This window comes from Pistacia vera, unplaced genomic scaffold (genome assembly GCF_008641045.1).
Source record: "Pistacia vera cultivar Batoury unplaced genomic scaffold, PisVer_v2 Contig157, whole genome shotgun sequence".
Lineage (NCBI taxonomy): Eukaryota > Viridiplantae > Streptophyta > Magnoliopsida > Sapindales > Anacardiaceae > Pistacia > Pistacia vera.
Genome location: NW_022195652.1, coordinates 488,121 through 559,788, shown reverse-complemented (window position 1 = coordinate 559,788; position 71,668 = coordinate 488,121). Strand labels below are relative to the sequence as shown.

Sequence of the window (71,668 nt, the reverse complement as noted above, 5' to 3'; positions counted from 1 at the left end):
AGTATTGATCGTGCCTAAACAATAAGGGGTAGTACTGTATATCATAATATGAATACATTTTAAAACCTGTTTCATAAATTTTATCATGATGATCATGAAATAATTGTATCATGTTCATATTTTGAAACTGAAGTCCAAATCAAGAACATTAGTTGTTAAAAATCCATTTTTCTTTTATCAATCATTTTCTTGCATTGTAGGGATTCAAATTTAAACCTTTGATCTAATACCATGTTAAATTGTCATCCCTAATAAAAACTTAAGCTTGTAGTAAGGATTCATATTATTATAGTCCCCATACAAGCTGAATTGACACAATATTTGTTTATACAAATGAGTTAAAAGGATCACAGGAAATTTCCAGTTTTCTTGTATAATTTTTCTACCCTAACTATATAGTCATAGTGGTTTCCTTGCATCTCAGAGGAAAGGAGGATTAAACCACCTGAAATTTAATTAAATTAAGTTTAATGGTAGCCTAAACCGGGAGGGTCACACAACTTTATTAATGTTTGTCGTCGTTAGTGGTAAATAATTTGAAGTCATTAAGTATGAAGATGCATTTCCTGGGGATAACAGGCAACTGTTCTATAAAACATTGTGATATATAAGCAGTCAGTTGAGAGGTTGAAGATTAATTTCCATGCCGTTTCACTCCCTTTCAATGGATATTAATTTCCTTAATATATTGCTTCTCATTTGGTTTTTTTTTTTTTTTTTTCAAAGAAGCTATCATCGGTCTCTGAAATGGATTCTGATATTAGTTCCTGTCAAGAATACTGAACTTTTCTTCTTCAAATTGTTCACCTCTCGCTTTTTCTTCTTCTCAACTCAACATATGGACTCTATAACCCTCGTTATATTTTAAGGGAAAACCGACTCGAATCAAGCTTCTGAATCGGCCTCATCTTCTCCTTCACGGGTGCATTTTGTGCGTCGTTGATTGGAAATAAGCCGCATATCAGAGATTTATCCGTAATGTTTCACCCAATCTCAATCCTAATTTGAAGTACTTCTTGGCAATTAGGTCAAAACTTGCCCTGTCACCTGTTGAAGAAAACTGAAGCTAAACTGTTTGTATTTTTACCCATTAAAGGAATCAAAAGTTAAATCAAAATTGGATGTGAAGAGAAGAGTGCATATGGGGTACAATAGTGGAGGGTAATGTTAACTGCGTGATAGACGCCCTTGGATCAAGTTTTTTTCTACGGATTTAAAGGCTAAGATAGGGGATAATTTTACACTAATGTAAAGAACTGATTTCTCATACAAGATTTGTTTTTTATTAAGAAAGCTTTAAGTATCAAAAATATACAGATTATGCAAAATAAAAACAATGAATCCACAAAAAACATTGCTCCAGACAAAGTTGCAACGAAATCATATTGAAGTTGGATCGAGGAATGGAGCTGTCGTCAACGAATGGAGCTATCGTCGTCGATTTCAGTGAGAAACGGAGCTGTCGTCGTCGATTTCCAGCGAGGGAGGAAGACGTCGTCGTCGATTTCAGAAATTTCAATTGTGATTTGGTGAATGGTTGCGATTTCAACTTTAGGGAGTGGAGTTGATTGCAATTGAGTGGGATTTCAGAGAGAAATTTTCATAGAGAAGAAGCTGAGAAACAAAGAAAGGAAATCAGAATGGAATGGGCTGGATTGCGTAGGGTTAGGGACTTTGAAAATTTCCACGGTTTATCCGCCATCCGATTGGACCGGCGATTCACTGATTTATTCCGATTTTTTAACGAGTTAAAACGGGTTATATATAATAGGGGTTACTGTTGACTCGAACGGACACGTGACCGGTCCGCGTCCAACGTTGGACCTATCGGTCCGGTTTTTAAAACAGTGGGAATAAATAGTGGCAAATTGAATATCTTTGTTTTCATTTGTTCATGTTCTAATTAGGAAACGGTTTTTTTTTTAACAGAAATATTTCTCTTATGATTTTGAAACCATATTTGGTATTCGACTGTGATGCTGATCTTTCAAGAATATGTTGAAAACAATACTAGTTTCCTTTTTGAGAAGAGAGTAACCTTAATTAGATCCAATAGATGTTATTCATGGTTTAAGGTTGTTTAAGATTTGATTTATTGTTATTTGCTGATTAATTAATCAGAGTACCCTACTTCTTGTGTGCTTATTTAAAATCTATAAGATTCATGTTACAAACTCAATACAACACAAAATTGTCAACTCCAGAGAGTTGCTCGAGTACATCATAAACGTTATTGGAGGGGGCAGGCAGGCTTATCATCTGGTTCATCATCGATGATATTGGTGCTTTAACAACAATTCAACGGCCATGAATTGACTTTGATGAAACTCGATCAGGCTCGATCAGGCTTTCTCTCAATGCTCATATCAGGAGACACCACAGCAATTGCTTGAAGTTCACTCTTCTTGTTAAGTCATTTTATGCACCAGACCTGACCCCATTGATCTGATTTGCCTGAGCCAGTGATCAATGGTAAATTTCTGAATTGAGAATATCAGGCCTCTGAAGTCTCCGAATCTTCTTCTTTAGTTTATCTTGCTCACGATATCTCTCCCGCCTTTCTTCTCTCTGGCGTTCTTTGTTAATTGTTCCTCCTTAGCTTTCTCTGCTTCAAGTTCCTTCTCTTCTGCTCTACCTTAAGCTTTCGTTTCTTCATCTGCAAAACAGAATATGTAAATATAGGAAATTTGTAACTGGAAACATGTGAAGGGTACATAAAAAATAGGTAATTGTGATACAAGATTAAATAGTAGACGGGAAAATATTAGTTGACATGATGAGCATTAGGCTTCAAATATGTAAATATAATATATTGGTCTAGATATGCTACCTTTCCATTTCTAATTAATTGAAGATGCTGAACAAGAGTGTGAACTTTTCTCTCATGAGGTTCCATGACACGGCTCTTCTATTTTCAAGAAGTGGCTGTTTCGGCTAGGTATATCCTTGGGCTTGATTCAAATGGGAGAGCTGCCTGCAACGACTTTGGAATCACAATGGGTTGAACCCTTTTGTTTCTTTCAATTGGCTGCCAGAAAGACAAACAAAAGAAAATGATTATAATTACCACATGAAAGATAATCTAAACCAGTCTGGCTTAACTACGGGCTTAACATCTCACAAATTACCTTGAGAGTGAATTCTTGTTAACAGGAATAGAAAGATTGTTTTCTCCCGCAACTGAGCACAGTTTTCATTCCTTGCCAAGTCGATCACGAGGTTGCAAGGCTGTGGTCAATGGGTTGAAAAACTGAGAACTTCAACATCAGCCCATCCACGCATGAAAACAATGTCACTCATCAGAATTCTGTCCTCAAGTGCACCTAGCAATCCCTTCTCTAGTTTGCCCTCCCTTCTTTTTGGGTGTTAACAATCTCTTCTTTTGCAGCCTGCCAAGATAAACAATTAAAAGTTATGATGATCAGCCTCACCACCGTGAGAATTCCCTTTTGATGAGTTATGAAAAATTACACATCTAAGGGGAAACAATCTTTAGAGAAGAGAAACAGCTTCTTGTTATTTTTCAGTATAATTAAATATTGACAAGCAAATGCAATAACGGAGATCAAAAGGATGTAAAATAAAATTCTTCATTAAACACGTACCTTTTTCACCTGTCCACGGATTCCACTGACTGTCCGAACCTCTTTACCTCACATTGAGCTACTTCAAGATCTGAAGTGAAAATATCCTTGATAAGTGCTGTTTTCTTGAATATCTTGCATGGATAACCAAACAGTTTAATTTTCTTCTTTATCTTTGCTTCATGATTGAACTCAAGTTAACTGCCGTGGCTGTGATTCTAAATGCAGCCTAAAAATCCAAATAAAAATATTAGTTGATTATGAAAAAGTAAATTAAAAAAGAAAAAGGTCAAAGAAAAAGCAATAAGATATCCCAACAGCAAACAGTGGCTTCAAGATTCATAAATGCTCACTTGCAGTTATAATACACAATATGACAAATAGCTCCCTTAACTGTACTACAGCATATCAAAAAAGGATGGGTGTGGGAACCAATTAAGGCCAATAAGGTAGTTGAAAGTGAAGTCTCACACATTATGCAGAAATAAAAATGATTAAATATAGATAGTATAGCTGCACTAGAAAGACGAAACCTATTAAGTCTCATGCTATTTCAAACATTATCTAGAATTCAGACAACGCAGCATAGAAACACGACGTCACAAATCTTGTGTTATAAACATATCAATAAAAAATAGAACATATACTTGGTGTGCTATGCATGGGAGGACATATCATCTTAATGGGAAATCTCTTAAACTTCCTTTTTAGATCCAGAAATCTTTATTTTTATCAAGTAGGTGGCACCCAAAAAAAAAAAAAAAAAAAGGAAAAAAAAAAAACTGACCTGACTGTTCGATAAGTTCTGGACAGCAACCACCCCAGTGTGAGGAGGGGCAAGAGGACCCCAAAACATAGCCAGGCAATGCATGTGTTCTGGAGTGTACTTCAGCATGCGATGCCTCCCATTCTGGTCCTCAATGGCATAAACAGGTATAGTTTGGAAACGTCTCCAACCAATAGAAACTACTATGGGATCTCTAGTCTTTAGCACTTTCCTATGCCATCTGTGACGCTTTAACCTAGCCTGAAAGAAAAGCAATGGTAAGCCATGTCAAACATGGAGATCCGTATAAACAAGGTGAAAAAACATTTAACTTTATCAGTCAGAATTACAACAAAACAGTAAATCAGCCCATTTTACTAAATTCTGGTTTATGTTAAGTAGTAAACTGTGGGCCGCTAATCAAGTCTCTTCAACTAAGCAGATATTAAGCAGTCAATGCATACAAATAATCCTAAACATATAATACCCAACAATTAACTTCTACTAATTCCTGAGCAGTAATTTTCAAAGGACATACAGATAATTAAAGACATTAAGTTGAAGAACACAAGCCAGCATTGAACAAAATTAAAAGATCTGTCCTCTTACCTGCATGTATCCAATATTTTCCTCACCAAGACCAATTCCTCCAACCAAAATTGGATGGAAGGGATCAAAGTATTCGACCATTTCGAAAGGGACATCATGTATCTCCAATCTTACATATGTCCCTGTTCGAAAGCCCTCAATCTCTACCCGAGTGACCTCATCAAGATCATTGAGCTCAGATATGTTCATTTGTTTCCGAAGTTCAATCTCCTCCTTCATCTGAAAGAATCAAGAATAAGTACCACTCAAAACCCAACACCAGCAGAGATTTAAGATCACCACAATATTTACCTTGTCAATAAGTCCAACTTCATTAGGTTGACCACGATGAAACTTGGCCCCTTGTTTATTATCAATTTCCTCCTCTGCTGAATCAGATCCATTATACGTAAAAAAAAAGGTTAAGGTCAAGACGGCCAATTTTACATGGTTTTGTCGTATTAGACAGCAAAATTGACCAGAAAACCAAAATATAGGTATTACCTACCATGCTACAACAATATTACACTCCATTGATAAAAAAATGCAAATGACAACCAACAAATTCAGCAATGGAGAGGAAAACAGCAAAACTAGCAATAACTCACACATCATCTCATGACAACTGCATCAAAATTAATGGAATGATCCATCAATGGCAGCTGGGGAAGGATGCAGGAAATAGGAATACATGTTTTAAAAAATAATGAAGCAGTCAAAGCAAAAAGGATATTGAGCATCAAATTTTGCACGAAGCGCAAGCTTCTTCAACCTCCGCTCCTCAATTGCTGATTCGTCTTCATTCTGGATTGTACCATTTCCAGAATCACCTATAGGATGGCTCTCATGCTTCTCACCAGTTTCTAAATCTTCAAAGTCACCACAGACGTCGTTGTCCTCATCATCTTCGAAGTTATTCTCTGACCCTTGATTTCTGCGAGCAGCTTTCAACCAATCACCTGTGACAAAACGATCTCGAATGCTTTCATATATTTCCACCTCTTTCCAATTTTTAATGTTTTCATAACTTCTAAACTTGGAACAGTCTTCCGTATTGAAATTGTCACTATCAAGTCCTTCTCTCAACTTCTGCAACATACAGGCAACAAGAGTAAGTGAATGCAACAAATTCCATTTATAACATGTAAATCAATATTAAAATTATCAATAGTGTTTAAACATCCCAAAAATTTAGAAGGAACTCTTTGGGAAAATGAAATATGGATTTTGTGGTGAAAGTAACATCAGGAAAAACCTTATTCCCTTCTCCCTTTGGCCGAAAGAATTCATCATCATCACTTTCTTCATCCTCACTACTGTCTTGTACTCCATTGGAAGATGTTGCTGATGTTGATGCAGATTTCCCGTATACAAGCTGCATGAGATTTATATTTTGTCTTGAGACAGTCCTCTCCAACAATGACTCTTTCCACTTCGATATATTCCCCATGCCATCTTCACGTGCAGCAATGAGTTAGACAAGTTTAGAAATAGAGAAAATTCCATGCTGAAGGCAGTCTGTATAAGAATTTAACCATCTATATTATCAAGCAACTACAAATACAAAAATCCAACAAAAACCATGGTATTGGCTTTGTAATATTCAAAACTTCCCTCTACCAATCTTAAACTGATTTCTACATTCTTTCATACTTAAATATAGCTAAAAATAGCATACAGAAGCTTTTTAAAAGCACAAACACTACAGCACAAAACATAAATTGTACAACTTTAAGTGAGAAAAAAATACCATCTATTTGATCATCCTCTCCATCTGAAAAATCTGAGCCAGAAGATGACTGATTATCTACATTATCATTTTTATCTTCATCATCATCATTGTCATCATCTTCATCAGAATCCTGCAGTAAAGCACATTGCACATCATGATTCCAAAACAAAACTTTCTTGATATCACTTGAATTATTTTTACAAATTAAAATATACATATAAGGTACAAAAATTCTACAATAGTACTCTAGTAAAGTGATCTTACAAACAACCCAGAAGTTATGGTAGCATAGATACATTCAGTTCTGAAAAAGTGGGATAAACTAAAGGAGCTCATGTCGTCTCAAACGCAAACTGTGCTCATTTCTTTATTTCAAAGCATGCAAACATAAAAGTATCTAAATATACTAATAAAAAATGCATAAAGTTTGATAAAACTCTACCACCCTTCCCTTTTAGGATGATGGTTCTCTCAATGAAAGAAACAAGTACCGGTCACTGTACCTTCAAATCACTATGATCAATGTTGTTTCCAAAGATAGCTTTTCTCCGTAGCCTTCCATTATTGAATTCCAAATGTTCCTTCAAGTTATCTTCATCAGAACCACTACTTCTACTTGCAGCAATTTCATCCTTATTAACATCTCCATCTTTGTCAGAAGACTCTGAATCATCCAGGTCATCATCAACATGTTCATCAACAAGCCCATCAACCTTAATTCCTTCCCCAGATTGTTCATTGGTGTCTTTTGCATCATTTAAAGTTTCTGATGAGATATTAGGTTTCCGACTGAAAAGGTTAATGAAGCTCTTCTCTAACTTCTCATCAATTGAATATTTCGTGTTTTGAAGCGACTTTACCAGCACCTCTCCCACATCTTGATCCTTCCCTGGCAACAACAGGACAAAAATACTTGAGCAAAGAAAAATGATAGAAGTTGAAACCAGTAAGAAAAAGCTGAGATATTTTGCTATTACCCCATGCATTATTCTGCCAAAGAAATATCATCTAGAACAACATAACCAGAAAATTTATACGTATACAAGTTATAATGTAATTTATAGACTTGGCAAAGAGAAGAAAAGATATTTCCATTTTGACACAACACAAAACATGAACAATAAAAAAAGTGAAATGAGTAAACCTAAAAGGATTTCAGGATTTTATATTAAAATAATGAAACAAAAGAAAGCGAGAATAGGAAATAACTAGTAAACCTTTTCGGATAATTTTTTTATTTTCATCATCAACTTTAGAAAACTGCACAAGGTGGTCATTTATGTTTATATAGACAGCATCCTTGTCATACAGGAGATCCCCAAGGCCAGACATGGGAGCATAAACAAGTTTTTCCTTGTCACGGAGACCCTTCTTTTTGGCAGTAGATGGTAAAGGACACGGATCAGCTAAGCTTGTAACACCAGCTATACTATAATCCCCAACACCAGCAATATGCACCTGATTCACAAACTGAAATTAGGACACAAATCTACGAAATTTTAAGGAGTTGAGCAAGATAAAAGGAATATTTAACCACAAGGCATACCGTCAATTAACCATATTTTTCAAATGTAAGGGGCAAAAATGAAGATCTATAATTCCAATTAACCATGCTGTACGTCTAAATTAATAAGACGTTCATGTTAACATTTTTTATTCTATATAAAACAAAATAAAAAATCTTGCAGAATGTATAGAAAGAATAGTAATAAAAATTAAAAACGTGATGGCCAATGCTGAATACAAGAAATCAAATTGAGGATGGGACCCAGAAGAGATAGCCATATAGAGCCTACTACAGGCAAAGATTTGGGAGGTAAATAAAAAATTGAACTATGCATTTTCATGTTACAATTATTTCACGGAAATATGCAAAATTGCATTGTGCTTTAAAACCTCTTGCATCTAAAATAGATCTAAAAATACTAACTTTATGACTACAAAATTTTGGGACCACTCAACCACATGGAATATTCCAAAACTCATACATGGAAAATAACTATGTAAGGTGCACTTCCATTTCCCAACCTTTTGCAAACTAGAAAGCAGTTTATGATTCAACTTAAAGTTTCCACAGATTGACAAAACGACAAAAAATCTGCTCTTTTTCTTTTTTTTTTTTTCCCAAAAACAAACAGTATTAAGGTAAAATAGGACTTTATCGTAATTTGATTGCTCCAGATGTCCAAGAAAAACCCGAACAGCAATCTTATTTGATTAGCTAATATTATCCAGAATGAACAAGAGAGAGGTCAATCCTGTAACATTAAGTTGGGAGGGCTAAAATGCTATATGCATCTTCCCTTACATCTCAACCGCATCTCAAGGTTAACCTAAAACCATAATTCTCAAGTGATTTACAAAGTTAAATTACTCACTAATGTGCTCACAGAAATTATAACTTTGTTTCTAAAAGTTAGTTTGTTTTATAACTCAGATTTCTGACTACTCATTTTTTTAAAGACACTTTTGACCTAATAAAAACTAAGAAAATCAAGCCCTTAAATCTAATCTCTTTCAACTCAATCTCTGACCCATTATCCCAAAAGTCTGTCCTCAATGTTACCTCATTAATTGTGTACAGGCAAAAATATAACAACCTTGATGGCTAAGTTGGGTTGAAATATTTGCAGAATGTTTTCTACCTAACTATGCTTTGTGTATAAACACCACTGCACAACCATCAAATGATTAAAAGATGCCTAAGGTTGCCTCCCGTTTCAAATCATAACTATGTAGGACAGAAAGAAGAAAGCCTTCTTGACCTTCTTGACCAGGACTGACTTCTTTGTGCATATCTTAAAATACATATATAAATTTATGAAGGAGGATGAAAACTAGGAGCAGATAAACAAAAAAAAACAATTAGCATTTTCTAACCTGCTGCTTCAATCTATTTTAGATTGTAAGCATGCAAAGATGTGGTCTATTTTCAACAAGCCAACCAAAATCACTAGAGAACAAGAGCATCAAGGAACCACCCTCATAATGCAAAGTCCCATCATTGTTTGTTTATAAGAACATATAAATAGCACATTCATCAGTAAGAAATAAATTACAAATGAAATAATGATATTAGATGGTTTAAAACACATACCTTATTTCCCTTTTTCAAATTACAACCGCGCAAATAACCATAAAGTGTGACATTTCTGTCACATTTATTATTCATCTGCACTCTTTCAGGAGGAGTAACATCCTCAAAACGGTCAACCAAAACGTAAGGATGAGAAGTTCTCCATGACAAAGGAGGAAACTTCATGACAGAGATAAAACGTGCGAGATTGTGAATCTCACGTTTTGAGTACCTAGTCAAAGAAAGAAAGAAAGAGACACAATTACCCTTACATATGATAGTTACTGCAAGTCCGAATCAAATAGCACTGTGAAGATATACTTACTTCCCATGAATGAGACCAGATAAATAAAACAATTTTGCTCCATCATATATTTCTGTCCAGAAACGATGTTTGAGACGCTGCTTTGTTTTTCTCAACTTCTTCACATCCTTGAATGTATCAAGGTGAGTAAGAACTCCCATAACCCTTGGCATTCCATGATTTTGCATTAAGTTAAGAAATTCAAAGGTTTCCTGCAACAAAAAGAAAAGATATAGAAACTCAAAATCGTTTTCAATTACAGATGGACAAAAGAAATGTTGATTACAAGCGCAAAAATAAAAAATGATAGAGAACTAATAAATAAAACCAAGTTAAAAAGATCAGGAAAACAAAACAAAACAAAACTGGGCAGCGCCATAAACAAAAATGATGCAAGCCAAATGGAAGTCTCAACATAAAATAATGAAACCAAACATGCTAATTAACAAATTGATCATGGAATGGTTGATGTACAACCATTTAATACTCTGATACAAAATCATCAATAATTCAAACTAACAACATTTCCAATTAAATAATACAAAAAGAATTCAATTATTAAAATTAGTTCATACACCCAAAAGCAACCAATCGAACCAGTATCAATCCTGTCAACTCAAATATCAACAGTGAATACTAAACAACAATAATCTCACCATTTCAAACCCATAACTTCCATCTATGAGAAGCAGTGCCAAGTCAGCAACCTTTGCACAATCAATCATACCGTTGATATCATTTGGGCACTCCACAAATTGTAGCCGCCTTTGCTTACCTAACATATTTCATCAATTCCTCATCAGAGATTAAGAAAATAAAGAAAACTTAAACTCCAATAACTTCTTAAGTTAATAATTCAGTAGGTCAGAGCAAATATAAACCTGACACAATAGTAATCGGTCCTCGGACCTCAGGAACATTATGCTTTGTATAATGCTTTATAAGTGATTTTATAACCAAAGACTTTCCAACCTGCCACCACCCAAATAAACAATCACCATCCAATGTTAAAAAAACAACATGAAAAATTTCAATTAATCCTACAAAAGAATCAGTATATAAACAAACCTGGGGCGGTCCCTGGACTACCACAACATATGGGGGTGGTTCACCATAAGAACGGTCTATAGTTGGAATGTGAAGCCTCCGTTGCTCTTTCTCAACTGCCCGCGACTGCAATCTCTTCGCTTTCACAGATGAAGTAAAAGCAAATGCCTACAACAAAAAATAGAAAAATAAAACAATCAAAAACAGCTAGAAAACAATAACATTAATAACACCAACCATCAATAATAACCAAAAACAATTTAAAACCTTAGGGTTTTGCTTATTCTCTTGCTTATTTTTATCCGACTTCCCCTTCTTCTTCCTCGCCGATGAACCGGCTTGGCGAGCCCTGTGCTCCTTGTGCGGCTGCTCCATGGCTCTAGCGGCCGGTCGTGAAACCCTACACTGTGAATAAATATAAGGCCCGAAGAACGATCTCAAGTCTTTATTAAGTTACTGTAATTTTATAAAGATAAAAACTAAATAATTTGTGAGGAACTGAATTTATTAAAAATTAAAACAAAATTATTCCAAAGGATATATTTGTTATATGAAAATTGCTTTTAACTGCGGGCTTGATAGATTATGGGTGGGTACCAATAGTACCGCTCTTTTAACTGAGGACTGTTCAGAAGAATAATACAGTCATGAGGTTGTGAACTCAACTCAAAATCAAAACAAAGTAAAAGAGAAGATAACCCCCATACAATAAACAATCAAAAATACAATGTGAACCGCAATTTAAAACAAAAGAATTTATCTATTTCCAATCACCTCCACGAGCAAAACCCAAAATTCACACGAAGAAAAGAAGGGAGATCTTAGGCATTGATGAAATAAAGGAAGAGCTTACCAAGCTGTTGCTTCGTCTGCTTTGTTTAAGCTTGGTGATGAGCTGGTGGCTTTGCTCTAAGTGAAGTCTTGGCGGACACCGGCGTCGAAAATGGACGGGGCAGTGACGACCACGGGCCTCGGAGAAAGCAAAGAAACAAGTGAGTACTGAGTATGGAGGGGGCTTAGGGTTTAAGAGGGACAACAAGTCTCTTGCACTCTAATTATTTCTAAGTACACTCCTTTTTCTTAAATTAAATTTTTAATTTGCATTATTTCTATAATAAACTCATAGTTTTTTAAATCAATTACAATACATGATATAATTATTTTGTGTTGATAAAGTAAATTATAAGATGATAAGATTGATTATAATTATTAGTTTAAAAATTGTAACAAAATCTATATGTTTTTAGAAAAAGAAAATTATGGTTTATATGACTAATATACATAATTATTGATTTTTAAAAAATATGCAAAGTATATTTTGTCAATTAAAATATAGTTAAGTTATAAAATATATAATATTAGGGCTAATTACATTTGCATCCCCAAATATTAAAATATTTATGGTAACAGTAAAAATGGTAAAAAAGACATTTTAAATAAATTATTAGTCTTTTTTACCTATGAAAAATTGAAACAATACCAAAGTATTCAATCACTTATTTAAAACAGCCAACTCTTTTGTTTGGAACAGCCAATTGTTTGGTTTAAACTTTCAATAATGCTATAAACATCAGGACTGTGCACTGAATTCTTACATCGAATTACGTGTCCGTGACTTAAACCAGCCATGTATCACATTAACAAATATTTTGTGAGTGAACGACTATTCATCAACTATAGACGGTCGTTCATTGTTATTGGACGGGAGTCCATTATATGTGGACGCTTGTCCATGTGAAATAAACAATGGACTCCCGTCCATGTTATATGAATGGGTGTCTACCTATAATGGACTCTCGTCCATAGTTTAAATTTAAAAAATTTGAAAACAAAAATCATAGACTCTTATCCATATTCAATGGACGGGGGTCCATACTAAATGGACGAGCGTCCACATATAATGGACGTTCATCCATAGTTTAAATTAAAAACATAATTAAAACAAAAGTAATGGACGCCGGTCCTATATTATGGACGGGAGTCCATACTTAATGGACGGGCGTCCACCTTTAACGGACGCCCATCCAAACTTTAAGTTTAAAAAAAAAAAAATAAAAAATTATAAACAAAATTTAGGGAGGCCCGTTCATATGTTATGGACGGCCGTCCCTGAATAATGGACGGGCGTCCACATATAATGGATGCTCATCCATACTTTAAATAAAAAATACAAATAATAAAACATAATTTATGGACGCCCGTCCATATGTTACGGACGGGCATCCCTATTAGGAAAAAAGAAGTTTATCTTCTCTTCAAAGTCTTCTTCCTCATCCAGCTCTTCAATGTCATCCATTCTTTCAGTTTGGTTTTTTAGTAATCCAAACAGCCAAAAAAAAAAAAAAAGGATAAGCTACCCTGATGAAGCCTTTCCAGCGGGTTGGGTTGGTCTAACCAAGAAAGTCAGGGAAAGTCAGGGGAGAAAGATGAAGATGCACAAACGCGAAAGGAAGAAGGCTGCTCAATTGAGTTTTCTGGTTTCATAAATATTTTGTAATATAATAATAGAAGCCCGTCCATATAATACGGACCGACTTCCATATAAAATGGATGCCCGTCCATACGCAAATAAAATGTTTTTTTTTTAATTTACATGATTTTTTTTTTCTATTTGTAAAAATCATTAGCTTGTCTAATACGCTTCTCCAAAATAAAAACGCCAAAATTTTATAGAAAAAAAAAAAAAAAAAAAAAAAAAAGAACTTCATTTTAAACCTATTACCTTTGGCTTCGTCATTCCCATCTTTTCTTCGCGTCTGCGTGTTATATTTAGTGTTGTACTAGTTTCTACCTCGACAGCCACAACCGATTTCTTCCTCAACAGCTAACAAGCCTCAATAGCCAACAAACAGCTACCATGACAAGAAAGAAAGCCACTAATTTTTCATGAAACAATCGTTTAGGGTGGAAAAGGAGTTAGGGAGATCAAAAAAATTTCAGATTAGAAAGATTTGTTGAGGTACTTAAAGAGTTTTTTATTTAATTTATGCATTTATTTAGTTTTGTATTATATTTTGGATTGAATATATGTTACAATAGAAAATAACTAATACAAAATATTTGTTGGTGATTATTGTAAATCAGATTTGTGAATGCAAACACTAGTATTGGTTTTGCACAAAATTACGGAATATGGAAGAGTCCAGTTTGCCTCATTTCAATGATGTTGAGATAAATTGTGCTCGAAACCTTTACTTTTTCATTAATATAATTTTAAATTTGTTGTATCGAATTATTTCTTAGGATGTGTTGTATTAGTACATTCTAATTTTGTCCATTATAAAACTATTAAATGATTAGGATAATGAATGTAATAAATTAGAAGATATATGATGTGCGGAGGAAGAAGTTGAGCCTCATATTGGAATAGTGTTTGATTCAATGGATAATCTGGTGAAGTATTACAAACGGTATGGTAACAAAATGGGTTTTGAATCAATGATACGTACGTCAAAGAAAGACGATGATAAGGAGATGAGATACGTGACAGTAGTGTGTTCTTGTTCTGGGAAGGAGAGATGTAAATCCAGAAATACCTTGAAAAAGCAACATGTTGCCAAAACAGATTGTAAGAGTCAGATTAGTACAGCTTTGAATGGTCAATGCAAATGAGAAATTAAATCAGTTGTACTTGAACATAACTATGATCTTACAAGTCCGACAAAAAGAAGATATTTCAAGGTTAACCGAACGATACAACCTTATGTGAAAAGGAGGTTTGAAGTTAATGATGTGGTTGGGATTAGACTGTGTAAAAATTTTCAATCATGTTTAGTTGAGGCAGGTGGTGTAGAGAATTTGTCATTTCTACAAAAAGATTGTAGAAACTACATTGAAAAAGTGAGAAGGCTATGACTTGGAGTTGGAGATGCTTCGGCAGTACTCGAGTATTTTATGAAAATGCAAAAGGAGAATTCAAATTTCTGGTACATGATTGATGTAGATTAAGAGAGTCGATTACAGAATGTGCTATGGGTTGATGCTAGATGTAGGGCCACATAAAAAGAATTCGGTGATGTTGTGACCTTCGACACAACATATCTGATGAACAAGTATGATATGCCATTTGTTGTTTTTGTGAGGGTTGATCATCATGGAAATTCGACATTGTTAGGTTATGGGTTAATTTCCCATGAGGACATTGAGACATTTGTATGGCTATTTCATTCTTGGCTTGAATGCATAGATGTTGCTCATGATGGAATTATCACTGATCAAGATAAGGCCACACAAAATTCAATTGAGATTGTTTTCCCTGGTACAAGACGTAAGTGGTTTTTGTGGTATATAATGAAGAAACTACCTAAAAAGTTAAGAGGATATAAGGAATATGAAACTATAAAGTTTAAGTCACAAAATATTGTGTATGATTCTTTTACGCATGAAGAGTTCGAAGAACGGTGGAACCAATTTGTTAATGTGCACAACCTTTATGAGAATAAATGGTTATATGGATTGTACAAAGAAAGAGTACGGTGGGTGCCTGCATTTCTTAAAGATACTTTCTGGGTAGGTATGTCTACTACCCAACGTAGTGAAAGTATGCATGCATTTTTTTATGGATATGTAAATTCCAAAACTACTTTGAAATAATTTGTGGAACAATATGATAATGCATTACGAGATAAAGTGGAAAAAGAAAGGGAGGTTAATTTTAGGTCTTTCAAATCTTGGATACCATGCATCATTAATTACCCTATTGAGAAACAATTTCAAAGTGCATACACAACTGCAAAGTTTAAAGAGTTTCAAGAAGAGATTGCAGGGAAGATTTATTGTGAATTATCTTTTCTGAAAAAGTGCGATTCATACAAGGAGTATCAAGTTTTAGAAGATGTTTGGTTTGGAGATAGCAGTCGTTGTGTTCCCTTTGCGGTATACTTTGAAGAAAGTTTGTGTGATATTCGTTGTACTTGCCATTTGTTTGAGTTCAGGGAGATTTTATACAGACATATCATTATTGTGTTGATTCATCAAAGGGTTTCACACGTTCTAGAAAAGTACATTTTATGGCGTTGGAGGAAAAATATAAATAAATGCTATACAAAAATTAAGGTGAGTTATAATAGGTGGAGCACCAACGTTGAAGGACAACGTTTTGATAAGTTATCTAATATAATGCTAACAATAGCCGATATGGCATCAAACAATGAGAAAGATTGTAATATGTTGATGGAATTTATGATTGACATGAGAAAAAAAGTTGGAGCAAAAGGAAAGTGAGGGAGGGCTTGGTAGAAAAGTAAACATCTCTTCCACAACCGGTTTAAGTAGTAAAGATGAATAATCTAATTATTATTCCACAGGCAGTTTGTAGCAAAGGTCGTCCTCCATGTAGAAGAAAGCAATCGAAGGTTGAAGAAATTATACGTAGGATTAAAAATAAAAAATTACGAAAATAAAGAATTGGTATGAGTTATACACTTATTCTTACATGATATTTGTTTTTGAAACATTATTTACTTATTTGAAGTTTATAATAATATTGGCTTGATTATTAATGTGTTATGCTACTTTTTAGTAAAATGATTATTAGTAAAGCGAGAAAATGAACAGTTTCTTTCTTTTACTTCCGTGGTCGATGCCCTCCCATATGATTACATCAACATTGTTAAAAGTATACCGGAAACTCAAGTGTTGTCAAATGATGTTGTTGCTACCCAAGTATGTGTTATGCATTGTAAAACCCCCATCCAGTCAGGTATCCTCTGAATATCCCTCAATGAGAATCCTGGGGATACATGTTTGGAGAACGAGTTGTATTTAGAAAAAACAACTTGTGTAAGGATAATAATAATAATATCCGAAACATGCATATAAAATATCATGTAGGATCCAAACATATAATTTCAAAACTTTAGGAATTTATTCGTAAAATACACAATTGAAACATATTTATAGGGTAGAATATTCCAAAAGGTGTTTCAAAAATATTTATCATTTACATTATTTACATCAAGATAAAAACATCGAGATGACAATAAATCATCTCCCCTCACGTGTAGCCCGCTGTCTCTAGCATCCTTCGCTTCTAGTCTACCTGTAAAGTAATCAACAATAAAAGGGTGAGCGCTAATCACTCAGTAAGGAATGATCCATTTCATTCTAAATGTGCTATTTGACCTTTATTTAAACATATTTGTTAACACATCACTTATCTTTTACATCTAGGGATACTTCCCCTTTTTTTTTTTTCTTTCCATTTCATATGTCTTTCATCATTTTATCCCTAGATGCATACACGTACAAATAAGTATGTAAACATAGTACACGCATATTACATGTCATGATATAACATCTAAATATCATCTAACATGAGTATAAATCATCTCATGATATAAATAACATCATAACTCGTGTAGTGCAACTAAATGCATATGAAACATTTAACGTGTAGCTGATTGGACTTTTCTTAGCGTCTTAAGCACTTCATATCATCTAGCCTCAAATTCATCTAGAGCTCATATCATCGAGAGGCGTGCTTACACGTTATTTAACATCTAAAGCATATATTCATCTTTCCTTAATCGGTATACGAGGATATGCTTACGCGTTTCTCATTATGTCTATATGCATCTCTAACATCTTATGGGATATAAATACATATTTTGGTGAGCTTAATACTTTTAATTCATCTATGGATTATCAATCCATTTACATTACCTCTTGCTCACATACATCATCTTAAAAAATGTATTACATTGCACCTTCATGCCATTTCATAACATTAATCATGCATTGACATCATGACCATGTATATCTTTTAAAGATCATCGAACTAATGGGGTAAACCTTAGTACATGGCATAATTACAATAATACATTAATAATTAATTCATAATCATAAGAATTGATCATGTTAAATCTTAAACTTTAATAACCAGTTTCTACTCCAGGCCATTTTCCATCCATTTTTCAATTGAATTGGCTCTTGGCATAAGCATAAAAGTTATAGGTATGTGTCTTATCTTTCTAATGCTTTAAGAATCATCTCATTTTGATTTTTATAACTCAAGTTATCGTCGAAATACTGAAGCAGGTTTAACATAACCCCTAAGCTTACAAAATCCGAATTTTCATATTAACTATGCCACATCAATTCCTATTGACAATTAACCAATAGGTCAACTTATGGATCAAATAAACCTCCCCTTAATAGTCTTTAACATCTTAAAGGAAGTGTAAAATCTCATTCCCATAATCATCCATTATTGTTATAACATTGTAAGCTAATGCAAACAACACATCAACACTTCTAATAGCAACCATTCAACACCATGTGGCCTCCAATACTACAATTTTTGCCACAATCAGTATCCACACTTCATTTTCTTCAATCAAACATAACAACTCATAAAACATAAAGAGCAATAACTTCATGTATAATGAATTCAAGGCAATAAGTAGAATAAATGAGTTCAACTACACTTGCCATCAACTAATTCTATGCCTTAAAGCCTTAATTTAAGGTTTCATAAAAATCTACAAACCCTAGCATAAACCCTAAAGTCATGGGAGGTTCTTCCTTACCTTTTTAAAGACTTCCTCCAACAAATCCTTTGCCTTTGACTTCTTTTACACCTTAATCCTACATATATAACATTATACCTCAACATCTACTTCAAATCTTCAAATCACATCAAAACTAAAGTTTTTAATCCTTACCTTAAACCCTTCAAATTGAAGATCCAAGGCTCCTATCTTGTTCTCCTTGAAAAATTATGCAAAACTCCTTGAAAACCTAGAGAAAGAAAGCTTGTTTCATGGAAGATTTGAGAGAAAATGGAAGAAATGTTGAAGAAAGGCTCTCTCCTTTGGCTTGAACGAATTTCATCTCATTTATAGGAAAATATTTCATTTATTTTCCAAAATTATGCAATTGGCCCAATTATTTTAATTGTATAACTCATAAGTCCTTAATTCTTCATATAAGGGCATTTTGGTCATTTCACACTAGACATAATTATTACTTAATTAATGCCATTAAATGCAATGAAGCCTACTCATCCTTGACTTTTTCAATGCTTATCCATAGGCAAAATGACCATTTTGCCCCTAATTCCTTTCTATGGATAATTGATTCATACCGTTCCAAATGAATCGACTATTTTGCCCTTAGTTATGTTTTATGCTTTTTAACATAAAATTAACATCTAAATGACTATTTTGAGTCAGGAACATACCTTTGACATCTTGGCTATAGCATGTATATTGTATAATTGCAATTAGCTTAAGTTTTCTATAACTTGTGCTAAATTGTGGTTGTTAAACATTGACAGTTGTCCATTATTCCGGTTCAGAATCTTGTAGGAAAAAGTAATTTTGTACTGGGCAGGAGTCTGAGAGATTTGATGTTGTTGACAGGTTGAAGCATATATAATTGTATTTGGTAGAAATTATTCACGCTTTGGTTAATTTTTGACGAATGCAGTTGAGTTGTATGTTGATTCAGTTGTTTTGTTTTTAGTATTTTGGTCGTTGGTTGTGTATGAGTAGGCTATCTGCTGTAGGGTTGTGAATTCATGATAATGACCTTAATGTAACTTATTCTGAATGTTTTCAATAAATATTATCATCACACTGTTTGTTAACCGGTTGTAGATGAAATTTTGATGTCTTTTGGTATGTCTAGTATTACAAATACATATGCATTCAAAAGAGTATTTGAGATATGTATAAACAAAAGGCAAATATATTTATAAACAAAAGACAACCTTTATCAAGAACATCCGTTGAAATCAATCTTAACAATTAACATATTTATAAACAAAAGGCAAATATAATCTTCGTACATAAAGCTTAGTATTTGAACCACACATAATGACAATTAACATTCATAATGCGTTCCCCAAGGATGTTGACAAGGAGGAGGCTGCTGAGAAATTCTTCATCATAGTGCAGGGGGTGAAGGTTGACTGGAGGAAGAGGAGACTATTGAGAAGTTCTTCATCATGCTGAAAATTTCTGTCATGCGTTCCCCAAGGATGTCAACCGTTTCTTCTATTCTTGATGCGAACAAGTTGAAATCACTTTGCAACTGATCCTGTTGTTCCAATACGTGAAAAACGCTCATCTTGAAACTTTTCGATCTGCTCAAATCTGCTTACTATTTCGTATTTCATCTAAAGTATGAAAAGACATATCTTATACATTCTGAGATGATCCAAGTTCAATACTTGTTCTTCTTCTTCTTTTGCGCACATAGACTTGTCCTTCATTTACCCCTTCTGGGACACTGACACCTTCTTGAACCATTGCATCTCCCTCCATTTCATCCCTAATCACAAACCATTCTCCTGTCATATTCTTTTTAATCAAACCCATTTTATACAATGTCACATCCCCTAACAGATTATTTGCAGAAAACTTAATCTTATTTGCTTCATCATTAAGGGCGATCTGAATACCCAACTTCTCACATATTAACGTAACAAGTATCCCCCAACATATTTCTCCTTTTTCTACTTGAACTTCTCACAACTTCTTAATCAATAACTTCGATGAATTTACTTGCCTCCCTGCTATTGCTGCTTCCATGACCATTAAATCCTTAACTGTCACATTTCCATTTATCTCTTTCCTACCATTAAATGTGTAAGTCATATATCTGTGAAATACTTTCATAGCAGGATTCTTTAACTTTGTAGATTTACACCTATGTGGATGGTAAATCCCTATTCCAGAAACATCCATCCAAGCTTTTTTGGAATCCCACGTTCTAGATACGTTATCCAAACCTTCGAAATCAAATTCTATCCAGGTTGCTAAATCTTGTGGTCTCACTACAAAGTTCTGATTCTTTAATCTAAAAAAACATTGTATACGCCGAAAACTCATCAGTATCTGTCTCCACAACTTCCAAACTACCAAAAAACTCATAGATCAAATGCTTATATCCATCATATTTAATACTCACCAACTGGTCCTATTTCAAATTATGAATCCAACCATTCATTTTATCAAATAAACCCAAACTTGTTATAAGTCCTAAATCCAAACTTCTTCCACGGCAAATATCTCTTTTCGACACCTCCTCGTATTGCTTTTTATGTCGCAAGTCTTGAAATTTGATTCCAGATAACGATGTGTCTTCATGAGGAATGGTTGTATTTTTTGCTCTTACCATTTTCTGCTTTCTTCTAAAACCTGTATACATAAAAAATTCATCATCATAATCAGTCATAACTAAAGAAGTTTGAAAGATGCAAAAGTGTTAATAAGAATGGTAGGTAAAGATTCCTTCATTTCTCATAGTGTCTGAATGTTACTTTTATGCATAGTTAAATATACTTCTTTTGCTGCTATTATTATTTTTAAAATGGTAGGTGTTGGCTGACATCTTTAGATGCAGGTTTGTGTATTATTCCTTCATGTACCCACAACAAGCCTTATGGATTATGGCAGCAGTTTCAAAATCCATAGTTCCTTAAAGTGGGAGGCAGCTACAGAAATCATACAAGCTGCTCGAAAGGGGTTTAGCCAAGAAAATAGTGGAAATAATTTGTTTGATCTGTTCGCCTGCCTGATTGATCATTTGATCAAATTGTGCTTTCATTCAGGCCAGTCAAAAGCAAGGACAATTAATATCTCAACAGAATTCAGTACCTTAAAAAGGATAATGCCATTGGGAATAATTATGCCTACTCAACAATCCCTTACTATTAGTCTACCAACAGATGATGTGAATCTCAACAAATCACTTTCCTCTAATATCTTTTCTACCTCAGATCTTCCTACGATATTTGGAATAGCTGATGAGGCTGAAATTCTTTCATCTCTTCAGCGAACTAAAAAGGTACACTCTCCAGGTTATTGATCTTATAAATTCACCTGAAAGTGCTTTTTGACTTATTTTTCTGAATTCATTTCCAATAAATTTTTGGCTTTGTTTTTTAGTGTTTCAATTCACATCATACCACAACTTTGTTCCGAGGCAAAACATTTGATGTTGTTGAGAAGATATTGTGTCTGAAGTAAAGTTTCCTAACTTACAAAAAATGGAGTAAATTAACCAAACCTTTATTATGGACATTTTGGCCCTCAAGAATTGCATTTTGATTTTGATAAGCATTTGAAATTTTAGGCATAAGTCACGAATTGTGCCAATTTTGGTGATAATCTATATAGACCATACCACTTAAGCTTCATCCCTTTGCCATGTTCTTTATAGACTGTTCTATTAGCTACCTAGATGGTTAATAAGATAAGTCATCATCATGTACATGTTGAACTGCATACGAAAAATCAAGCTTACCTCTCAACCAGAATACTTCCTATTCTAATTCACTTCATGCTAAAAAGTTGTTGCTTCTATCCTTGATCAAATTCTCACCTAAGTTTTGGTTTTACAAGTAACATAGATACATTAAACTTCACCAACTTTTCAATCTCAAAATTCAAACTACAATTCATTTCATCCTCCACTTATTAAAAGATTAATAATAAATTATGCATGGATATTGCATAATCATAATCAAAACGTAATGGATACGTTGAATTTAAAATTAAAAAGCAAATGAAAAACAAAAGCAAAACATAAGTGCTTTTGTTATATAAAGAGGCCAGACATAGTATTCCTTGTGTGAACAAAATGAAGCATGCACTTTATGTGTTAGCTGCCTCCAAATATGCTAATTAAAATATCTTAAGTAAGTTACCAATAATGCCCTAGTTACCACTCATATGTTGTGGAGTCATAAGAGTTTATATAGCCTCTTAATCAAACATGTTAATCAACTCAAATTTCTAAATAACATTCATTAAATACATAAAAGAGTAGGAATTTATACACCAAGACCTAATGCACATCAATCAGACAAAGTCCTCAGCACAAATCGATTGGTCTAATTCTTTTCTAAAGTGTGATTCCTTCACACACTTACTCCCAAAAGCATCAACAAAAAATAAGAAATTTCAGCATTACTAAGAATGAGATGGAGGATTACTCATTCAGATTTTACATTACTCTATATGGGAAAACTTTATGTTCCTGATAACAATAGGCCATTCAGATTTTAAATGCTACCATGATGCATCGCGCCAAAACGATAGAGATTAGGCTTTAAGGGATATGTACGCAAACAGAAATGTGCTACCCAAGTTCCAAGTAAGTAAGACTACATATCATCAGAAAAATTCAGGTTTCAATTATTTGTTCAATGTAATTCATTCAAAATTTTGCATCAAAAAATACAAACTCAAAAATGACAGATGACTTCGATGACAATATTAACACATTCATCAATTACTTTCCATAATGGAACTGTCATAACCAATACTTCATACCTTAGCCACTCAACCTCAATCATCAATCAAACACAATAAAACATGATGAACACAAACCAAATTAACTGAAACACTTACTTGAAAAATGGCAGATGGCTTTGAAGACTTGGAGCGGCAGATGAGGAACCAAGACAAAGAAGTGAACATTGTAAAACAAGCTCAATCATCAATCAAAACCAATAAAACGTGATGAACAGAAACCAAATAGACTAAAACACTTACAATAATAATGACAGATAAGGAACTTGAAGAAGAATAACGGTAGATGAAGAACTTCAACGAAGAAGAAGAGCGACATATGAGAACATTGATGAAGAAGAAGAACGAAGATGAGGAATGAAGACGAAGAAGATGAGCAAAGATGAGGAATGAAGACGAAGAAGAAGAGTGGCTTGCTGTTTTTTAATTTGGGACCCAAATTAATTTGACCTAAATTCCACTTTCAAATACTCATTAAACAATGGACGAGCATCCATCTAATAAGGATGTTCGTCCATTAATCAGGGACGCCTGTCCATAAAATATGGATGGGCATTCATAAATTTTGTTTTATAATTTTTTTTTAATTTAAAGTATGAATGGGCGTCCATTATTCAGGGACGCCCGTCCATAACATATGGACGGGCGTCCATAAATTATGTTTTATTATTTTTATTTTTATTTAAAGTATGGATGGACGTCCATTATATGTGGACATCTATCCATTATTCAGGGTCGGCCGTCCATAACATATGAACGGGCATCCCTAAATTTTGTTTATAATTTTTTTTTTTTTAAATTTAAAGTTTGGACGGGCATCCATTAAAGGTGGATGCCCGTCCATAATATAGGACGGGCATCCATTACTTTTGTTTTAAATATGATTTTAATTTAAACTATGGACGAGCGTCCACATTGAATATGGACGGGAGTCCATGATTTTTGTTTTCAAATTTTTTAAATTTAAACTATGGACGGGAGTCCATTATAGGTGGACACCTGTCCATAGTAAATGAACTCTCGTCCATATAACATGGACGGGAGTCCATCATTCATTTTGCATGGACGGGCATCCACATATAATGGACTCCCGTCCAATAACAGCGAACAACCATCCATAGTTGATGAACGGTCGTTCACTCACAAAATAATTGTTAATGTGATACGTGGCTGGTCTGAGTCACATGATACGTAATTCGATGTAAGAATTCGGTGCCCAGTCCCGGTATCCGTAGCATTATTGTTAAACTTTTAATTATTTGTTCTAAACTGTCTTTATTTAAAATATTAGTTTAACCAATGGAAACGTTATTTGGGGTGAGAGTGTTAGTTTTTGAAAATCTATAGGAAAGTGTTTTCATGCTAAACCAGTTAAGGGTGGCAGGGTAATAAACCTTATAATATTATAGAGTAATTACTAACAATATTGGGAAAAAAAAAACTATAATAAAGAAAAATTATTTATTTTTCTCACATCTTAAATTTATTGAAAAGGAGCATCAATGAAATGGTTTAAAATTAAATAAAAGAGCTTTGATTAAAATTTTGGATACACTTTTATTTTTACAAAATAAGGGAAAAGTTTTTAAGAAAAATTGTCTGTTGATATATTTTTAAGGATAGTTTCTACACACCTGTCTTAATTTCTATATTAAATTAAATACTTATATATAAATATGTTTTTTTTTAATTTGTCCTAAATAAAAAAAAATATTTTAATCCATATACATAATGGGAAATGAATATGATAAATTTATATAAGTATGTCAAAATCAGTAAGATATAAAAAATTAATAAAATATTTTTTTAAATTATGATTTCTTTTTCTTATCTCACATGTTTAATATTATAAATGTGACATATTATATTAAATTAACTCTATTTTTTACCTTAGTTTTGACTCTAACATAGACCCTAATCACATGATTTAGAAATAAATTCATGAAAAAACTTAAAAAAGAGAGAAAATAAAATAAAGAAAAAAGCATGGCCTTTACTCAACAACAACAATCATGAACATTAATCACCAAAACAGCAACACCACCAAAGAAGAAGAAGAACAACAACAACAAAATCAAAACCAAAATCAGAATCCAAATCATCCCGAAAGAGACACCATTTTTGCCTCAACCCTGGATTCCAGCTTCAACCAAACCCTCACGAATGTTCAGGGGTATGTTAAAAAAGATTCTTTTTTTACAAATTTTATCATAAAATTAATTTTTTTGCATCAGATTTGAGTGCCCATTTGGGGATTAGCTATAGATCTTGGAAATGGTTTTTTGGGTGTTTTGTTTTATTGGTTGTTGTGGGTTTTGTTTGGATTTGGGGATTGGTTTTGGTAGGTATGGTAGATCTCTTTAGTTGGGCTTGGTGATCTAGAATTTGAGTGTTATGTGAAATTTTTGGTTTTGATCTTTGAGATGGTGATATTGTTGGAAATTTGATGTGGTTTTGGTTGGTTTTTGTGAAATTTAGTGAGAGAAGAGTTGTGTGATTCGTTTGAGTTTGATGAATTCATTGCTTCAAGAGAGAATGCAAGGAGAGGGAACGAAAGATTGAAGATTCATTTGGATCTAAAATATTTTAAAGCATGATTTTTGTTTTTGTTGTTTAAGTGTATTATTATTGTAAATTAGAGGAGTGTGATTTACTTGGGGAATTACATTAGGTTTTGATCTATGACAGTTGTGAATTTGTTATTTATGAAAATTTACTTGCATATTCGAAATTTGCTAACTTATATTGAGTGCATTATTGCAAATAATTTAGTATGGTCTACGGTGTCACTTTCTTGTGGAAGTTGCTGCTATTAGCTACGAATTGTAGATATTTTCATTTTCTGATCTCATCTTCATCGGGTAAATCACTATCAAATGCCCTACCGACCAGCTTGCCATTTGAATAAATACGAGGTAACATTAATTAGATGCCTTAGAACTTGACACAGTAGAATAGGATAAAGACTAGATTCACTCTTAGCCTAGCAACTCGAATATACGAACATGTTAAATAAAATAAAATATATATCTGACATGGGAAGGCAAGGCTTATTTGATATGAAGGTGAGAGAGACATACCATAGTTTTTCCATTTCTTCCTTGAAAGACTTTTTTCAGTAATTGATATTTAGATCTCAGCTGTCCAACATACTCAGCCTTTTCATCATCAGGATACAATCAAAAATTGTTGATGCTGGTTTTTGGCACCAACTAATTGTCACGTGCGTATTGCTGATTGGTGATTTAACACACGTGATAATGAATATATCCAGTGAACTGAATGCAAAGAAAGCTTTTAAAGTGGTTCGGATGCTAAGGTAGCAAGTCCTACGTCCACTGATTTGTATTGATATTAGCGTGGGTCAGGTTGCAAAGCGGACTGACTTACAGAGGAATTATGAAAAGTCAATGTGTTTACAGGAGAGAGAGTCTTTATAAAAATGGCCGAATCCCTTTAATGAAGGGGTCTTCCTCATTTTATACTAAGCTGAAGCGTGTAATTATCATTAAATCCATGGGTTGGTGTGATTGTCAGGATATAATCCGGCTTTATGTCTCATTGCTCTCTTCCCAAGCTAATTTCGCATGATTTATTGCAGGGGAAAGGGACGCGTGTAAGCCCCATATCATGTAGCAGGTCTGACGTGTGCGTGTTGCCCTGACGGGAACAGGTCACTCTTCACGTGATTTTCCCACGTCAACCCTTATTTCCCCAGGCACAACAGGAGCCCCCTAGTTTCTAAGGTTTGAGGATCGAACATTGGAAACTAAGTCGCATCGGAGCTTCTGGTCGCCCCGACCTGAATGGGATGAGCTCGACACAGGACTATTGGCGAACACGATCTTGCGCAATTCCTTGCCTAAGCGACCTGACAATCTTCAACCTTGCGACCTGGATCTGATGGACTCTCCTTTCCGTACCTTAGAGATTCAATGAACCTGGTTCTGCGCTGCCAAGCGCTCTGCACGCGTTAAAGTGTGTCAGACACATTAAATGCGTTGCGTTCTGAGCCGACGTCGTTTCGAATTCGAAACGACGACTCTTATCATGGCATTTAATGCGACGTGGGCGTATTTAATGCGGGGAGAGAGAGAGCTGTCGTTTCGGTTCCGAGGGGTGGTAACCGTCGGTTCGCAATCCATATAAAAGCTTGTATTTTTCAAATGAGGTCACCGAAATTTCTTTCGATTCGAGTGACAATCCTTTGCAAACCAGGAACCATTCTCTTCCGATCAGCGCTTTTCAGGTAACCGGAACGAATTTCGGCCTCAGCTTCGTATCCCAAAGAGTAAGCTTCTCCTTTCCCTTTTTTATTTTTTTTTATTTTGCCATGCTTTGGATGGACCACGGCGTTGGGTCTCCCAGTGTTTCACTGGGGACGTGACGCCGTCATTGGATTCGAGCCGTGGATGGCGGCTCGAGTCACTGCTAGGTTTTAAGAATGTCCCCTGCCGCCGCACGGGACTAGCACGAAGGCCTAAATGACCGTGTCTGTCGATGTTACAGACTGGAATGGAACCGTCAACATCCAGACCCGAGGAAGGAGCCAGCTCGTCCTCGCGGGAAGTTCCCGAGGACGCAGCCCTCGATGTCTACTCGGTTCTTACCTCCGAGGAATATAATAGAATAAAGAGGCAGTTTGACATCCGCGCGGAGGTGTTCCTCGACCACACCAGACCGTCACGGCGCCCGGCCGATGGCCTCGCCGCGATCTCTGAAGAGATCTTCAAGGGTGGAGGGAGGATTCCCTTTCACCCTTTCATCAAATCGGTCCTGGATCATTTTGGGATCGCACCAATGCAGTTGACGCCAAACGCGTACGTCATCACTGTCGCGATGTACATCGCGTGCTGCGAGAGCGGCTTGGGAGAGCCAACGGCGGTGGAGCTCGGCGTCGCCTACTACCTTAAGAAGAGTAGGGACAAGGACTCGTACTATTTGTCTCGGCGACCTACCATTGCTGCGGGGATACACAGTTATCCCAGCAATGCGGGGGCCTACGAGACAAAGTTCTTCTTTTTCTTTTAATAACGGCCACTACCGTTTTCAGGATCCAAGTAGGTTTTCTTTCGCTGGGTTTATTATCTGCTCGCCTGATCCATAGTAACGACCTGTTTTCTTTTGCAGTCAATAGAACGACCGCGCAGGCGTTACTCGCCGACCCAGACAGGCTTGTATCATTCGGAGTACTAGACGAGGAGAGGCGTGACGCGAGGAAGCTTGTGACAACCGCGAACTTGCTAAAGTACGGTTTTTTCAGCGACAAGGCGTCGTTAGAACCCCTAGAAGGTAAGTTATACCGGTTCCTTTCTGGTCGTAGAATAAGTTTGTTTACTAACACGTGTTTGTGCAGAAACTATGCCTCCGAAAGAGTCCGGGCAGTCTCGCCGAGCACCGTTTGTCTTTCCTCAATCGAGGAATGAGAGGGCGGCCGAAGCTGCTTGCCCCGTCCCGGCACAACCAACACGAGCTTCCGCGCCCTCAAGGCCCCAACCCGCTCAAGGAGCGACCAGGGCTGAGCAGGTCGTTCAGGCGCCCCCAGCCCGTCCAAAGCGTAAGGCTCCAGCTCAAAGGTCGAAGAAGAGGAAACAGGTTCAGGCCGACGAGTCTGAGACTGAATCCGAGGAGGAGCCCTTGAGGTCGCGACAGGACTCAAAGAGGCTGGGAAAGGAACCCGTGGGCGAGGCGATCGCGAAGGACACACTAGTGCTCGACTCACTGGGGGGCCTGCCCGAGTATCTGCAACCGATAGTCTATTCTCTGCTCGAGTGTGGACTATCGGAGTCTTATGACGAGTTCNGAGTGTACAAGTTAAAAGTAAACAAGAGATCGAGAGAATTTTTCAAAACTGAAAATATTATTAACTTTTTTCTCTGATTACAAATATACAACGCTTCTCTTTATATAGAGAAGTTTGGATTTCAAAAGACTTGAATCCGTAAGAAAAACAAAATATACAAAATAACATGGCAATCACAAAAGACATGTGATATGACTTTTGACTAATAAAAAACTAACATTTATCTTAAAGAAAATAAAGAAAATGACATGGGGTCCACATGTCTCCCATGTTTTAAACAAAAGTTAATTATTACAATTTACACATATTACATGAGACAATACGACACAACATTCAAGATTTTCTTTAAATATGTTTCGTTAAATTGTGTCGGCAAAATCCTGGTTGTCCACGTATTCCTTCCGCTTATTGGATACACGTCAGCGTATTACGTGTTGGACGTTTCCGGTTGTCCAAATCTCCATCCTCCAAATTTTTATTAATCTTTGAAGTTATCCACTTCTATAAGATCAATAAAATCTTTTAGAATCTCATCTTCTTGGGCTTCTTGGTTGTGGGCTAAGACCAACCTTAGAAGATCAATAGTACCTTCCATCAAGACCTGCTTGGATAAATGGGCTAAATCGAACCCTTCTAATAGCGTTTTTAATTGGGCCTGATTATGTTGAAAAAGAGTATCCTGGATCACAGCGTACCTGTTTGGTATAACTACCACTATCCCATGTTGGATATGGACAGTAGCGTTTGCTTTAACAAGCTCCTCCAGTTTGGATTTAACTAGTAGCAATTTTGCAATATGCAACCTGGTCCAATCTTCCTCTTCTTTCTTTTGAATTTCTTCTAGTGCATAAGAACCCATTTTTACCTCATTATCGAGCATAATTCGGTACCATGGTTCTCCTACAAGAAATTCCCATATCTGTATAGGTTGAACATCATAGCTCTCTTGTAATGAGGAAGTAATCATGCAATGAATGTGTCAACTTTTCGATTCAATACACAGAGCGTTTGCTTAACCGCATCTGACATATTCGGATCCACCATCGCTTCCTGTACGTCAATTTGCATTGTATCGATCCATCCTTTAGTCAAAAGATCTCTACATAAACCTTTTCTAAAGATTTTCCATGGAACGAACAATTCCATAGCTCCATTAGGATAAACCGCTAATCCTTGAACCACATTTGTCAAGTCAGTTTTTCCCAATTTCACTATTAATTCATTCAAATTCTCGAGTTTGAGTGTTGACATGTCAAACGAATGACATTTTCTCATTACCTCAAGTTTTTGAATTCCTGCTTCGTAGAGTAAAGCAGTTCCCTTGAAGTCCTCATCCTTATAAAACAGTTTGTCAGCTTCCAGCCAAGCTAACCTTCTTGCTAGCTTTTCCAAACACCTCTGCAGCTGTACTTCCCATTGTCCTGTCGCCATTGCGATCCTAATTTAGGTTTCCAGATTCTCCCAGAGTGTTTGACTTGCAAAAGTTAATCTTATGCCTTCTGGAAAGCTAAACCTCTCACAAATATCTGCGTCAACTAACCGCTTTTTTTGTGGAGTGTGTGTCACCACGCTGGTAGCGCCTGACGATGATTCCTCAGAATTTTTTATCTTTGACAGTGAACAAGTAGCCCGTTCATGTCCTTCCTGTTTACAAGACCAGCAAACCTTTGCTTTTTTCTGAGTTGTGTCCTTCTTAAGAGTAACTCTCTTTTCAGAAGGATTTACCTTCGTAGAAGTTTCACCCTGCAATCGTTGAAATTTCGGGTTTCTTCTATCTGAAGTATCAGAATCATAGTCACGATTCTTTCCTTCAACCTGCTTTACAGTAGTATCCTGCTTAGAAGAAGAAGCCACCTACTTATCCGCAGTTTTCTCCTTTTTAACAGTAATCTTTGAAGTAGAAGTAACCTTCAAAGGGCAGTTCCTTCTCAAGTGTCCTCGTTGCTTACACTTGGAGCATGAGAAGTGATTTCCAGTTTCTTTCTTGTCTGTCATTATCCTGTAATTCTTCTGCAAAATTTCTTGACAAAAAGTCATCAACAAAGTTAGATTTACCAGAAATATATTCAAATTTGATTCTATAATTTGCAAACCAAATCTGCCATCTGATTAGTCTAGCTTTGTCATCCTTTAAAGATAGTTTCATAAAGGTTTTTAAATATTTAAAGTCTGTCCTTAAAGTAAATTCCTAACTGATTACGAACAGTCGAAATCGGTCAATATATTCTTTCGCTGCTAAAACTTCCTTCTCATGGACAGGATAGTTTATTTCAGCAGGAGAGAATTTTCCTGAAGCATATCGAACAATTCGTTTAATATTATCAGTACCCTTAGCCTTAAGCACACCTCCCCAATACAAGTGAGATGCATCACTTTCTATAATGAGTTTATCCTCATCTTCCGGGAGTTTTAAAGGTTTTAATTGCTTTGTCAAGGCTTTGGTCCGCTTAACACAATTAGTGTCTTCAAGTGTCCAAACCCAGGGCACTTTATCACTAACCTTAAGCGTCAAGCCATTAATTACATTAGCTAGATTAGGAACATATTCGCGCATTTAATTGGCTAATCCAAGAAATTGCTGTAACATGTTCTTATCTTCTAGCACATCTGTAAATTCCAACAACTTCTTTGAGATATGTTCTTGGAGTTGAATACCTCCTTCACCTATCTCAACGCCTAAGAACTTCACCTTGTTCTTAAACCATTCTACCTTTCTTTCAGATAGAATCATTCCATTATCAAGGAACCTTTTTATCACTAGTCTAAGATGATTTACATGTTCTTCCATGGTTTTACTAAAAACCAGAACATCATCAATATAGACTACACAAAAGTTAGATAAATCTCCAAAGACTTTATCCATTTTCCTCTGGAATATTGATGGTGCCTGCTTAAGCCCGAAAGGCAGAACCATCCATTCAAACAATCCTTTCGGACAAGTGAAAGCCATCAAAGGAATGCTTAACTCCTCCATTCTGATTTGCCAGAACCCTAACTTTAAATCAAATTTAGAGAAGATTTTTCCAAATCTAGCTTTATTCAAACAAGCTGATTTGTTTGGTATCTTATAAGCATTGTCAATGGTTTTTTCATTTAACTGTCTATAATCGATAACTATCCACGCTTTACCTCTTAATTGCTTAGCTTTATTCATGACCATGAATGCTAGCGAAGAGTGTGGACTTTTACTGGCGCATATCAATTGCTTTTCCAGCAATTCCGGTATTTGCTTACTGAATTCCTCCTCTGCATCAGGAGTATAAGGATAGGATTTGGTCACTATTTTATCATCCTTCCTTTTCAATTCAAGTGAAGCATATATACCATTCCTTTCCCATAACTTTAATGGTTGATCATCAAAGCATGGAGAAAGTTCCTCTTTAAAGGATTTTACAAGTTCTTCGATCCTTAAAGAGTTCTTTTGGCTCTCATTTTGAACCATCAAGATTTTTTCCTTATGTATGAATTTATCCGTGCTCTCAAGGCATGCACCAGAGGGATCATCCTCTTGCGATATACCTCGTGCGATTCGGTTTGTATGATAACTAGGATACAACCTTTGAAAGAAAACATTACAAGCCTCATCCACTTCTTCTGCATCAGAAGATTTCAACCACCAATTCTTTGTTTCCAAAACTTGGAAAACAATGTGATCTTCTTCTTGCCTTTATTTCACCGGTCTAAAATCGTTTCTAATTTTCGAGACTTCAGGCTTAGCAAGAATAGGGATTTTATGTCCTCCAAGGATAATGTGGTCGTTATCCTGAGTAAATGGCCTAACTTCTGCTTGACCTCGCAGAAAGCTATTTCCGAGAATAAAATCTACCTCCAAGTAATCCACTACTAGGACTTCCCTTAGAGTGAATTTTTACTCGTTTAACAGTATCACCACATTTTCTACCACATCTGTGATCATACTTTGACCTCCATCTGCAACCGTATTTAGGATAGGTTTTTCCAATGGTTTCCAAAGCTCTCGTGGAAAACATTGTTTCCTTGCAATACATTTGGTTGCTCCTGTGTCTACAAGAATATCCAGAGTATATTCCTCATATTCTGGAAAACACAGTTTAGCACGTATGCATGTGTCAATAGTCCCCTGAACTATCGCATGACAATGCATTTCATGACTCATCATCATTTTCGTGCTTGGAGTCTCGTCTTCATATACTGGGATTTGCACAGATTTATAACCAACTATTTTCCTACTATTGCTACTTCCAGCATCACTAGCAGTGTCATCTGGATCCATTATATTTTTCCTTGATATAATAGGTTGAATTTCCTTATTCCGCTCTAGAGACACCAAATTTCTAGGCGTAGGAAGAGTAATCTCAACCTCATTATCAAGTTCCTGGATTTGAATTCCCCAATTTGGGTTTAATTCCACCATGCTGGGCTGCGTTGAATATTCCAAAACCCATCGTTTCGGCCACGTAAGGGCCTTAGCATTGACTACCGTAGGTCGAATCAGAATTACAGAATCCTGTCCCATGCCATGAACATCAGTATCTGCACTGGAGTTCATACGTATAGGATTAACAGAATTTATCAAGCGATAAATTAACCTATACTGAATTGCTATTCCATCACTAGAAGTCATCAAGTCTTCTAGTCCAGAAGTATGAATTCGAAGAACCATAATCCATTTGAGGTTTGGATCCTGGAGACTAACCATATATCATGGTTTAACAGTCCCGTAGGCATCTCCCAAAGCTAAGTTAGCATGAAAACCGCCAACTAAAGCTTTTCCAAACGTAAGCCATCGTCTGTCCAGTAAGGCGACCTGAACAGGTACATTCATTCCTCCATGGAATAGTCCCTACACACGAATCTGTACAGCACCAAGTTGTACATAATTATACTTGTCATTTGCCCGTTTGGCAAGATTTTGAACCTTCTGTAGCCACTCGTCATTCGAGAGTATTAATTCTCCCTCTCGAGACCGAGACAAAGCTACACGAACAAGTTTTTCTTGTACATCCTCCAAGCCTTCAGCTTTAAATAGCCACTTAGAGCGTTTCTCAAAAACTTTTCTAGGTGTTAACCTCGGAATTACCCAATTATCAGGGTTACCCGAGTGATTCTCGTAATTAGATGATGAACTAATTATCGAGTTAGGGTTTTCATCTTCATTTCTAATTGGGATAAGATCATCCTCAATACCGCTATTCCTAGGATATTCATTAAGACTACTAGTTCGTTGCATGAATATGCCTATGCATTGAAGATTTGAAGATTGTTCCTTAAAAGTCATATCTTTTGAGTTATCCTCTGAAGAATCGGAATCATCAGAGTAATCCGAAATTAATTCATAAACCTCATCACCTGAATCAATTTCGTATCCCCAAACTGGCTCAAATTCAGAAGTTTGACTTTCTACGTTGACTTCCAAAAATCGTACCGCAGCCTTCTTCTTTCCCTTATGAGGGCATTTATCCGCAAAATGATTTTTGTCACCACAAATCCAGCAACAATTACAATCGTTTGCGTTTTTGCCAGATGGGCAGGTAGCATAAAACTTACGCACTCCGCGGTCCTTAGCGTTAAGTCTACCTTTCCCTGTTCGCCTAATAAACCTTCCATGATCCAAAAGATTCCGTTTATTAGTAACAGGTCGTTTTACCATATTACGAAAATGTTTCGGCTTAAAGTTTCTTTTACCGAACGCTCCTTTTCGTTTCATATGGGTTTTCCAACCTTGATGTTTAGTCGAATTCTTCAACTCACAGCCATATTGTCCTGGCACGCCATCAAAGTTTTGACAAGAAGATTTGTTGAACTCAAGCCTTTTAGCTTCCTTATTCAGCTTGGCATTCAAACATCTTGTCCTCATGAGTTGTCTAACAGCTTCTATTCTTCCTCCCAAAGAACCAACAACCTGATTCTTTTCAAGTAGAAGCTTAAACGCCTCATTTGCTGCCTTATCCCATCCTGGGGGAAGCTTAGCAAAGAAAGTATTTTTCATAACTTCCTGTGTGCCACTAGGCAACTGATAAAAATATCGTCTATAATCACAGACGAAGTTTTCAAATAGACACATGTCACAAAGCCTAAGCTTTGTTAAAGCTTCTAAGGCAACTACCTCTGCGAGATTCCTACTGGTAATTGTTATCCCAGTAAATTCTCTACAGAGCATATCCTTGAAGAGTGCAAAGACAGCCTCTCCATTCTTCAAGTCCCTTATAGTATCTAACAGACCAATACCAGCTTCTAGACTTCTCCAAAAGCTTCCTGCAGCTCCCTACAGTGTGGATCTTAAAAACCTGTAAGTATCACTGAGTCCAAAGTTCTTTTTTTGTATATGAACCCAGTTAACAGTTTCCCATGCTTCGATTGCATCCGTTACATTCGTAACACAATCGATGTTTAAGAAACTTCCGCTAAACGGTATCTCCACCATTCTAGGTACTCCCCTAGGCATAAACTCCGACCTTATCCTTGTGGGATAAGTTCGTTTATATTCGGGTTTGGAGATTTCCTTAAGGAATCATTCAAAGGAATTTAAAGGGTTACGAATTCCTTCAAGGGGATCATCCTTAAACTCAGATTCCTTGAGTTTCGAGATTAGCTCATCGAGCTCCGCCTTTTTAGGACCTGGAATAAGTTTTAATCCTCCAGTTTCGTCTCCTTTCCTTTGTTTCTTCATTTCTTCCTCATAATACCTGCTGATTCGTTTAGCATCTGAGGTAGAAATTTCCGGAATATCAACCTTCCGTTTTCCATCCACTTTAGAAATAAAGTCTTCTTCCTTGACACCTGTCATAAAGAGTTTTTCCGCCTTTTTCCAATCACCTTGGGTTTCTTTGGCCACAAACTGTGCATATCCTGGAGGCAATCCGGGATATTTTTTCTGCAAACTAGCCGCAAACTGATCCAAAACATCCTGACCACCCATGGTCAATCTGAATCAGGTCTCAACTCAGTCGCAAAGTCTGATTCTTTATATGGTGTAGGATCTAGATCCGGTTGGGATTCGCCGTACCAGTAAGGAATTACCGCCTCAACTTTTTCCAACCACTTATTCCGAAGCTCTAGCTCAGAGACTTCAATGGTGGAAATCCGGCAAATAAAACACAAAATCTTTGTGCACCCTTGACTAAAAGCCTTTTGAATAACATCCAAAAGTCGCTTTACACCTAGCCAAGTCAAATATTCTTCTCGAATATCTGGGTTGCCGTTACAGAGGTCCAACACAACCCGTTTAACCTCTTGTTCAGTATATCCTTCAATAGGCCACACTTGTTCGATATCGCTTAACACAAGAGACATCTCCTATCTTACTGACTTAGTAAAATAGTTAGAACACGTTCCAGTGTTTTGACCTTTTGAAGTACAGAATTAACATTTTCAATCTGATTCCCGATCTGGGTTAATTCTTCGTTTAGAGCAAATATACGATAAACCGTATAATTCACTCTCATGTCTAAGTTTTCAAGCTTCTGGGTCAAAAGCTCTAACTTATCTAAAATAGTATTTAACAAACCGATCTCCGGTTTTACCTCGAGACCATGATCTAAATGAAAACAAGTCTTATTTAAACATGATGTGACGAATTATAAGGTTTTGGTCAAGTATGAAATGATTGTGGTGACATGCATGACTGAATTGGAGTATATGTGTCACGCCCCCTCCGGGCAGTCCCTATCCCGTCGGATCTAGGCATTCCGAGGGACTCAAGTTCCCAAGAGGAGGGTGAAATTTTTTAAAAACCCGAGTGATCACCAACATTGCTGGAACCAGATCCCTTTTTCAATTTTTCTGCCTCTCTAACCTCTCCCTTCCATTTCTCAAACTCATCATTGACATTGGAAGGTACTGCATAACACACAGAGGGCAAGAAACGTTTTCCAGAAAATAAAAATGATGTAACTTATAACAATCAAAATAACAAATAAAACAGGTCTCCTAACCTCCCTGTTCATAGATGGGAAAAGATACCTTTTCAAGCTGGTGGACTCTAACTCTATTGCCTCCTGTCTCGCCACCTGATCATGATCCTTGAGATCCTTGCAGGGTTCTGTATAAAACAAGAGAGTGAAAAAACCCCGTGTCTTAAAGACAGAAAAGTTTATTATAAATTTATAATAAAATCATTAAAAAGGTTTTCACCTGCAGTGGAATAAGCAACCTCGAGTTGAGAAATTCTGATAGACCTCCCGTTAAGAAGCATGTGTGTTATGTGAAGAATCAATTAGTTAGAGAGGGGAATAATTCAGTTTAAACTTTAAAGGATTAGTATAAAAAAGAGGTGTGAGTTTAGGCAGATTCAAAGATTATCAGTAGTCATTAAAGGAGGCCCTCAGCTCCTCGAATTGCTGGAACTATCTGTTACTTTTCTTGTTCATTGAGATTGAGGATTGTCTTGGTGACTGTTATTCCCATCCCATTAATGCAATATTGAATTGATCCAGAATTACATTGATCTTATTATTATTATTATTATTATTATTATTCTGCCATATTTGCCGGTTCTGTTGCGGGTTTGAGTGAGTTTGACAGGGAGTTCCATCAAATTCCTGACAGCAATAGTCGGATTGAGGACAGTGGCTGCCATTCACTTCTTCCTTGAGACCAGACGAGAGTTGTTTCTAAGAGGTAGCCGTTTAAAAAAAGCTCTATCCAGGCGAAGTAGATGGTTCAATAGCTCATCAGAGGAATTGAACACGTTACAGATGGAACAATAGTCCTGAAAGCGTGCTATTGATTGATTACTGGTAGAACTGAAATTCAAGAAAGGAAAAATATTCACCAGTGAATTTGAAGTACCAAAAATAAAAGTAAACGGATAATTTCACAAGGATTCTCCCTTGAACAAAACAAAATTCAAGACAATGGTTCCATGATGAAAACTAAATAATAACTCGCCACGTAACTCTGAAATTGCATAGGGACCAACACCACGTTGATTTTCGTCAAGTATATACCAGCCTTCCTCATGAGTCGGCTCTGTACCTTAAAAAAATGAAAAAATATATATATATATATATATATCCAAGCAAAATACTTAATACTTTTTTCTTTTTTCTTTTTTTAACGAAAGAAAAACTCTCTTTCTATCTTTTTAATTTTCTTGAAACTCCTTTGAAAAGGTAAAATGGTACCAGAAATTTGTTGTTGATTATCGACGCCGTTTGAAGACGACATGGCTTCCCTCCCTCCCTTGCTTCTCCGAATCTAGGCAACCAAACCAAAGTTAAAAATGGTAAATGGAAGATTGGAAATGTTGGAGCCTGTTTACATAAGGTAATTTGTATATCCTAGTCAGGTACAAGGTATCCTTGAACCAGTTAAAAAGAGTATTATTGTTGACCTTTTAAATCTCACTAATGCTATAAGACTCATGTCTAGGAGGATTTATTTATTCATTTATATTAGGAATTTCTAAATTTATTATACATACTTTCTCAATTGTTTTGCTGTCTTGACTTCCTCTGCCTAGGTAAAGGTTATAATTTGTTTGCTTTTGGTTTTTCAAGTCTCCCATCCTCATTGTACATCTTTTACAGCAACTCTCATTTCATTATGCTCAAATCTCTTTTCGTACTTGGCATTACCGCTATAAAAGTTGAACATGAATTTCAAGACAATTATTCTCTTTGGTAGTATGTTTGTCAGTGGTCATTTTCTTTTACAATAATTTGAAAATTTCTCGAACAAGAAGCATCATAAGCTTACCCCTATTTTAATAACGACCCCAAATCAATTAGACTGTATCAAGCGATATTAAAATCTAATCTCTAAGCTTACACCTCAACTCTGCCCCTTCCATCTGGAAAAGAACCCTAACAAATCACACTTACACACTTGCATTATCATATTCATCTCCCATTCTTACAGTGTCATTTTCCTAGATGTCTGCCACATTTTAATGTAACTTTTAAAAAAAAAAAAAATAAGTAAAAACAGCAATCTCAGCTTATAACCAAGAAAAGACTTGAAAATAAAGGTCCCAACAACAAAGTTCTTCAGAAATTGAAAGAATCCATAAGGTCAAAGCCAGTATAGCAAATAACCGCCATCAACTAGGGCTGCTTGTTTTCTGCTTGGCCTTCTCAATAAGGGGCTTCAATTGCTTCTTTTCAGCAAGAATTTTGAGGAAGTTAAACAAAAAAGGTATGTAATTGTGCTTCCTTCGGATATTTTCAGTTCTCCACTTCTTGAATTTTTCTTCCTCCATCAAAATCTTCTCAGTAGCACCTTCGATTCCAGCATTCACTTCTGAAAGTGATTGATTAAGTGCTTCAAAGTTGCTTTTATCCACCGGTCTATCTGACTGCAAGGAAGCCAGTTGCTGCAGGATGCGTTCCCTCTTCTTTTGAAGCTCCTTGAGTTCAGCCGTAAACATTTCTTTCCTGTTTTTTATTACTGCCATGAGATTGAATCTTATCTCACTTTTGGAATACCTCTCAATGCGTTCTTGGATCACTGGCTGCACCATCCGCAACCAATCTACATCACCTTGCCCACCAGGGCACTGACCAAGGCTAATGGGTCCCTCCTTCAGTCCATCTAATTCATACAGTACCCCATCCACAGGTATATAACTTATAAAATGGTACACATCATCATCTTTGCCAGCAGTCTTTTGTTCTTCGTGAACAAAAGGCTCAGGCCTTGCAAAACTATTGTGAGCTGCACGTATAGCATCACTATTATTGATAGCCAAACCTTTAAGTTCAGGTGGAAAGTTCTTTGTAAACTCTTTTAACTTTGACAACTCCGGGCCAATGTCGATATCTGGACAGTTCATAAGGATAGACAAGATTGCTTGTGTTGCACAGGCATTATTAATGACCTGTGAGAGCACCACAACAGTGAAATAAAAGAAAATATCACAAATTCATTAAGCTCCAGTAGATATGCATTTTACTTTAAACTGACCTGGCTAGCGAAAAACAAGTTAGGGTTAGGATCCTTAATTACAACACGGTCATCCTTTTCCCCTGGACGCCATTTGAAAAGGAAAATCAATCCATATACAGGCCTGAAAACCAAAACAAATTTTTATAATGGATAAGAGTTGCCCATGAAAGAAGAAATTTATATAGCCCCTAGGATCTGAGAACTCACCTAAGATTGTTAAGAGAATCAATGTCCAATGAATATAACTCTTCAACCTGTCACCAATTCAAGGCATCAGAAAGGCATACAAGTTCTGATCTGGGTTGAGATATTTAATATATATACTGAAACGGAACCAATTTGGGGTGATAAAGAAGATACTTATAACAGGACCACAGATAACAATGATGACAGCAATGGGTCTGGAACCAAGAACAACATTCTAAATGAGATCACATTTACATGACCATAACCAAGTTCTGCATTACACTACTGTCGCAACCTATTATACTGCTTAACTTGAGCCACCAACTAATGTCAAATATTTGGCTAAATGAACAACATCAAAACACATTGTTGTCAAAGAAATTGTAAAGGCTAATCTTTAACCCCTAATAAAGCCAACAAAGAAATACTGTTAAAAGCAACTTAAATATCAAACAGCAATTATAACCTCCCTAAAACCTAGATGGACTTTGAGTACCCTACAGCAAATATGACAATACTCTCTGTAAATAAAAATTCGCATTTTACTTCGCCTCATGCTTTGTTCTTCACAACCAGCAAAAATTCTGAACGTATAGCTTATTTGATTATTCCAACTTACCCAAACTCCATCTTACACTATAGTTCTTACACTATAGTCAAAGCACAAAGCCCAATCACTCAACTTAAAAAGCTTCTCCAAGCTAAGCTCACAAATGCCACAATTGTTGGTTTGCAGGCAGTAGATATATTACATATTTCTCATTCATAATGTGTACTGATTCAAAGAAACCCATGTAATGTTTACCTGTCATTTCTTAAACTAGACAGCGTGTAATACAAAATTATAGTGCCAAGCACTTCAGTATTCAGTAAGGATTTTATAATAGGGACTCTAAGAACCTTCAGAATGATACAATCCATATTCTTGTAATTGTTAAGTTTCAAAATATAGGATATTATAGTTCATATTGAAAGACACTAGACATTGTTCATACTGTAAAATGTATGAGAAGTTCACTTACATTTGGTGATTAAATCTACCAACTCAGATCACAATGTTATGTTCATGAGCTAGGGGAACATTATGAAAAAGGGTAAATGCCAAACTTATTAAATAACACATTATAAGAACAAAATAGTTCTGAACCATTTGTCCATACACATTTAAAATAACAGCAACAGATGAAATCCACAAAAACAACACATGGCAAAGACAATTACATGGCAAACATTAGAGAGAAATGCCATTATATGATCAGGAATGTTACCTGCACGCCTTTTACTTGCATTTGTTGTATAAGTTCTGTAAACACACCTGGAATGACAACACAAACCTTAACAAGATCAGGATTCAAAATCAATATGCTAACATACATACATAAAAAATGGTTGTGTGCATGTGTATATTAACAACAATAATTGCTAGGGTACACCATCCATGTGAGCAGTTATGAATATACATCAACTATAGATTCTTTGACCCCTTCAAAAGTCCTTTTATCCCTGTCCTATACCTAAACACTATATCCAGCACAGAGGAACAAAACCCAAACCTCTCTGTTATTCCTACCAAACCTTCCACACTAGAAAGATATGGTTATAGAAGTATATGTTTAATTCCAGAAACTCCAAATAAAGTTAAACAAAAGAACAAAGCTCCCACAAATTTAAACAAGGAAGAAATAGATGTTGCATCAACTTCCCACTGCTACCCATAAGTACCCATAAGGTGTAATTGCCACACCAATAACTTGCACACCAGAGTAAAGGAAATTGAAAAATGAAACAGATGAGGTGAAAGATGAAACAACACAACCACACATAAGAAATTAGGCGGCTATAACTTTTGAGAAAACAGAAAATAGTTTTGACCAACAAAAAAGACAATTATTCTATATTAAAAAAGCATCTAACTGTATCTTTTTAACAATTTGTTGGGATCTTATACCCACCCAGCAAATTTCTCACAGCAGCCTTTCGTCAGCCTCATCAAATGCCTCTGGACAGCAAATAGTTTTGACCAATAAAATAGTCTATTTAAATTCCTTTTTAATAACAATCCTATCCCTCCTAAATTTAGTAGAGATAGTCAACTCCTTTAGTTAATCAAGCCCCTCCCTTTTTTTCCTGGCTCTATTGATAAAGTTATTATCTAGCTTCACAAATAAATCCTAAATTCCTGTCTTTCTCTTGCCTATGATATATCTTCTATTCAGTATCATCACTAATTCTCTTAAATTGAAGAATAGCAAATAACTCAAGAAAAAAAAGGAAAAAAGATGACCACCAATTTGCAAGCTCCTACTAAGACTGCCTTAAGATTCTGCAACTCTGCCATTATAACAACACTCGAACTGATAGATATTTAATCCTTCCAATGCAGATGAAGTAATTAATTTCACCAGAACACCATACACTGAAAGAGATATTTCACATATAATTTGATCTTGAATCATACCAGGATCAGACTCGATAGTGCACCAAGACATGATTGGGAATTGTGTTAACCTGCATCAAGAAAGTCAGGTAACAAAAACTTAGCAATAAAAGAACAAAAGTGATAGATATCCAGTCCAGTATCTCAAACACACACAACCAAAACAGTAACATTCACCAATAACCAAACCCAGAAACGCACACAAGAACACTGCACGAACCCAGAAAACAACCAGAATATATATATTGATATTAAGCCGGTCTACACTAAGTCAAGAACAACTTCAGCTCAGCAAACATTAACCAGTAAGATTAACAAAAAAAAGGATAAAACCAAACAAACCAAAATGAACACAGCCTGCTGGACTTCGAGGGCCAGCTCCTCCCTAAATGCTAAGCTTCGAGGGCTAGCTCCTCCCTATTTTCCCAATTTCCTCTTCGATAAAACAGTTCTCTCTTTCTCCTTTCTTTTATTCTCATCTCACTCTCTCTCAATAACCGAATTTCCCTTCCTGACCAACCAGTATATGCCATCTGTCCCAGCCCAAATATACTCCTTAACACCTTTCTACAATAAGAATCTTCCTATCACCTCCCTTTCTATCTGCTGCCAACTCCCTTACCTTTCTTTCCATACACCTTCATCATCGTAGTTTCATCAAAAAGCATGCCACGAAAACATTTTTACTTATATAATAATTCTTGAAATATTTAATGTGATACAAAAAACTTAAGAATGTCAAGTTCAAACTAGTACCTAAACTTTTTAAAAGTTACTGAAATTTAAACCCTTCTAAAGATCAAACTATCCACAAGCTACAGCTGCAAAGACCAAAATACCCTATGTTTTCAACAGAAATGGCCAACTATTTCTTGCAAAATTCTTCCCCCTTAATTATTTCATTGCACACTTCAAATTCTGCAATACAAAACAATGATTTTCACAAAAGTCTAATCCAAATCACAAAATTATGATGCAAGTTAAATTTCACAGCAACAAAATCTCATTAGCAAAAATTTTGAAAAACTAAAACTCTTAATTGTACAAAAAATGAAGAAACGCTAATCTTATGAAAGATGAAGTAGATAAGCCACAAAGATCAGTGAAGTTAGAACAAAAAACTGAAGTGAACTGTGAGTATAAGATAAAGAAGACAAACAGAAGGTGGCTAGGGGAGGCCAAAATTTTAGTTTTAATTTTTCTATGTTCGGAAATTTGTTTTCCCGATCAGATCTCTTTATACTAATTAGTTTCTTTAAATTAAAATTATATTATTAATTTAAAATCAGAAATAGTTTAGTAAACCCTGAATATTTTGCAAATTGACAATGAGAACCCACTAAATCCGGAAATAGAAACCTAGCCCCCATTTTTTACAAACTGATTTCTCAAAGTCATGAAATAACCATGGATGTCAAAATTTCCAAGTTTTATCCGGGTCTTGACCCGGTCCAGGCTAACAACAGTATACCCAACCAGGGATAGACCCGGGTTTTTGATGCCCCATGTGGTTTATTAGGGTTGCAATCTGAGTATGTGGACCCAGATTAAATATTTTCTTTAAAAAAAAAAAAAAATTAAAGTATGTTTAAACTACTGTGAAAAAAAAAAAAAAAAAAAAAAAATTCAAACTATTAGAGTTTGAGGTTTAGTTAAAATATAAATAGATGTTTCTTGCATAATAGTTCATCACAAATTGTTTTTTCATACTTTTCCATAAATTTTGAAATAAAGAATATGCAAACAAGCATAAGATCCCGTTAAGCTGTATTTTACAGATTCTGGAGACAAATATTAAGAAATTACAGCTATTCATTCAAAGGATTCATAAATAACATAATTTTTTCTTCTAATCATCACCAACATTCGAAATAATCAATACAACCAAGTTTCCTTCAATTATGTTAAGACATAACATCACATAAATAACTTATTCAGTTCACTAGAATTCTAATGAAATTCCCTTATACACCATAACGAACAACACTTCAAATGTTTAAGTTTGAGGTTCCCAAATATAGGCCAAAAGAACAACAAAAAACTTACGAAAATAAGAACAAAAAAATTTAGAAGGAATAAAAAATATACTTTTTTCCGGTGTAATGTATGGTGCCGCTGATGTGTTGCTGCTAAGTAGAGGTGCTGCTCCTATCAGTTTGAGCGCGATGGTGCCGGCTGTAGCCCTTGCTTCGTGTTAGTGGACTATTGCTTCAAGACTCAAAAGGAGAGGTGGCCTTCGCTTTGCGTGGTGGACTGCTGCTTGAAGTGGTTGATGACCGTGACTGAGAGTGGCGAGGGTGATTTAGGTGTCTGTGTTGTCTCACGGGGAAGGTGAGGAAGAGTAGATTTTTAGTTTTAGGGATTGAAAATGGCAAATGAAGTGGATCTAGGAATTTAAAGGGCAAATAGTCGGGTTTAGTGAGCCCGGCCCAGATATACTTTATGTTCGGGTAAATTACATCCGTGGAGAATTCGTGTAATTGATTAATCTTTGTATCTTTTAATTAAATTTGGTTTGGTCCAACGTAACAGTTACTTTTTTGCTATAAGCTTTCTTGTTTTTGCAGTAAAAGAAACATGGTAGTTGCCATTTTAAAAAATGCAATATGGAATTATATAGTTGTATTTTCATTCCTCTTTGCCACCATCATTATGTGTATATTGCAAATGTGATTTATGTCAGGAAAAAATGGAAATGGAGGCCCCTGCAAACACCCACAATACTTAATTACCATTTTCCATACACCTAAATTTAAGTGATTGGAAACACTGGCAGTAACTTCCATCCACCAAGGAAGCAATTCATGCTACTGAACAAGGTTCTGTTGTCGGCATACATGCTGTCCTTCACATCAATCCTTGCCACGGTAAAACTTCTGTGGAGGGCATGATTTCTCGCTTTGATAGTGTGTTGTTCTTGTGCCATCAAGAACCAGCCAAGATATTCTCCCACGAGTGATTCACACCATGTTATGGATGTTGAATATAATGTATACTTCTCTTAGTTTTGACGGATTGTCTGTTTACGATGACTCATTCAAGGGTGTCCCCTTCACGGTAAGCCAAATGTATAATTGGGTTTAGAATTAGTTTACTAATATTTGGACCTCGATCAGGTTAGATTCGGATAAGCCCAAATGGGGTTAGGGTTTTCTATTATGAGTATCTTATAATAGTGAGAAACCTAATGTGAAAAAGAATACAGAGTTGGAGTGAGCTATTACTGTAATTGCGTTAAGTTCTAATACTCAATAAGAGTTTTCTGTTTAAGTGTTGGATATAGTTTCTTAATCGGAACTAATCAAGGTAAATCGTGTATTCTGTCTTTTATATTATACTTTACTTGCGACGTGGTTTGTCTAGTGTTAAGGAATGTGTTGGAAATGATAGGGTTGAAAAGTACACAGACAGAGGTATATTACAGTGTGGAGTGAAAAAGCTGATCAATGCCATAATGCTAGATGGGACAATGGGGCTACTGGCATGATATCTGTTACCAGCAACTTGGTTCCCGGGTCCATGCAAGAACTTATGCTTGGAGGAAAGAAATCGAGTGGCTTTTTCAAGAGCGAAACCCCATTGCCTTGAACACGGCTCTGGCTCAGCTTGGGTTGCAAGGCCAGTTTTCAGATTACCATATGTACCTCTTTCTCTGCTAAAACGGATAGAATATGTGAATCTGGTGCCATAAATTGGGAGGGAGAATTTTGTAGGAGAGAAGGACATCCCAGCTCTTGATGATGATGAGTTTATCTTGGTGGGTCAATAATAGTTCGTTATTTTTCTAGCTCAGATTTCTAGTTTGCTTATGCAGCTGTTAGTGTGTGTGTGTTTTTCCTTTTTAACTTGATATTTTGTTAGAAAGAAAGTTGGGTAACCTTCTTGTTATATAAGTTAAATAATTGTTAGTATGTAGCTATCGAATCTTGTTTCGACAGATTCTCATGAACTGCTCAATGGAATTGCATGTTTAGATACAAAAACAGAGCTTGTTTTAAATTGGGTCTAACGAAAAATGCCCATCTCTTCTTGTGAACTTATATGAAGTTGTATGGTTTCCCTCCCATATAATTAATTTCATTGAATTTCGTCTCATACAAATTAGTATGAATGCATCTTTAGTGTTTGTGATGTAGATCCTGATCCTGCACGTTTTCTAAGCACAGCTATGTCCCATAACATAACATCATATCCAAAAATATTCATGGTCATAGCGGTTTTCTATATGTTTGGGCGTTTATGTAATGAAAAGCAAAACCTAAATGAAGAGGTTTGCATATTATTTACAGTTAGAATTAAACAAACGTATGGATTGATAATGAAATAATAATATAAGANAGTGTGGAGTGAAAAAGCTGATCAATGCCATAATGCTAGATGGGACCATGGGGCTACTGGCATGATATCTGTTAGCAGCAACTTGGGTTCCCGGGTTCATGCAAGAACTTACGTTTGGAGGAAAGAAATCGAGTGGCCTTTTCAAGAGCCAAACCCCGTTGCCTTGAACACGGCTCTGGCTCAGCTTGGGTTGCAAGGCCAGTTTCCAGATTACCACATGTACCTCTTTCTCTGCTAAAACGGGTAGAATATGTGAATCTGGTGCCGGAAATTGGGAGGGAGAATTTTGTAGGAGAGAAGGACATCCCAGCTCTTGATGATGATGAGTTTATCTTGGTGGGTCAATAATAGTTCGTTATTTTTCTAGCTCAGATTTCTAGTTTGCTTATGCAGCTGTTAGTGTGTGTGTGTTTTTCCTTTTTAACTTGATATTTTGTTAGAAAGAAAGTTGGGTAACCTTCTTGTTATATAAGTTAAATAATTGTTAGTATGTAGCTATTGAATCTTGTTTCGATAGATTCTCATGAACTGCTCAATGGAATTGCATGTTTAGATACAAAAACAGAGCTTGTTTTAAATTGGGTCTAACGAAAAATGCCCATCTCTTCTTGTGAACTTATATGAAGTTGTATGGTTTCCCTCCCATATAATTAATTTCATTGAATTTCGTCTCATACAAATTAGTATGAATGCATCTTTAGTGTTTGTGATGTAGATCCTGATCCTGCACGTTTTCTAATCCATAACATAACATCATATCCAAAAATGTTCATAGTCATAGTGGTTTTCTATATATTTGGGCGTTAATGTAATGAAAAGCAAAACCTAAATGAAGAGGTTTGCATATTATTTATAATTAGAATTAAACAAACGTATGGAATGATAATCAAATAGTAATAAGACCCTAATATATTATATTATTAATAACGGAGAAAAATTGAGAAAATGTAAAACTAGCCGTTACGAGTCCCACTCCTTGCTCCACAACGGTCATATTCTCTCCCTCGAGTCAAATATAACCGTTTAAGGGCTGCTATATAAACAATTCACATCACTACTTTAACCTTCAAAATCAAAATCAAAATCAAAACCAGCATCAATCTTCTTTCAAATACAAATTCTGCCAATTCTGACTAGTATAGAAAATGGGTATTTCTCTAAATTCCACCCCACAGTCCAATCACGTTCACACACACAAGGTCTTCCTATTTTGTAACTACATTCTACTAGGTGCAGCATCTAGTTGCATTTTCTTGACCCTTTCACTTAGGCTACTTCCTTCCATATGTGGCTTCTTTTTTATCCTCCTCCACATCCTTACTATAGCCGGGGCTGTTTCCGGTTGTGCGGCAGCCTCATCAGACTCTTCTCGATGGTATGGTGCCCACATGGTGGCCACGGTCTTAACCGCAATATTTCAAGGGTCAGTTTCAGTGTTGATCTTTACCAGGACTAGCGATTTTCTTGGTAACTTGAAGTCATATGTGAGAGAGGAGGATGGTGAAGTGATACTTAAGTTGGCAGGTGGGTTATGTGTGTTGATTTTTTGCTTGGAGTGGGTGGTTCTTACTCTTGCATTTTTCTTGAAATACTATGCCTACGTTGAAGGAGATAATATGAAGCGGAGTGCTAAGGTGGGTCAGGCTCAAGAGGAGGATTTGAAGGACTGGCCATGGCCTTTCCAAGTTTAATTTTTTTTTTTTTTTTTTTTTTTATGATCAATTTGGTCATGCCATCGTCAGTTTGTTTTGTTCATTCATTTATTGGTTTAATTTGTTGGGTTCTTTTCCATATATACTGTACCGAAGAATGTTGAATTAATGATTATATATTTCTACAAATTTGTTATCAATATCATGTTGCAAATTCTAAACACTACTGAGGAAGTACAAAAATGTTTTAGTTTCAACGCTCACTAAACAATGCTTCTCCATACAATGATTTAGAAATATATAATCATTGTATAAGTTTTAGAAACCAAGTTTTACATGGGAAAAACAAAGTCCAAACTCCATTCAATGCAATGAATTTTGAAACCATTTTTACATGGGAAAAACAAAGTTCAATCTCCATTCAATGAATTGAATTTTCAAACTAAGTTCTACATGGGAAAAACAAGTTCAATCTCCAACTAAATTATTCTAAGCCCAGGCCAATACTGTAACAAAAACAAGAGTTTTGAAAGTCGGATTACTGATTAAACCAAGTTTGCTGTTTGCCAAATAAGCTTACAATTACGCAATACATAGAAGAGGCACAGAAAAAAAATTGAAACTCTACGATGGCACACGGGCATATTTAAAGAGAGAGAGAGAGAGAGAGAGACAAAAAGATACAAAGGCACCCCAATTATGGCAGTCCTTTTTTGTTTATTTAATGTCACCAACCAGAAAACATGTATCTACAAAAACATCACCACAAAGTAGGCTAACCATCTTCTCCTCACAGAAGGTACATAAAAATGAAACTCAACTTCTAGTGCAGCCAGCACTTAAACCTTCATTTCTCTACCAAAAACCCAGCTAAAAGGGACATTAGATGTTTGCTTAGCCCTTCCTTGAGCTCTCTCTTCCAACCTCCTAATTCTTGGAGGCAATCCGCAGACAAAATCCTGAGCTTTACAGCCCTCCCCAGAAAGACCTGTCAACTTCTCAACATTCCATCTTCCCACCAGAAATTCCAAAATATCAGCATAGTCCTTTGCTGTGTAGACTCCAACCCGCTGGGCAACTGCTGAGAAGTGTTCAAATAGGTTATCATCCTGGCCATCATACATTAAGTGGGCTGGCATTGACACCTTCTTCTTCATCATGTCAGCTAGAGCCATGACAGTGCCATCAGGGTCAATCTCAAAGAGCTTCTCCACAATCTTGGTATAAGCAGTTTCATGCCGTTTCTCATCAGAGGCAATGATGCCACATATCTGTGCCAGTTTCAAGTCACCATGCTCCTTGGCCAGCCTGGCAGTGTTCCCATGGGAGATAAATGTTGCCCTCTCTTGGAATGAAGTGTAGATGAAACCAAGGTAGGGGCTGTTTTCTGTTTTAGGATCCTGAAACAGACATGTTAAAAAAGAAAAAAAGTCAACTAAATTTGAAAAGGTTGCAATTCGTAGAGAGAGAATTGGTCACTGAATTATTTGCTTGTCATATCCGAACCTTCAAATGATTGACAGTGAAAACTTGTTCAAGAGTATTTCAGATTTTTAAAACACCCTTTCCTCTGATTTGGGAGGAAGAACGCAAAGTTTTAATTCGCAGTAATTAAATCACAGCCACTTTAAACCAATGACAATAAAACTGGTTTAAGTCAAACTTAAGTTCTGATATACCAGCAATTTGATCAAAACCATTTTAATCAATGACAGGAGAACTGGATAAGTAAATATTAAGTTTCGGTACACAGGCAGTTTGATCGCAACCACTTTAATCAATGACAGGAACACTGGTTAAGTAAAACCTGAGTGAAGGGAAGAAGAATCTCACCATTCCTGAACCTATTAGATACTGAATTGTCTTCTCAATTTGCTTCATGTCTACACGTCCAGAAAGGTAAAGATACTTGTTGAGGAGGTCACCATGCCTATTTTCTTCAGCAGTCCAAGCCCTCGTCCAAATCGCCCAAGGAGTGAGACTAGCACCAGTCTCATCTCGAACCCCATCCAGGGTGTTCAACATGGTCTGGTAAGTAGGAAGGGCTTCTTCTGTAATCATATCTCCAACCAACACAACAAAATAGTCATCTGGAAGTTCCTTGCATCTTTCCCTTAACTCCTTGACTTGCTCATAGAATCCTTCTGATTCAGGTTCAGGCAGAAAGTCCACTGGTTGCCAACATTTCTCAACGGGCTTTAGGTGCACCAAGAGGTTCTGCTCAGCCCAACCCTCCAAGGATTTGAATATCTCCATCTTTTGTGGTGGCATGGAGTGAGTCACTTGAACATGTACTTCTCGTGGAGGACAATAGGGCTTCTTCAGATTCTCAACCTCTCTGTAACAGTAGAAGAAAGAAAGCTTAGAGACAAGAACTTTGATTGGACAATGGAACAAGAATAAAATATACTAGTCTGAAGATCTCAAAATCTAGGTCACTGTGATTTAGGATCTAAGAGGCATTCAATATGGAAAAGAAAATAATAATCCGCAAAAATTACAGGGAATAAAGGTTCTTTCAGTTCATTCTTTCAAAATTTTATACTTGGAATGAGCTGAAAACTATAGAAACGGATGGCTAAACAGAAAAATTGTATCTTACAGATATTGTTTATAAAGTTCTACTTGAAGAGAAATACGAACTAGGCATGTTTGGAAAACCATTTGATAGAACATATGTTCTACGAGCCATTAATGATGTTTCATTGCTCTTTCAGAGGTACAACCTCTAGATCAGATAAATTCATTTATTTCTGGCAACATGCAAGTATTAAGAGAAAGAACTATAGGATGTTTGTAATACCATGCAAGTAATTATATAATATGCAGTCCTATGCGAAATGCATAATATAGTATGATGGCCATTTGAAGCCGTTCCTTCCTGGATATAGTTCTTAATGCATCATATTGGTTAGATGTTTAAGGAGACAAGTAACTGTTTACTCTGTCTAGCAGTTTTACATATCAACTCTAAATCCAGCTAAGAGATTGCAGAGATAAATAAACCGGCATGCCTTTCCCACCAAAGGGGAAGAAAAAGAAAGAATGAGTTAATTTTATTCTTACCAATAAAATAAATAAACCAGTCAACCAACACGACCTAGTTCCAAAAGACTAAGTTAACTCACAAAATCAGACCTAACTCTCAACAAATGAAAAATAAATAAATATACACGGTAGGTAATACGTATATATTTCCAAAGCTTAGAAAGACAAACAGAAAGTACCACATGCAATTAACAAAGCTCATAGAGACCAGTTAAACAGAATAAAAGTTAAAAATTTAGCTAGATTATGACAAAAATACATGAAAAAGAATTCCGTATTGATCAGACTGAAATGCAGAGCATCCATTTGAAATCACATACAAACATCAAATTCATTGCCGAAGCAAAATAAAAAGTAGAAAGAAGAAATTAATGAAACACAAAACAATCTCAATCAGTTTAAAAAAAAAAAAAGACAGAAACATATGAGATCGAATGAAACGACATGATTTAGCACATCATCGAGCTCATATAACATTAAACTAGATCAACACAGTCACCCGAAACTCGTCTTTAACCAAATAACCAATATCTGTAAACTGCAAGTGAAAAACAGAACATATGGGAAAAGATGTGTATTAACCTTAATTAGAATCAAACACAGTGAACCCATACCAGCTAAATAAATAAAGAATCAATTTTGTTATTATAATCCAATAACATATATTAAAAAAACAGAACCAGGATTCAAACTGAACAATAAAATTGTAAATAGGAAAAAGAAATACTGACTTAATGGTAGGAGGGCGGAGAGTAGATGCCATGGAGACTCTTGGAGATCTGAGACAGTAGTGAGATTGAGAAGGGAGTTTGTAAGGTGATGATGATGGGAAGCTTAACGTTGGATTGAGCTTCAAAGCCATTATTGTTGATTTAGTTGGGAAAAAAAAACAAATGAGATTGTATGGGGGAGTTTGGAATTATGAACAAAGTAGTTAAGTGGTGAATGTGTAAGAGAAATGCAGCGAAGAAGAAGAAAGGAGAAAGCTTTGAGTTGTGAATGTTTTGATACAAATAGAGAAGACAACATATGCACCAAATCAGGCAATGCAAGTCTATAAAGAGACGAGTTTATTTTACAAATGCCCACTCATTTCTGATTTAATTACTCATTTGCCATTTTTGTCAATCTCCCTACAGGCTTTTCCTTTGAAATAACTTTAAAACCCATAAAAATAGTTGTCCAAATAAATATGATGTCAACAAAATGTCATGTATAGTTTAATTATTTTAGTAAATAATAAATCCAAAATTGACTATGAAGAAAGATAAACTGATTGAAGTAGTTCCTTTAATAGCTGATGCATGGTATGTGTTTTTTTCTATGGTGAAGTCCTAAAGTGGTAATATGAGTTGAAAAATGGTGGTAAAAAGTAGGTCCCATAAGAAATAAAACCCAACTAATTCGACCCACCAGATTGACGTGTGTTTTCAGTATTGATAACAATTAACGGAATTTAGTAATATTTAATTAATTATTTTAAGTTATCAAAGAACCACAATGTTATTAGGCTCTTTACGTAACTATTAGTCTTATCGTATACTTTACCCAAATATTAATATTAATTGAACTAACCTATCTTTCTATCTACCATTCATCCATACAATTAATTAATTGTTTTCTTTAAAGTAGAAGTTGGTCCCTAATTCAACATTATTTCAGAGCCCAAACACTAAATTACATTCATGCAATTAAACTCTTATTTTTCTTCAACTGAAGGGAACCTTAACAAGACCATCTCCTTTTTTTTACCCTATCCAATCTTCTAATCCTCATAGCCAATTCACACACAAATTCTTGAGCTCTACGCCCCTCGCCCGAAATATCTCTCACCTTATCTACATTCTATCTTCCTATCAGAAGCTCTACAATATCTGCATAGTCCTTGGCTGTGTATACTCCAACACGTTGCGCAACAGCTGAGAAGTGCTCAAAAACTTTATCCTCTCCCTCATTATATACATTATAAAACTTGATCCTATTCGTGACTCTGAAATGCTGCGAAGGGAGCTCCCTATGATCCGATAGGCTTGTCTGCGGGTGTTGGTTCTCTGCACAATTTTCCTAAAGGAAGCTGCTGAATTTGGTCTTTGTCTTGCTGAAATTGGTGAGATGATGAGTAGGGAATTTCGTGCTGGGGAAGAAGAACCCAGTGAACTGGAGATTATTTGTATTGAAGCAAGGCGATTGAGAGAGAAGTGTTTTCACCCCAGGCAGATATGGGACATGATGAGTTCCAATTTGATATAGATTGTGAGAAAACAAAGTTTGACCTTCAGTTTCAGACTCTTTCTCCAACAGCGGTGGCGAAGGAGAGAAGAAAAAAAAAGGAAGAGACTATTCTGCCCTTACTTAAATGGGACTTTTGAGTTTTGACTTTTAACCAGCTTGCTCTTCTTCGCAACAAAAATTTTAACAGATCTATGTTGAGGGTGGTAAAATTGTATTTTTAAACTTTTTGGGTGGGAAAGTCTCATTATACCAAACCTTGGGTGGGAAAAATCGTTTACTCAAGGAGAAAACGCATGAAATTAAAGAAATATATCAGATAAAGACAATAGCATGCCAAACAGAAACGCAGATATAACGTAACGTTTGCGGTAATTTGGGTTACTCATTTAACAAAATTACATCGAAGAATCCACTTATTCCAATTAAATAACCCAAAAAAACAAAACTCTGAGTCAACACAAGCTACGATGCAAAGAACGAAGACTGTGACTTATAGACTCGTACAAGAAGACAGAAACCCGCTTACAGACAACTACTCTCTTGAGAAACTGGACATGACATATTCATCTGTCAAAAACCAGAAGAATAGATTGAGTTTATATAATTAAAAGAGCTAGCTTAATGTGGTGAAAAGATTAGACTAGATGGAGACTCTAAGAGTTGGAGATCTGATGCCTTCACCTTGGGACAACTACAAGAAGGGAGGTTGTGAGATAAGAAGCATTAGTGTGCTCAGTTTCAGAAACACATTTAGACAGAGGTGCATGAATATAAATTAATGGGGCAAAAGAAAAGAAAGAGACTCCTCAATTCAATGCTTTTTTATTTCTAACAATGTTTTGATAAGGGAGGTTTAGGGAGTACAAGGAGGAAATTGTTTTTACTTTTTAGTTTCAGAGCCATATTTTCTTATTTCAGCTTTCTTCTGTTTTGTTTTTCCCGGCACTGACACAAAGAGGAAACGCCTTTAAAAAACTGCTTTGGAAATTGTGTACTTTTTAATAATATGTAATGTAAGGTGTGCTGCAGAAGAAACGACAGAGTATGGTAAGGATAAGTAAAATGAAGTGGAAAGAGAATCCAATATAGTAGACTGATTTTCTTCTTAATTTCCTACTGTTTTATGCATATAATTCATATAATATTTAGTGTTATGTTTAGACCAAGCAGCCATTTAAGTAACTATTGTATAAGTCTAGCCATGTTAAATCTCAAGTAATATATCCATATAATCATTTATTTACTATTATTAATTCCCGTTTATTCTTTATTATTTAGTTTAATAATACATCATACAACGACAATTGATTGATGCATGAGTATTAATGCATTCACCATCCTTAAGCTTTGGTACATATATGCTCGGTCTTTTAAGAGTAAATCAACTACCTCGACTTCTGAATAATTAATTGGAAGGCAGATAGAGTAGCTTAAAATTTCCGTGCCATGGGTTAGACAAAGCCATTTACGTAGACTATACTCATTTTGAATATCTAATTAATAATCCAATATTCATCAAACATTTATGCTATCTCCCATCACAAGCCTTATCCTACCCTACAACAACAAAATTAATTGTACGCACATTCTTATACAGAAAATATGTTGGAACATGTGCGGTTCAAAGAAAAAAGTGCAAGTTTGGAAAACACAGATTTGCTATAGCTATAGCAAATTTATCCTAGGCAAATTAAATTGAGTAAATATCATAGAAGATGGTAAGCATACTGTAAGTTTATTAAAGTCATCACCCATGACAAATGCATATTCTGCCCTTAATTAAACCCTTACTTTTCTTCCGAAAATCCAGCTGAATGGAACATTAACACTAGTCTTAGCTTGTTTTGCCTTAGCCTGGGCTTTTTTTTCCAATCTTCTAATCCTCCTAGGCAATTCACACACAAAATCTTGAGCTCTATGCCCCTCACCAGAGAGACCCGTCAGCTTCTCCACATTCCATTTTCCTAGAAGAAATTCTAGAATATCTGCGTAGTCCTTGGCTGTGTAGACTCCAAGGCGTTGAGTGACAGCTGAGAAGTGATCGAAAATATTATCATCTTCCCCGTCATACATCAAATGTGCTGGCATTTTAATCTTTTTCCTCATCATCCCATCTAAAGCCAACATTGTGTCATCCGGGTCTACTTCAAAGAGCTTCTCCACGATCTTTGTGTACGCAGTTTCATGTCTTTTCTCATCAGCAGCAATAATACCGCATATTTGTGCTAGTTTCACATCTCCGTGCTCCTTGGCCAGCCTTGCCGTGTTACCATGTGAGATGAATGTTGCTCTCTCTTGGAAGGATGTGTAGATGAATCCATTGTAGGGATTTTTTTCAAATTTAGGATCCTATATTAATTAAAATATACGTTCATTTTATGAGTAGATGATAAGTGGTACTATTAAATTAAATTTATATGAGAAGAATTATCTTACCATCCCTGCTCCTATGAGATACTGAATAGTCTTCTCAATCTGCTTCATGTTGACTCGTCCAGAGAGGTAAAGATACTTATTGAGAAGGTCACCATGTCTATTTTCTTCCGCACTCCAAGCCCTTATCCAAGTTGCCCAAGAACCGAGGCTTGCACCAGTCTCATCCCTTACCCCATCAAGTGTGTTGAGTATTGTTTGGTAAGTTGGAAGGGCTTCTTCTGTAATCATATCACCAACTAATATAACGAAATACTCATCAGGGAGATGACTAACTCTTTCCCTCAATTCCTTGACTTGATCGTAGAATCCTTCAGTTTCAGGTTCTGGCAGAAAATCTGTTGGTTGCCAACTTTTCTCAACAGGCTTTAGGTGCACCAACACATTCTGCTCAGCCCAACCCTCCAAGGATTTGAATAATTCAATCTTCTTTGGTGGAATGGAATGAGTAACTTCACCATATACATATCCTCGACGGCAAGACAGCTTCCTTAACTTCTCGACCTCTCTGTAATAAACAGACAAGAATTAAAAATTCCTAAGTAATTAAATAATTTATGCGTGTTTTAATGTAGCTAGCGCTAATCTAGCGATATAAATCACAAATATTCAAACGCCTTCAAATCATCACCAAACAATGATTTTTAAATGAATTTGATAATATATACTTTATACATTTATAAGCATGCATACAGAACTTTAAGAAACCTGCATGCATGTATATGTTGCATCTTGGCAAAAATTACTAGGCCAATTTAATTGATAACTATGAGCTGTTTCGGATCTATGAAAACAGGAAAAAAACCCAGTTAAAAAAATTGTATTTTTGAAGGGAAGAAAACTCACTTGGTAGTAATAGAAAGAGTAGAGGGCATGAAGTGTCGTAGAGATGTGATTCCATGGGATTGAAGAGAAGGGAGGTTTAAGGACAGGGAGGAGACTATCTTCAGTTTCAGAGCCATCGATCTCAATTTTTTATTGTGTTTAGTAATACATGGCACTGATACAAAGGGAGAAGAAATGGAGAAGACGAAAAAGAAAAAGAAACGAAAAGTGAAAGGAGAAAAGGCGAAAAAGAAAAGGAAAAGTGGAGAAGCAGAGGAAGAGAGTAAGAGAAGAAGACGAAAAAGAAAAAGGAAATTGGTGGAGGAAGAGAAGAAGAAAGACTGAAAAGTCTGAAAAAGAAAGAGAAAGTAGTGAAAGGAGAAGAAGACGAAAAGAAAAATAATTGAGGGGAGAAGCAGTCTGCAATCTGCATAGTGCATACCCAATACCCTTATTTATTTTTTTCAAAACCGGTTTTTAAAACGGATTCCGTTAACCGGTTTAATATTGTCCTTGAACAGTTAATCAAACCAAAAATTCAGTTTAGTTATTTTTTAAAACCAAAACCGAATCGATAGAGATAACAGTGAGCCCAATATTTTTAGGTACCCGGCCCATCCTGTTCTGTCTCGAAAAAGTCAGATTTTACCTGATATTCGCGAGTTTAGGCTTGGGCCTGATTTTAAGGCCCAACCTCGGGTACAAGTCGAGCTTGGGTATATCTTCAGGCCCGGCCCAATAATTTTGTATTAATTATATTATATATTTAATTACAAGATTATCCTATATATATATGCTTATTTTTTTCAAACCCTACATGGATTGATGGATGCACTTTATGGAAAGTTATTTACATATTTGATGAGTATTAAAAAAAAATTAATATTTAAAAATTATTTCTAGAATTAAAAATATAAAAAAATTAAAATTTATTATATATTTAAAAATTCACATTACAAAAATGGGCAAACTTAGGACAGGCCTAAGGTTACAAAAAGCCCGTCGGACCAGACTTCGGCTTTACCTATCATACCTGTAACGGGCCTAGCCCGGGCTTAGGCCTTTGTCATGAGGTCAGGCTTGGACCTCGGCCAAAGGGTACCCAGTCCCAGCTCGGCCTATTGTCATCACTACGAACCGATAAATATGAAAAACCGATTTTTCGATTTAGTTTTGATTCAATTTTCCGGTTCGATTTGGTTTTCAATTTTTTTTTGGGTAGCCCTAAGCACCTTTTATAACGAATTGGCTTTTGAAACCGTGTACAAACGAAAAAGGAAAATATTGTCTCTGTTTTACACTTCTCGATCTATTGAAAGAAAGTCGAACACATATAAACACATACTTTAAATTGAGTTTCAAATTTAACCATATGAAAATGGGTATTTTTATCATAATTGTGCTCAAGCTTTTGAAAATTGGGGCAACCAGACACAGAGCTGCGTGCGTGCATGATTATACGATTGACTAGCGGTAGATATATGAAACCGCACGCTAACATTACTATTACTATAATTAAATACTGTTAATTTAATGATTTAAAATATATTAATAAATTATTATTTATTACTAGGCTCTTTAGTCTACCAATTTGGACTTTCAAGTTCATCATCAAATTAAGACTACATCTTAATTCACATCACATGTCTTGTCTTATACTACTTTACCCAAATATTAATTGAATGCCACATGCTTATACGTGTCATCCATGCCTTCTAACATTGCTTACCTTTTTAAAGAACAAGAAGAAAATTTTAGAGGAAAAATATTTGTAATCCATTGACTAACCGATCTTTTTAATCAAAATCACCGTCTTTCTGTAAATACATTCAAAATTATTTTATGGGTTTATTTGCAAGGGAAACTATTATTAGATTTATTTATGATCAATTATGGTTTTAGATATAAATGCTTAGAGATCTAGTAGATGCATGTATGACTTAAGCTTAACGTTTTATATCAATTACATGGTATAATAAATAGATGCACGCATGAATCTTTAATTTAAGTTTCCAAAACCTAATTGTCCCTTGAATTTCATGGAACAGCCAAAATCTTTTTTTTTTTTAATTTATTTAAATTTCATATGAATCCTTGCTGTTTTATAATATTCTCTCCGTTTCAATATAACTGTCGTCTTAAGTTTTTACACAGTTTTTAATAAATAAAAAACTGTGCAGAGAATTGACTTTTTCCTCATATTGCAGGTGGGAAAATTTTGTTTCCCCCGTTGAAACACATGTGTGAAATATTAAAATAAAGAGAGAGAAATTGTGAAAGATAGGAGATGAGGGGAAGAGATAGATAAAGAGAGAGAGAGAGAGAGGAGTGTGGGGCAGGGTAGAGAAAAAGATAGAGAGAGGAGATGAGGGGCAGAGTGGAGAATAAAAACGTGAGTTAAAAAATAATGAAAGAAGAAAACGTCATTTATTTTGAAAGAGTTAATACCCTCAAAACGACTTTTATAAAGAAATAGAGGAAGTAATATGATGCATGACTATCAATTCTTTGTGGATCATTTCTTTCAATAAAACTCTTCTAGTAACTTACTATAACACATACTCGATCTTTTGCATTTTCCATACTAAACACACTAACTATAATTCTTTTTATAAATTCTAGTCAAGAGACGCTACTTTTTATAAGACTATTCCTTTAGAAGTTGTATCATATGGATCCTACAGAGAAAATATCTTGACCTGAATGTAATTAAAGGATGCCTGTCGGTGGCAAATTCAATTGAGTAAATATCATAGAAGATGGTAAGCATACTTGTAAGTTTATTAAAGTGATGACCCATAACACATGCATATTCTGCCCTTAATTAAACCCTTATTTTTCTTCCGAAAATCCAGCTGAAGGGAACATTAACACTAGTGTTAGCTTGTTTTGTCCTTGCCTGAGCTTTATCTGCCAATCTTCTAATCCTCCTAGGCAATTCACACACAAAATCTTGAGCTCTATGCCCCTCACCGGAGAGACCCGTCAGCTTCTCCACATTCCATTTTCCTAGAAGAAATTCTAGAATATCTGCGTAGTCCTTGGCTGTGTAGACTCCAAGGCGTTGAGTGACAGCTGAGAAGTGATCGAAAATATTATCATCTTCCCCGTCATACATCAAATGTGCTGGCATTTTAATCTTTTTCCTCATCATCCCATCTAAAGCCAAGATTGTGTCATCCGGGTCTACTTCAAAGAGCTTCTCCACGATCTTTGTGTACGCAGTTTCATGTCTTTTCTCATCAGCAGCAATAATACCGCATATTTGTGCTAGTTTCACATCTCCGTGCTCCTTGGCCAGCCTTGCCGTGTTACCATGTGAGATGAATGTTGCTCTCTCTTGGAAGGATGTGTAGATGAATCCATTGTAGGGATTTTTTTCAAATTTAGGATCCTATATTAATTAAAGTATATGTTCATTTTATGAGTTTATGATAAGTGGTACTATTAAATTAAATTTATATAATAAGAATTATCTTACCATCCCTGCTCCTATGAGATACTGAATAGTCTTCTCAATCTGCTTCATGTTGACCCGTCCAGAGAGGTAAAGATACTTATTGAGAAGGTCACCATGTCTATTTTCTTCCGCACTCCAAGCCCTTATCCAAGTTGCCCAAGAACCGAGGCTTGCACCAGTCTCATCCCGAACCCCATCAAGTGTGTTGAGTATTGTTTGGTATGTTGGAAGGGCTTCTTCTGTAATCATATCACCAACTAATATGACGAAATACTCATCAGGGAGATGACTAACTCTTTCCCTCAATTCCTTGACTTGATCGTAGAATCCTTCAGTTTCAGGTTCTGGCAGAAAATCTGTTGGTTGCCAACTTTTCTCAACAGGCTTTAGGTGTACCAACACATTCTGCTCAGCCCAACCCTCCAAGGATTTGAATAATTCAATCTTCTCTGGTGGAATGGAATGAGTAACTTCACCACATACATCTCCTCGACGGCAATACAGCTTCCTTAAATTCTCAACCTCTCTGTAATAAACAGACGAGAATTAAAAATTCCTAAGTAATTAAATAATTTATGCATGTTTTAATGTAGCTAGCGCTAATCTAGCGATATAAATCGCAAATATTCAAATGCCTTCAAATCATCACCAAACAATAATTTTTAAATAAATTTGATAATATATACTTTATACATTTATAAGCATGCATACAGAACTCTAAGAAACCTGCATGCATGTATATGCTGCATCTTGGAAAAAATTACTAGGCCAATTTAATTGATAACGACGAGCTTTTGGGATCTATGAAAACAGGAAACAAAACCCTGTTAAAAATAATGATTGATTGACCTATAAATTGTATTTTTGAAGGGAAGAAAACTCACTTGGTAGTAATAGAAAGAGTAGAAGGCATGAAGTGTCGTGGAGATGTGATGCCATGGGATTGAAGAGAAGGGTGGTTTAAGGACAAGGAGGAGACTGTCTTCAGTTTCAGAGCCATCGATCTCAATTTTTTATCGTGTTTAGTAATGCATGGCACTGATACGAAAGGAGAAGCACCTTTTATAACGAATTGGCTTTTGAAATCGTGTACGTTCGAAAAAGGAAATATTGTCTCTGTTTTACACTTCTCGATCTATTGAAAGAAAGTCGAACACATATAAACACATTTTAATACTTTAAATTGAGTTTCAAATTTAATCATATGAAAATGGGTATTTCTATCATAATTGTGCTCAAGCTTCTGAAAACTGCGGCAACCAGACATAGAACTGTGGGCGTGCATGATTATAAGAGGATGAATAGAAATTGAGAAAAAGGCCTTACGAAATAAAAATGTGAGGTACTGAGGTTGGCGTAATTTCTTTGAAAACGATAAAAAACGTGCATAACAGAATGGAAGGTGGATTTCAAACATGCTATTGCCACCTTCATATACCGGAGTTGCATTACGTAATATCATATTGCAACCCACACAAAATTGAAGTTGAAATATTATTAGACTCCCGCTTTGCGTCCAGAGTTGTATCATCAGAAATTACTCCATCACCATATATGCATTTTTAATATTTTATTTTCTTTTGTTATAACAATCTAAAATATGAAATCTAACTATAATGGAAATCACATATTTCACTCTTAAAGAGCATATATTATATGTTATATGTTGAAAGTCAAGCCGTTGATTGCATTTATTTGATTCTTTTGTTTCAATGTTATGTATTAGTTAGTGTATTTTGTTTTTTATGAGTTTTTATTACTTTAAGAGTTTTTTATTTCTTAGTTATTATTTTTCTTTTACAAGAAGATTGAATTCTTAATTGTCAAATTTTCTTGATTTATTTTTATTATTTTCCTTTAAGAAATATTTTTTTCTGGAATTGTCTCACTATTGTAATCTATTTATTTTTGTCTTCTTTATTCAATAAAAAGGAAGATCACAGAGGAAATTGAATTGATGTTCTTTCATACTTTCATTCTTTATTTTCTTCATGACATCAGAGTGGGTTTAATGCTCTCTTTGTCTCTATCATCAAGTTTTTCTTACTTGTTATCTCTGCATTAATAAATAGAGAAAGAAGGTCAAGGAAATCACGTCTCTGTCGAGGAGTCATCACCTTCTAAACCAAGTTCGTTTAATAAAGAGCAAATGGAGACGCTTCAAAAATTACTGTCTCCTCTTATGTCAGCTCAGTCGCAAACCGGCTCATCTTCCAACTAAGTCATTGGTTACAGAATGTTCAATCACAAAGATAATTTTTTGAGTGTCTTTACTGTGGGTAAGAAACGTAAAAAACCTTGGATTATGGACTCAAGAGCATCTGATCACATGACGGGAGATGCAACATGTTTGATACATATAACCCATGTCCAAATAATTTAAAAGTCCGAATAGCAGATGATTCGCTATCAAAGGTTATCAGTACAGGCTTAGTTGTGATATCAAAGGACCTTACTCTCAACTCTGCTCTTTTTGTTCTTAACTTGGAATGTAATCTATTGTCAATTAGTAAACTCACTATGGAAAAGAGGTGTGTTATTAATTTTTCCTCCACTCATTGTGAATTTCAGGATTTGAATTCGGGGAAGACGATGGAGACCCAACGCCATTCCCCCCCCCCCCCCCCCCAAAAAAACAGAAGAAAAATCGCTTACCTTCTGGGGTGCGTGACCGAAGACGGATCTTGTTTCGGATATCGGAGAGACGCCAATCGGAAAAGAAGAACTTCCAGTTTGCAAGGATTTTTCGCTTGAGGCAGAAGGGATTTTGGTGGCATCATATGAAAAATTTGGGCTTTTATATGGACTACGAACCGACGGTTACCATCACTCGGAATCGAAACGACAGTCTTCTCTCTCTCCCCGCATTAAATGCGCCCCACGCCGCATTCAATGTTGTGATGAGGGTTGTCGTTTCGAGTGTGCCGTGCAATTAATGCTCTATCAAAACAACGCCGGGTCAGCACACAACGCATTTAATGCGCCTGCCAGACGCTTTAACATGTGCAGAGCACCTGACAGCGCAGAAGCAGGCTCATTGAATCTCCAAGGCACGATAAGAAACGCCCGATGAATCCAGGTCGCTAGGATGATGATTGTCAGGTCGTTTGGGCAAAGATTATGCGGGGTCGTGTTCGCAAAAGGCCCCGTCCCGAGCTTCTTCCATTCAGGTCGAAATTACCAGAACCTCCAATCACGGCATGACTTAGTTTCCAAGGTTCGATCCTCAAACCTTAAAAACTAGGGGACTTCTGTTATGCCTGGGAAATCAAGGGCTGACGGGGGAAATCACGTGATGAAGTGTGACCTGCTCCCGTCAGAACGGTAAGCACACGTCAAGCCTGCCAAACGCTATGGAGCTCCCACGTGTCCATTTCCCTGCTCCAAATCGCGTGAAATCAACTTGGGAAGTGGGCAATGTGACATAAAGTCGGATTATGTCTTGACATTCACACCAACCCAAGGATTTAATGATGATTACTTGCATTCGTCTTGTTACAAAAGGAGGAAGACCCCTTCATTAAGGGGATTCGGCTATTTTCACACTCGGAACTAGCTCTCTCGCTCTCTCTCTCTCTCTCTCTCTCTCTCTCTTTTTTGTAAACTTTGTATTTATTTTTCCCAATCATTTGTAAGTCAATCCGCCATGCGACCTGACCCACAATACTAATATAAATCAGTGGACGTAAGACTTGCTACCTTAGCATCCGAACCACTTTAAAAAGCTCTCATTGCATTTATTGCGCATTTTTCTACCCATAATCACTGTGTCTCTTGACCGATCAATGTTGTGCACGTGACAATTAGTTGGTGTTAGAATCACGCATCAACAGTTTAGTTCAGGATTTGAATTCGGGGAAGACGATTAGTAATGCTGAGGAATGCTCTGGACTCTACATCCTTAAGGAGTGCCACTATCCACAAGAACAATCTCAAAAGGCAATTAGTGTTAATTCTTTTTTACACGACCCGCCTCGACCCTCCCTATCCCATAAGCTCCGGATGCACCTATGAGACTCGGACGGCCGAGACTTGCCGTGTAGGAATCTAAAAAATAAAAAAACCTATATTCTAAATAAACTTTTCATAAAAACATTCGCTTGGATTCGTTTTGAAAGCATAAGCACATAAGATATATATATATATATATATATATTTTTTTTTTTTTTTTTGAAAATATAAAAGCTAACTCGTACGTTTGTAAAATATAAAAACGGATGGCATTAGATCTTCATATCTTTTATAATCAACATAGGGATAAAACATAATTCTGTAGCAGGAACAAGCATGACATTTTTACACACATGATGAGTCGATGACGTATGAGCCCAACCTCAAGAGGAATCACTCATCAGCAAGACTCTTCCTGTGAACTTGGGGAAAATGGTCTAAAAATGGGTGAGCTGAAATACTCAGTGAGTGGGGGATTGGGAAGAGTTTGCAAAACATTCTTGAAACAATAGTCATGACATCAAATAGTTCTTATGAAATCCTGAAAACAACATGATTCTATGAACGTGTTATGGAAGTAACTAAATCATTCCTGTATGCATGTATAACTCGTTTCTAATATTGTTCTAAGTACTGTACTCTCATCATTTAAGCTGAAAACAAATTCTGAATTATAGCTCACAATTGAATGTTTAAAATTCTTTTTCTAAAAACTTAAAACATAAGTGTAAATGCTTATGCTTCTGGGAACAATATTTCCTGTAAGGCATGCTGTAACCATCTATGTCATCACTCAAGAATGCATATGATTATGAAAGTAATAACTCTACTAGTCATGCTGCAAACATCCAAACCATCATTCAATGAACACTCATGATTCACAAAACAAAATCTGGTAACTAAATTTATAACTATTGTGATGATATAAAATTGAAAACTGATTTTTCTGAAACTATGCACTAATAACTGATTTTGGAATACTGTAAACTTTATGCTGATAACTGAACTTTAAACTGAATACTGTAGCTTTTACTGGTACTGAAAACTCTAAGCTGATATCTTATTTCAAAAACTGTGGCTAATACTGAAAACTCTCTTAATAATTTGAAAACTCATATTAAGACTATCGCTCATAACTGATACTCAAAACTGAATGTGATTTTGAACATTCTAAGACTGATTATGATATTAATAACAGATAACTCTCACCGCAACTATTACCCTCGGGGAAGTCTGTCTTACCTGGTGGGCGTCCCACGTGCAGGCAAAGCAAGGGATGTACCTGTTATACTCGGTAAGATCTATCATCGCGTGGGCAAAGCCACCAAAACTGTCATATCTGGCAGACCGCTCAACACCCAGGCAGAGCCAATAAAATCTATCATAAGCATGCGCAGAGCCAAAATCTGAAACTGTCATACCCGACGGAATCCTGCATCGCTCGGGCAGAGCCAAAAATCTGTATCTCTAGGGGACAAGTACTTTGCAGGGTGGTTTGTATGTCATTACTATACTTATTCTTAACCCAATACATTATATTTCTTCAAAACATAGGCCTTTATAAAATTATTAAAAGTTTATGAAATGATCTATGGTAGTGTATTATGGGCTAAAATGTAAGTAAAGACAAGTAATGAAATAAACATGAGGGAGCCAAAAGAAACTTTACACAATTATTAATTAAGTCTACAATTCACGTGGCAGGCACTTCCACAAAGCTCGATGCATCGTAGTTTTAAATACATTCTCAATATTCTTAAGCTTAACACTTAAACCCTGACAAAATAGTAACATGTAATTACTATTTAAGGTTTGCACTCCATGTGAGTCTCATAGACATGAAAAGCACAGATTTGCATTTATTGCTTCAAACTCAATGCAACATACAAAAAGAATATCAATTTTCTATAGCCGTCATATTTGACTACTTGAACTTGTAGAAAATTACATATTATTCAGTTTTCCATGAACCCCATACACCAATTTAATTAAAACCAAAACCCAAGCCCTATATCCATCAAGGAAAATGATAGAGTTATTAAAAATTACACATCGAATGACGTGACATAATCCTAACTGTTGATTAATATTAACTTGTAATGAATTAACGGTCAAGATTTTATCACGTTATTCGGTACACGAATTCGGTGCATATCCTTCGGTAACTATAACATTACTCATCCATCAATTAATACTATATATAACATGTCAAACTCTAATTTGATCACATATGCAGATAATATAATCAAAGTATATATATATATATATCAAAAAGTAATGAATTACGTTATGCATTTGAAAATGTGTATCTCATGGAAATAAAAAGTGGTCACTGAATATTTAAAAAGCAGTACTCAAAACTCAACTTACTGCAGATGTAAAATTTCCTTCTCCCACTACACATTTTCTTCGTTTAACTATTTATCAACAATGTCAATTCATCTCCACCCGAATAAAACAACACTTCCAAGCATTTTGACAATTACAAAACTTTGCCAAAATCAATATTTCAACAAGTCAAAGGCAAGATCTACCAATAACCATATTTAAAACAAGCATAATTTCAAAAGCAATTGATATAGGGAACCATGATTTTGACATGCAAGACTTGAAACTCAATTTTCTTTTGTAAAAGATTTTTATGTTTTATCCACTCACCAAATCAAGCTATAGTTTCAATGGGGCATTCTAGACAAATATATGTTGATCAGTAATATTTTCTAGTCATTTCAGAATCAATAACTATTTAAAACACAATTTTTTTTCAACTCATTTAAATCTGCCAACTATTTCCAAAATTGAGGTTGACTTGTAAAATTCATAACAATTCAACCCTTAATCTAAACCTCATGAAACTCTCCAGAATTAAACTAGACACATATAGGATTCACCAGAATTTAAAATCACTCAATTTGGATAAGTATAAGTGCATTATTTCAGTTCTTAAAAATGCATGCTCTACAGAAAACATGAAATTCCAGAATTTCATAGCAGAATTCAAAATTTATAAAAAAAAAATCCAATACTTTGAATTTTGGGGTGAAATCAATTTTCAAACAATCTCTAATAAGTCTAAAACAAAATATCTGAAATTTAGCTCATTTGCAAGCCCGAAACATATATAAAATTTTCAGAAGTTCAAGCTATCAGAATTTCACAGCATAACTTTTTATAACCAAAAACATACTTTAATAACTCTTGGTTCTTTAGAATCAACATATATGCTCTATCCATATAAAACTATTGCTTTAAATCTCCAATTTCAGTTAACCACAATAGTCAGCCACCATATCCAACATACAATTTCCCATAATTTCTTTTCTATTCACAAACATTATGTATATGCATAAAATGCACACATGCATGCCAAGTTCAACATTTCTAATTCTGCCCATTTTATAACCTTTCCCCATCTACTCTTCAAATCAACAACATCCACAACTCATCTCTATGATACAAACAATATTCCAAATAATCAATTTAAACATAACTTTTAAATGCTTGAAACAATAAACATCAAGTAACATGCAACTTGAAAAATGCAAACTTTAGAAAAGGATTTAATGCATTTTCCACTCACTAAAATTTCCAGATTTCATCAAGACATGGTGCTAGAATCGAAACAGGACATGCAGCACTTCAAAGTCAGCTCAGCCGACACATGCAAGGCAAATTTAACAAGATATCACACCAAAATTTGGATCAAACACTATAATAGAAATCAACACTTTACATGCAAGCAGGAATTGAGTTTTTAAAAGAGTTTTTGGCTGGTCCACTCACCATTCAGCTCAACCGAACTAAAATTGAAGGCTCAAGCACTCTCCTCCATTTTTCTCTTTCGTTCCTAACATCAAGAACAATAATGGGTTAATTTCTCTTGGATTGAAGAAGAAATTTAGCATATCCACCTCCCAATCTACATGCATGGACCATTAGAAACTGGGTTATGGCCGATCTGCTCTTTTTCTTTCTTCTCTCCAATTCTATTTCGCTTCATTTCCTCCATTGCTCTCTTGCTCAACCTCTCGGCCAACCCACTCTTTTATCCCTTCTCTCTTTTTTTTTTTTTTTTTCCTTTTCTTCTTCTTCCTTTCTCCTCATCCTTCTCTTCTTTCTCTCTTCCTTTCTCTTTTTCTTTTCTTTCTCTCGGTTTTCTTCTCTCATATTTCTTCTTCTTCCTTTTGGGCGAACTGCCCAGTTTTTTTCTTCTTTAAAACTAAAATAGTTTTTCTGAAATTATAATCTGCCCCCCAAAATCTCTTAATTTCATGTAACCCCTCCGCATCAGCTTTTTCTTCAAAAATCTCTTCTTTCTCTCTTCCTTTCTCTTTTTCTTTTCTTTCTCTCGGTTTTCTTCTCTCATCTTTCTTCTTCTTCCTTTTGGGTGAACTGCCCAGTTTTTTTCTTCTTTAAAACTAAAATAGTTTTTCTGAAATTATAATCTGCCCCCCAAAATCTCTTAATTTCATGTAACCCCTCCGCATCAGCTTTTTCTTCAAAAATCTCCAGATTTTTGCCCCTTGTTAATGCAAACCCAGCAACTTCCTTTTCTTGCAATTTCACTCCCAATAAAACTTTTAAAAACTAACAGAAATTCCCTTCCATAAAAATAAAATCACAAGGAAAATGTAATATATTTAAAAAAATGGGGTTTCACATTCTTTCTGTTTCTTGTCAAAATAACGATAGTGAAATCATGATGTGGCACTATCGCTTAGGTCATCGAAATTTTATGTATCTCAAGCATTTATTTCCATCCTTACTTAACAAAAATCCAAAATCCTTTGAGTGTGAAATCTGTCAATTATCAAAACATGTTCGATCTCATTTTAACATTCAACCTTACAAAGCGTCTAGTTCATTCTCAATGATTCATAGTGATATTTGGGGTCCATCAAAAATAAAAAATGTAACAGGTGCAAGGTGGTTTGTCTCATTCATAGATGATCACACTAGATAAACCTGAGTATTCCTCATGAAAGAAAAATCAGAAACGGTTCAAATATTCAAAAGTTTCAAAGATATGATTTAGACCCAATTCCGATAAAAAATACAAATCCTAAAGTCTAATAATGCTAGAGATTATTTCAACTCCAACGTAGGAGAATTTCTAGCAAAAGAATGAATAGTTCACTTAAGTTAATGTATAGAGACGCCATAACAAAATGGAATCGCTAAAAGAAAAAATAGACATTTACTAGAGCTGGCTAGATCGCTCATGTTCGCAACAACTGTACCAAAATATCTCTGGGGGGAAGTAGTTCTTACAACAACTTACTTTATCAATAGAATGTCGTCTAGAGTTCTAAAAATCAACACACCTTGTCACACCCTCCTAAAATCCTTTCCAACAACTCGTCTTATTTCCACCATCCCACCCAAAAATTTTGGGTGCTCTGTCTTTGTCCATGTCCATCAACAACATAGAAGTAAACTTGATCCTAGGTCGCTCAAGTGCATCTTTCTTAGGTATTCCTCAAATCAAAAAGGGTATAAGTATTACTCTCCAGTCACACAGAAATTACATTATTCGATGGACATCACCTTTTTTGAAAACCAGCCTTACTACCCCAAAACTGATATTCAAGAGGAGAATTTAGCCAAGGAATATCAATTTTGGGACTTTGAGTCACTCATTGAGTCACCCATCATCACAGAAAATCACATTTATCTACAGCCTCCTAATTAACTCCTACTGGTTGAAAACACTGAGTTCATTGTTAACTTGCGGGATAAGGAGCACATCCAAAAGGAAATAGAGCAAGAAGCACTTCCTCAACAAATCCATGAAGTTGAACCAAGTCTGAATTCGGGCAAAATTCCAGGTAACAATATTTTTGACTTAGGTAGTGCTGTTGATTTCGAGTTAGAAAATGATATTCTGAATATGCCTATAGCTTGGAGAAAATGAGTTAGATCATGCACTCAGCATCCCATTGGGAATTTTATTTCATGATAAAGTATCACCATTTTTCCGTGCCTTTACTGTTGGCATCACAGAGATACAGGTTCCTCAAAACATTCAGGAAGCTTTCAAGTGTCCTAAGTGGAAAACTGTAGTTGATGAGGAAGTTCAGGCTCTTGAAAAGAATGGTACTTAGGAAATTACTGAACTCCCGAGGGGAAGAAACCAGTTTGGTGTAAATGGATTTTCACAGTAAAGTGTAAGGCATGTGGGAATGTGGACATGTACAAAGCGAGGTTGATCTCCAAAGGATTTACTGAATCATATGGCATTGACTATCAGGAAACATTTGCTCTTGTTGCCAAGCTCAATACCATTCGTGTACTGCTTCATCAACTCAATGTAAAGAATGTCTTTCTCAATGGCGACTTGGAAGAAAAAGTGTATATGGAAATTCCTACAGGCTTAGAATCAAGATTCAATGTCAACAAGGTATGTCGTCTCAGAAAATCCTTGTATGGCTTAAAACAGTCTCCTCGTGCCTGGTTTGAAAGATTCACTAATGTAGTGAAAAGGTAAGAGTACTCTCAATGTCAGTCAGACCATACATTATTTGTGAAGCACTTATCTGATAGGAAATTGGTTGTTATCATTGTATATGTGGACGATATCATTCTGACAGGTGATCACGAGGAGGAACTATGTAAGATTAAACAATTCCTTACAAAGGAGTTTGAAATCAAGCATCTCGGGAACCTCAAATTTTTATCTCGAAATGGAGATTGCACAGTCAAAGAAAGGTATAGCAGTCTCACAATGTAAATATGTTTTGGATTTACTAAATGAAACAGGAATGCTAGGATGCAAGCCTGCAGAAACTCCTATGTCTTCAACTGTCAAACTTGTTAACAATGATGATAGTGCACCAGTTGATAAAAGAATGTATCAGCGCCTTGTAGGGAAGCTCATATATTGATCTCATACAAGGTTAGACATAGGTTTCTCAATAAGTGTGGTAAGTCAATTCATGAACAATCCTATTGAGATTCACATGACATCTATCTATAGAATATTGAGATACCTCAAAATGAGACCTGGTAAAGGTATTTTCTTCCAAAGAACGATCAAGAGGAATATTGAGATATTTTCAGATGCAAACTAGGCAGGTT

At 35.6% G+C, this 71,668-nt stretch overlaps 5 protein-coding genes and 1 pseudogene across 9 annotated transcripts; 2 read left to right on the top strand and 4 right to left on the bottom strand.

The window, feature by feature from the left end:
- Window positions 1-3,621: 3,621 nt before the first annotated feature.
- LOC116124824 (ribosome biogenesis protein bms1) lies at window positions 3,622-12,105 on the bottom strand. 3 transcript variants are annotated; one of them, XM_031410580.1, is made up of 16 exons: window positions 11,951-12,105; window positions 11,365-11,497; window positions 11,119-11,265; window positions 10,932-11,022; window positions 10,707-10,825; window positions 10,072-10,262; window positions 9,768-9,978; window positions 7,888-8,128; window positions 7,174-7,559; window positions 6,689-6,800; window positions 6,194-6,393; window positions 5,672-6,027; window positions 5,251-5,347; window positions 4,960-5,178; window positions 4,372-4,611; window positions 3,622-3,813 (listed from the first exon to the last, which is right to left on the bottom strand). In XM_031410580.1, exons 2-16 carry the CDS (start codon window positions 11,470-11,472, stop codon window positions 3,754-3,756), a joined length of 2,778 nt encoding a protein of 925 aa, XP_031266440.1. In that variant the 5' UTR covers window positions 11,473-11,497; window positions 11,951-12,105; the 3' UTR covers window positions 3,622-3,753. The 3 variants fall into 3 exon arrangements, with proteins under 3 accessions (XP_031266440.1, XP_031266441.1, XP_031266442.1); XM_031410581.1 differs by lacking the exon at window positions 3,622-3,813 and having other exon boundaries at window positions 4,472-4,625; XM_031410582.1 differs by lacking the exon at window positions 3,622-3,813 and having other exon boundaries at window positions 4,534-4,612; window positions 4,975-5,178.
- A 26,831-nt stretch (window positions 12,106-38,936) lies between these two features.
- LOC116124870 (ubiquitin carboxyl-terminal hydrolase 2) lies at window positions 38,937-45,006 on the bottom strand. The gene is made up of 6 exons (XM_031410632.1): window positions 44,741-45,006; window positions 42,674-42,723; window positions 41,484-41,530; window positions 40,237-40,283; window positions 40,048-40,150; window positions 38,937-39,961 (listed from the first exon to the last, which is right to left on the bottom strand). Exons 2-6 carry the CDS (start codon window positions 42,702-42,704, stop codon window positions 39,185-39,187), a joined length of 1,005 nt encoding a protein of 334 aa, XP_031266492.1. The 5' UTR covers window positions 42,705-42,723; window positions 44,741-45,006; the 3' UTR covers window positions 38,937-39,184.
- On the top strand, window positions 44,755-46,421 carry LOC116124854 (annotated as a pseudogene).
- Window positions 46,422-48,074: 1,653 nt separating this feature from the next.
- LOC116124879 lies at window positions 48,075-48,817 on the top strand. Its single transcript, XM_031410641.1, has one exon. The coding sequence runs from the start codon at window positions 48,136-48,138 to the stop codon at window positions 48,679-48,681; it is 546 nt and encodes a 181-aa protein (XP_031266501.1). The 5' UTR covers window positions 48,075-48,135; the 3' UTR covers window positions 48,682-48,817.
- Window positions 48,818-49,303: 486 nt separating this feature from the next.
- LOC116124823 (stearoyl-[acyl-carrier-protein] 9-desaturase, chloroplastic-like) lies at window positions 49,304-52,703 on the bottom strand. The gene is made up of 3 exons (XM_031410579.1): window positions 52,422-52,703; window positions 50,476-50,980; window positions 49,304-50,042 (listed from the first exon to the last, which is right to left on the bottom strand). Exons 1-3 carry the CDS (start codon window positions 52,550-52,552, stop codon window positions 49,482-49,484), a joined length of 1,197 nt encoding a protein of 398 aa, XP_031266439.1. The 5' UTR covers window positions 52,553-52,703; the 3' UTR covers window positions 49,304-49,481.
- A 2,728-nt stretch (window positions 52,704-55,431) lies between these two features.
- LOC116124812 (stearoyl-[acyl-carrier-protein] 9-desaturase 5, chloroplastic-like) lies at window positions 55,432-61,662 on the bottom strand. Of its 3 annotated transcripts, none has more exons than XM_031410563.1 (3): window positions 61,525-61,662; window positions 56,359-56,863; window positions 55,432-56,271 (listed from the first exon to the last, which is right to left on the bottom strand). In XM_031410563.1, exons 1-3 carry the CDS (start codon window positions 61,638-61,640, stop codon window positions 55,702-55,704), a joined length of 1,191 nt encoding a protein of 396 aa, XP_031266423.1. In that variant the 5' UTR covers window positions 61,641-61,662; the 3' UTR covers window positions 55,432-55,701. The 3 variants fall into 3 exon arrangements, with proteins under 3 accessions (XP_031266423.1, XP_031266422.1, XP_031266421.1); XM_031410562.1 differs by lacking the exon at window positions 61,525-61,662 and adding an exon at window positions 57,202-57,450; XM_031410561.1 differs by lacking the exons at window positions 55,432-56,271; window positions 56,359-56,863 and adding exons at window positions 59,852-60,574; window positions 60,662-61,166.
- Between the last annotated feature and the right edge of the window lie 10,006 nt (window positions 61,663-71,668).

Excerpts from the sequence above, each read along its gene's own strand:
- LOC116124812 (XM_031410563.1), bottom strand. The coding sequence starts at position 61,640 with ATGGCTCTGAAACTGAAGACAGTCTCCTCCTTGTCCTTAAACCACCCT. Across the intron at positions 56,864-61,524 it reads ACTCTTTCTATTACTACCAA|AGAGGTCGAGAAGTTAAGGA; the intron begins GTGAGTTTTCTT and ends TGTTTATTACAG. Across the intron at positions 56,272-56,358 it reads ATCTCATAGGAGCAGGGATG|GATCCTAAATTTGAAAAAAA; the intron begins GTAAGATAATTC and ends TAATTAATATAG.
- LOC116124824 (XM_031410580.1), bottom strand. The coding sequence starts at position 11,472 with ATGGAGCAGCCGCACAAGGAGCACAGGGCTCGCCAAGCCGGTTCATCG. Across the intron at positions 11,023-11,118 it reads TAGTCCAGGGACCGCCCCAG|GTTGGAAAGTCTTTGGTTAT; the intron begins GTTTGTTTATAT and ends GGGTGGTGGCAG. Across the intron at positions 7,560-7,887 it reads TAAAAAAATTATCCGAAAAG|GGAAGGATCAAGATGTGGGA; the intron begins GTTTACTAGTTA and ends TGTTGTTGCCAG.
- LOC116124823 (XM_031410579.1), bottom strand. The coding sequence starts at position 52,552 with ATGGCTTTGAAGCTCAATCCAACGTTAAGCTTCCCATCATCATCACCT. Across the intron at positions 50,981-52,421 it reads CTCCGCCCTCCTACCATTAA|AGAGGTTGAGAATCTGAAGA; the intron begins GTCAGTATTTCT and ends CTACTGTTACAG. Across the intron at positions 50,043-50,475 it reads ATCTAATAGGTTCAGGAATG|GATCCTAAAACAGAAAACAG; the intron begins GTGAGATTCTTC and ends TGTCTGTTTCAG.
- LOC116124879 (XM_031410641.1), top strand. The coding sequence starts at position 48,136 with ATGGGTATTTCTCTAAATTCCACCCCACAGTCCAATCACGTTCACACA.
- LOC116124870 (XM_031410632.1), bottom strand. The coding sequence starts at position 42,704 with ATGTCTTGGTGCACTATCGAGTCTGATCCTG. Across the intron at positions 40,284-41,483 it reads TGCAAGTAAAAGGCGTGCAG|GTTGAAGAGTTATATTCATT; the intron begins GTAACATTCCTG and ends AATTGGTGACAG. Across the intron at positions 39,962-40,047 it reads ACTTGTTTTTCGCTAGCCAG|GTCATTAATAATGCCTGTGC; the intron begins GTCAGTTTAAAG and ends GTGCTCTCACAG.